Here is a 69,426-nt window from a genome sequence, read left to right as displayed (position 1 = left end):
CGGATGGATGGTGCTGTTAAAACAGAAAATCTTACTGCTATTTGTCCGCTGGATTTTGCTGCGAGGGCTGCTTGCAGCCAGCCATTGTCTCTGTATTTACACCCTGTGCCCCCATTCCATGGGACGGGACAGATGGATTTTCTAAGATACTTTCCTTTCCATTTTCCATAAAAATATATATATATATATATATTTGATTGCAGTATTGACAGAACCACTGATGTAAAAGGGCAAGGAAATATTTCCAAATGGTTTATCTGGCAGCTGTAAATTCCGTCTCATGTTGCTTATTGACCTCTAATTGTTTCCAGTAGTAGTGGGAGACAGGAAGATCAATAGGGCCGGGGAGATGGTTAATATCCTCCCCATGCACTTAACTGTAGTTAAGAAATACTGGAATTCATCTTCCTGTGATTTTTAGCAGGTTTGTAATTGAAACGTTGGGTGCCCGTAACTTGGACTTCTTTGTGGGCTGGGTTCTGGGTAAAGCATTAATTTTCCCGGGTGCTCTGAGCAGCCTCCTGGTTCTCCAGCCACCCTTCCCTGGGCGGAGGAGCTTCAGAAATTCAGGAGACCCTTATCAAGGGGAAAGATGCAAATCAAGAGTCTTCTCCCCGAGAGCCTGACCCACCTCCTTTGCTGGGTGCCGGCGGGGGCTGCGTGGTGTTTGCCGAGCAATGAGGAACTGGTGCGCCACCAGCTGCAAAACAAACGGTCTCTGGGCACGTATTTCCACCAACTCCCTCCTCTCGGCTGCCAAGAGCTTCCCAAGGTCTCCAGAGCCTCGGTGCTTCTCTCCGTTTCTCCTGCTAAACCCAACCAAACCACCTTTCCCTGCGCCCAGCGAGCTCAGCCTTTCCCTCCTGCATTTCCCAGCTCCGCATGTTGTGCCATGGTGGGGGGGGGTTCCATTGCTGCCCCCCAGCTCTGCTGGGTCCCGCACCCCATTCCTGCCACCTTTTCCCATGGCTCCTGGGGGTTTTTCCCTCTGCACGGCCCTTGGCGACTCGCTTTGCATCCCGGCCACCGCACACACCAAAGGGCACATTTACAATGCAAACGAAAGGCTTGCTCAGGAAAATAGGGTGCCCCCCCCCCCCGCCCCAGCGTTTGCTGGGACTCCCCCAACCTGCCTGCACCCAGGGGACTGGGACCAGGCACCCCGGGCACCGCCCACAGCATCTAATTAGCACTGCTGCCAATTAGAGCCAGACGGAGCCGAGGAGTTTTTAGCAGCTATGTTTGGATTGGGGCTTGGCCTGACCCAAACTGAGCAGTTCTGGTGCATTTATGGGCAGGGAATGGGACCGTTTCGGGGTTTTTTAGGGAAGGCGGTGGCACAGATGTTTCCTCTGGGGCTCGGGGGTGGTTGGCACGAGGCAGCTGGTGCGAAGGGTGCTTGGGCATCATCCTTCCACCAAGCTCACCCACGTCCTGGGGTCTGTAATAGCCAAAGGTGACTCTGGTTTCATAATCCCTTCCCAGATCCTCGAAGAAGCCGGTCCCCGGGGGGGAGCGGGGTGTCCTCCCCCCGCAGCATCTCCGAATCCCACGGCGTGTCGGGTTGAGAGGGGACAGCACCAAAATCCTCCCGTTACCTTGAAGTCACCCCACCACAGCTCAGCTCCCCCCCAGTCCCCCTGCCCACCCCCTCCTCCGCCAGCCCCTCCTGGGGAGGGTAAGAAATAAATAACGGGTAAGAAATAACCCGTGTTTCACGCTGGGCTGGTGGAAATGCTGCTTCTCCTCCTGCACGGTGGTGGGGTTGGTCCGTCTAAGGTTGGGGCCAGTGGCGAGCCAAGAGCTGTGCTTCAATCACGAGTATCTCTGATAAATCACCTCTCTGCCGGCTTTCCCGAAGGATTTTTAAAAGTGCAAAAGGATTCCTCTAGCTGGAGCTCCGCAGGAGAGAAGGAGCTGAGAAAACTTGAGGAAAAAGAGAATAATAGAATCCTAGGGACAAGGGGAGCTGAAGCGCGGTCGAGTGCTGGTGGCCCCACCGAGATGTGGGAGAGGGTCCAGGCGTGAGGAGCGTAGGGGACATGAAGGGAGGTGTCAAGAAAGTCCCTGGAGTGGCCGGGAGAGGGGGACAACTGGGACTTTGGGATGGAGATGGATTCTCCAGCGGAGGGAGCAGCGAGGGACCAGCCTGCAGAGGCATCTGGCTGGCCCAGGGCACCTTCACCTCCGGGAAGGACGAGGATCCCTTGGGTGACCCCACAACCTGCCTCTAGTGGGGACTGGGTCCCCTTCAGCCGGCTGGTCCCCTCCCTGGGCCACCTGCAGGGCCACCAGCGGTCCCGTGGAGGGGCCGCGTGGGGATGGCACCCTCCAGGGGAGCAGCGATGGCCCCAACTCCGGTCCAAAGCCGTGGCGATGGTGGGGGCTGCAGGTGACGCCGGGGGGGTTATTGTCTGCCCGGTGAGACACAAACAGCTCCCCGGCTCTGCCTGTCAGCATGAATCACGGCGGAGCAGTAATCTTTCATTAGAGCATTCAGCACTAATTGCTGGCAAAATGCCACGTGCCTATTTTCTCATTTTAACAAAACATTTATGCATGAAAGATTTAATGCCAGGTATCAAGCATATCATTGTAAATTTACCACTAATTAAGCCTAATTAAAATAATTAAATGGCTGTGGAGTCACAATGTGAATTAAAATCACATTTCCTCTTGTGTGCGCGCCACTCTTCTTGCTGCCCTTACTTGGAATTTAAGATACAAATATTTTCCTATTCAGATTCATGGGAAGTGTCTGTGTGGCAGAGGGGATTTAATCATTACGATAATGCTGTGATTTGGTGGCGAGTTTTTCAATTTCGGGACCTCTTGAGATTTTTTTCTTTATCTGGATGAAGTATGGACAATTTGACAAATCTGTTCCTCCAAGCAGTCGCTTGCCTTTGCATATTCATTACTCATTGGATTTTTAATCAAAGTCGCTGATGGACCCTTTGCACCACAAATAACTCGGTCATGAATAATTGATGGTGTTTAGCTGGGGGTTGGGGGGGTGTTGTGGGGAGCTGGGGGGGGGGATGCCGTGGCACCACATGGTGCTGCAGATGTTCGGGTTTCACGGGTGCGCAGCTCATCAAACCCCGGACGGCGCCGGAACCCCTGGGCGAGCGCCGTCCCTCCACACGCCATCTGCTTCCCGCCCCGCGCCAGCCGAAAACCGGCCTCCAGGAATTCTGGGAGCCGCCGTTGTTTTTCCTGCTGGTTTCTCTCTTTTTTTTTTTTTTTTTTTTTTTTTTAACCTTGCTGCTTGGAGGGGTTTTAGCCGGAGTTTCTGCCCCGTTTTCACACCCAGGGGCTGGGGAGCGCCAAGGGATGCTCTGGCTGGAGGCTCCAGCCGCACCAACCTTTGCTGAGACTGGGGTTTCATGGAGAAACATACATCCCAGTGCCAGGATTGCTTTCCCCCAGCCTTTACAGGTGCCCCCCCACACACACCTTCCACCCGCGATGGGTGCTGGGGACCCCCAAGGCTTGCGGGAAGCATCTCACCACCCAACTGTGCCCAGTTGGGACCAGCCCCCTCTGCCACAGCTTCTCTGGCAGCATCTCCATCACTGCCCGCACCCATGCTGGGGCCAGTCCCCAGCGCCCCATGGGGTGCCGTCCCCCACATGCCTTCCTCATACCCCTTCCTGACAGAGGGGCGGGCCTTTCCCCCACCCCAAAAAACTTGGGTTTATAAGATTGCTGGGTATAATTGTTTCTCACTCCTTGCGTTGAGCCGGCCTGGCTGCAGCGCTGCAGGAGATACCGAGCAGGACATGTGCTGCCAGCTAATTATAGACTCAGAATGGTTTGGGTTGGAAGGGACCTTAAAGCCTCCCCAGTGCCACCCCCTGCCCTGGGCAGGGACACCTCCCACCAGACCAGGTTGCTCCAAGCCCCCTCCAACCTGGCCTTGAACCCCTCCAGGGATGGGGCAGCCACAGCTTCTCTGGGCAACCTGGGCCAGGCTCTCACCACCCTCACAGCAAAGTTCTTCCCCAGATCCCATCTCAATCTCCCCTCTTCCAGTGTCAAACCCTTCCCCCTCCTCCTATGGCTCCCCTCCCTCATCAAGAGTCCCTCCTCAGAAGGTCCTGGAGGTCCAGCCACTGGGATGGTCACAGTTGCCTTTCAGAGACAAGGTACATCCCTGTCCCCGTCGTGCTCGAATGACCTGATCCACGACCTGAGAAACCCAGGGGCTGTAACACACCACTGGGGTGTGGGGAGATGCTGGGGGATGTATGGGGAGAGCTTTATCCTCCATCCTTTCCCTCCCCTGGAGGAGTGGGGCAGGACCCCACGTTTCGCAGCGATACGGGGGTCTCTTGGCCTATTTTCCTTTGGCGAGGGGAGGGGTTTGATGTTTGTTATCCCGCGGTGCTTATTGAAAGGGGCAGCCTGGCACCGGGATCTGACAAGGAGGTTGACAGGGTAAAAGGAGAGGGAGAAGGAGGGAGGCTGGCTGGGGCGGCCATGCATTATTTACCGCTGCTCTCGCCTGTGTGGTCTCAGCCAGGTCTCCGATGCGGCATAATGGATTGCAAAGCCCCTTTGTATGCTCGGTGTGGCCGCCGCTATATTTTAGACTTGAGTCATTCAAGTAAACCCTGGGCAAGGCTCTGCGCAGGCTGATTAACCTTTTATTTCCCAGGAACTGGCTCATTTTCCTTCCCAGCGTGGCGTCCCTCGCCCTGCACCCTCAGCCCGCCCCGGCTGCCCCGGCACAGGGGCTTTGGTTACCCATTGCTGGGGTCCCTGCAGTGGAGGAGCAGCAGATTGGCCTTATTTCTGCACCCTCTGATCCCAAATAAAGCCCCCTAAGTTCCTTGGCAGCGCTGGCTGCTGCAGGCAGGGGCACGGTGGTGGTGGCAGCGGTGGGGGGACCAAGGCGGGGGACAGGCACGGGGAACAGATCCAGGCAGATATAATATCCCGCTCCGGCAGGACGGAGATCTCCCAGGCTACAGCGTGGGAGGTTGGTCTTAAATGGGAAGGAAGAGCCGCACATTTAACCCTCCTCCCACCTCGGGCTGCAGGGAAAAAGCGAGGAAGGAGGAGGTTCTGGGAGATGGAGGTTCTGGGAGATGGAGGTTATTGGAGGTAGAAGGGGACAGGCAACGAGCTGGGGTTTGGGGACAGGGACAGGCTGTGTTGCTTGTGCACCCCAAAGGCGGGTGATCCCCCCCTCAGCCTGGGAGCTTCCTTCTACCCACGGAGCTTGCGGTAACACACAGCTGCAAAAGTGTTGCCCATTTATCTCCTTCATCTCGGTGGTTGGCAAGATGAGGTTGTATTTCTCTTTTTATAACCCAGGGAAGAAGTAGTTGGTTTTTTATTAAAAAAAAAAAAAAAAAAGAAAAAAAAAAAAAGATAGATGTGTTGGTTTTCTGAAGAGAGCTGCCTGTAATTGTGTCTGTGAAGGTGGATGCTCTGCAAGCCCACAGGGAAAAAGCCCCCCTAGGTCCATAAATAATTCAGTGGCATGTCAGCGGAGTTCCTCTGCTGCAGATAAATCTATTGATCCATGTTTGGTTTGAACCCCGGAGAAGCTTCCTTCACAGACTCTGCCATCGCCTTCCTGCAGAACCGGAGGATCTCGGCACCCTCCTCCTCCCAGCGATGGAGGTTTCACAGAGGCTTTGAGCCACCATTGCACTGGGACCCAGGAAGCACCCAGTGCCACCCGCTGCCCTCTGCTCCCAAGGACCACATCGCTGAAGTCCTTTATCACCCCTCCTCTTCACTATACAATGACTAATTAACTCTTCTGGCTGATCACTCTGGAGTTGCACATGCTGAAAGGGAGCACTTCTGCTCCCTGTTAAAAGCAAAATGTTATGGCAGTATCTCCTCGGCCCGACGGGGCAAACAGTGCTCAGAGCCACAGGCCTTCCCGGTGGCTGCAGCGTCCTCTTGCCATGATGGCACCCTCCCACCATGGCAGCATCCTCCCGCCATGGCAGCATCCTCCTGCCATGAGAGCATCCTCCCACCATGGCAGCACCCTCCCAGCACAACAGCATCCTCCCGGCACTGCAGCATCATCCCACCACAGCAGAATCCTCCTGCCACAGCATCATCCTCCCACAACAGCATCTTCCCACCATGATGGCATCCTCCCACCATAGCAGCATCCTTCTGGCACAACAGCATCCTCCTGCCATGACAACATCCGCCCACCATGACAGCATCCTCCCGCCACAACAGCATCCTCCCAGCGCTGCAGCATCCTCCCACCATGGCAGCATCCTCCCACCATGGCAGCATCCTCCCAGCACCAGAGCCATCTATGCCGGGCAAATATTGCGCTGTAGAGCCCCGAGAGGAGGAATTGCTCCTGCAGCCACGGGCAGCTTGTTTTCCTGCTACAGTACAACCCGCAGAGTGACAGCATCCCTTAGCAGGGCGATGGTGGCCCTGCTGTGCCCGCAGCCGCACAGCGCAGCGGGGGACCTGCACAGACATCACTGGTGAGCCCCCAAAGGGTCTTGTTATCATGAAAATCACCTTTTTCTTATTTCCTGAAGCGCGATGGCTTCTGAACTCCACAATTCACTGCGAGGGTCCCTTTTCCCAGTCATCTGCTGGGCACTGCGTCCTTCCCCGAGAGATAAAGCCAACACGAGCCCTTGTAACGACACAGGTGTGTTATTATAAAGGTATTCCAAGACACCTCTCCTGGCAGAGTCATCCTCCCCCTTGTTGAACGTACTGAAAAGATTCAAATGCTTCACATGGATTAAGCATTTGGTTTTACTTGGATTAATTTTTTTTTTCCATGAATATAAACCATTTTGCATTTCAAAATCCTTCAGCAAACAGAGCAGTTTGTCTTTGTGTTTGCTAATTTAAAAACAAATATTTGCCTGCCAAGCAAATATAGTCTCTTAGGATGTGCTATTAATAGGATAATTAGGCAGCCGGTAATGAAAAGGATTGCTGGTAATTATGGCAAGATTTGTTTTGGCATTTGAAGGCAGAAAGGGAGGCTGAAGTGCTAAAATCTACCTTAGAGTTAATTAGTGCTATTAGAATACACCTGAAAAAATAGGCCAACTAATGAACACTTCAGTTTATTTTTAAAGAGGCCGTGCAAGTGTTTTTTTCTGTGAGATATTTAGAAAGAAAACAAAATCCTCTTTTCTTTCGGGTCTCCACAAAGTGTTTCAGGTGGGATGAAGCGTCTCTCCCCGGCGGGACGGAATCTCCGGGAACACCCCCGGGAGCAGCAGGGTTCAGCCCAGCCATTTGGGGGCTCCCCCCCAGCCCCAGCAGGGCTTTGGGGTGCAGGTTTGGGGGGGGTTGGCAGCGATGGCCGCTCCGGCAGCACCTTGGGGACTTCGGCTGAGGTCAGCCTAAGGGACAGCTTATTTTCCAGCTGCAGAGCAGAAACCTCTGCGTTACATAAAGCCTCCCCTCGCCCACAATTGAACTTTATGTGCATTTGTTGGTATACACCAAAAAAAAAAAAAAAGGAAAAAAATGCGGCGGCTGGCCCTGAAATGATTAATTAGAAAATTACATTTATATAACCCTCTAATCTGTATTTGTGTGTTGCCAAGGGCAGAGGCAGAGGTAGGGGAATTACATCCAGATTAGCTCTGAGCCAAAGGAAGCCCAGATCTGAGATTATTTTGAGGGCAGAAATTGTGAAATTGTACCCATTTGGGGGAAAAATGAGCCAAAATTAGGGTTGGTTTTTTTCCCTTAATTCTCCCCTCCCACGATTAAAAAAAGAGAGAAAATGAATGGAGCGAGGTGGTGCCTTTCAGGGGTTACTGGGTAACGGCCCCGGAGCTGGCTCTGTAAAGCAAGAGGTGAGATTATAGAAAAAGCTTATTTCCAGCTGAACATGGCCTTCAGTTTCCCAAACAAAATTGCTTTTATTCTTCTCAACATGTGTTCAAAAAGATTAAAGAGCTGTAAGCTTGCACAGCTTAATAAGAGTATGCATTAGAAGAGTGGCCTGGAACGGCAGCGCAGAACAAGTCCACCCCGGTTTGGGGAGGATTTGAAATCCTGTTTATTGAATTATAAAGAACCTTAAAGGATAAAGGATATTGAAGTAGGGATTTTAATACTTTGTGGTATTTGGGGGGAGTTATTCCATCACAACAAATCATTTAAAAAGTATTTTGTTGGAGGGTTTTTGTTGGTTTTTTTTGGTATGCGAGAGGAGCACGGGGGAGAGGGGCTGGTGATGAAGAGTTAATTGAAAAATAGGACGGGGCTGTGATTGCTGGATCGATTTGGAATCCGATGGCTATAAAGAATACATTTTCTCTGTAATTACATGGACAAATTAAAGACGAAGCCTAAAGGCTTTGGTAGATGCTCTATTAGCTGAAAAAGCTGAGCGGCAACAGAGCCCAGCCTGGGTTTCCCGCTAGGAGGAAATTTTGGGTTAAGTTAATTTTGGAAGGCAGACGGAGCCCAACGCGTATTTTTAGGGTGTCAGTCAGGATGGTCTTTAAGTTCCTAACAAGATCTGGGGGTAGGCAAATTGCCTGCAAGCGAAGAAGCGACTCAAAGCCCTAAAATGCTCCGGGGAGGCTGGAGGTTGGACTCAGCGGTGCCAGAGCGGGGCGGGGGCTTCGCCTGGCTTCCTCCCACCCTCCTCATCCTCGGCGGTGGGGAGCACTGGCAGGGCTGGGATTAACTGGAGAGTTGGGGGTTTGCTGGACCGGGTGGATTTGCAGTTTCTAAGCAGCCCCGTTGTCTGTGATAACTTATGCTGTTCTGCTCCGTAAGAGGATTGGGCAGATTAAATGAAATCATGAGACATGCTATGCAAATTACATCCCAAATCTGATTTTCTGTCGGGGATTAGGGTTAAAATATTGGGAACTGGAAACTTTTTCCTTGCCTGTTCTAGAGGGTGCACTTGCTGAATGAGTCGGCGAGAGGCAGCTTGGGAGCCCCAGCTGGTTCCTCGGTGTTTTCAAGCCCAGTTTTTAACAATAATACAAATAAAACACCCCTCTGATGCTTGGTACGGAGTCCGGCAGCCCTTCTGCTGTGTCTCCCGTGTCCTGCTGATGGGATAACCCTCTGGCGGTGTCCCGGGAGCAGAACCCAGCCCGCTCCGGGATGGCTTTGCCTGCTTCCACTCGGCATCGGGCCAGCAGTGGCTCTCGGCTCTGGGTGTCTCTGGCATCTGGATCCATGGGTGCCCATGCCCGGAGCAGATTAGGGCTTCTGCCAACAACCCCCCCACACCCGGGCTACCGTGGGCATGGGCAAAGAGGTAAATCACCCCCAAACACCCCGTTCTGCTGCTCCCCCCCTTCCCACACCTCCACTCCGTCTGCGCCTGGGAATAATTCAGATCTGTGACTGATCATTAACCCCTTTAGACGTTCGCCTGTTCATTAGGCTTTGTTATATTTTTGTTTTCTTTCTCAAAACCCTGGGTTGGGGCTCGTGAAGGGCCCGTCCCGCTGGCCCCTGGCCATTTGGAGAACAGCTCCGTTTCTGCAGCGGCTGCTGTAAATCACAGCCCCTTCCCATTAAAGCCCCAAACCACTCGGGGAGATCCGGGCAGGTTTGGGGCTCGGGTGGTTTTCCAGGGGGTTTGTCAGGACGTTGTTAGAGCTGCTGGGGGCCGAGTCCCTCCGGAGCTGCCCCGTTACATTGCAAGGCAGCCAAAAGCTTTATCCTGCTCTAATTTTTGAGGTTTGCTGGGCTGGTGCCTGGCCTCTCGCAGAGCCGGCCGGTCTCCTGGGTGCTTCTTGGTGGTTTCCGAGAGTAAAGCCAGGATTTGCCATGGGGGGAGCCCAGGACCAGTGTCACAGGAAGAGCGGTTGGTGCAGGAGGGGGGACCCTTCCCCAGGGGCTGTGGAGTCCTGTGGGAGCCGCTCACCCCCAAGGACCTTTCTCGTGCTCTGAGAGAGGATGGGGATGGTCCCAGCAGCAGAAGGTCCCCAGCCCTGTGCCACCCTGGTCCCCAGGCAGCTTGGGGGGGAGATGCCACCTGCGCCCTTGGGCTCCAGAAAGGTGCTTTTCCATTCTCATGCTGGGAAGGGAACACTATCGGGTCTCTCCTCCTGCATCCCCGGCTCAGGAGCTCTTTCAGGATCCTGGAGGGCTCACAGCACCCCAACTGCTTCCCTGCCTGGTCCCCCAAGCCTCCTCCCCCCGATACCCACATCCCCCGGGGACCATCACAGAGGCTTTGCAAAGCTACATCCCCGGGGCAGCTTTGAGTCAGTTGTGTTTTAAAGGGTGTATTTGAAGGGAGAGGGGGCCTGGCAGAGCAAAAGCAACAAAAACACCAGTTCTCCCCCCACGCACTTTGGCGGGGGTGAGAGGGCGGGGGGGGACCTTTCAGCGGCTCCATCAGTGTTTGATGCCCCCAGGTCTGGGGTGAAAGGCTGTTTCGTGGAGCACGGGCCATGCCGGGCTGTGCTTTTTTGGCTCCCGCGTGCTGTGTGTTTCTTTTTAAACATTTCCAGCCTGGTTCAATTTGTTTTCTATTACCATCAGCTCCGGTGCCTCTGCAGTTCTGTTGATCAAAGCAGAACATGTTGGCTGACATCGAAGCGCTTCCAAAAAGCGGGGGGATAGGGGGGGAACACGGCCTTTCCGTGAACTCGCTGGAAAAATGATGTACCTCGGGGCTGCCTGGCTGCTAACGGGGTGTTTTGGAAGGCGCTGGCCCTCGGTGGGACCCGGTGCCATCATTTCATCACAAGCAATTAAAACTGAGGCCAAAGCGGGTGCAGGCTTGGAGATTTTCCCCTCGGGGCGGTGCAGCCGTGTGCCCTGCACCCGTGTGGAACCGCTTCGGTGGAGAGAGGAGGGTTCCCACGGAGGGAACACGGTGGTCCCCCCACCAGGGGAGAGGGCTGTGGTCCCGGGGGAACCTCGTTGCCCGCGGGCAGGCTCCCCACCCCGCTGAGTTCCTCAGCTGCACTGTCTGGCCAGGATTAGGCAACATTAGTGGCCGCAGCTGAAGGTTTCCGAAGGCAGATGTAGGAGCTGGCATTGCCTTGCCGGTTTTATTTGGTTTTTTGATCCATTCCTGGAATGTAAATTAAAGCAGAGGAAAAACATATGGGGCCGAATCCTGCCGCTAGATACATGGGCACCCGTCCCGCTGGCTCCCACATCAAGGGGGGCTGCACCTGATGCTCCGACGGTTCTGGCGGCGGCTGCTCATGGTGGGGAGAGGTGCTAAAGGGTTTGGGGGCCCAGGAGGTGGACCCCAATGATCCCATCCCTGCAGGCAGGGCTCCCCCCCTGCCCTCGAAACCAGGATCCCTCCCCATCCTGGATGGGAATAATCCCTGCCTGTGGGGATGCGGGAGGGAGGAGATGCGGTACCCAGGGATGTGGGAAGGAAAGGATGTGGTACCCAGGGATGCGGGAGGGAGGGGATGTGGTACCCAGGGATGCGGGAGGGAGGGGATCTGGTATCCAGGGATGCGGGAGGGAGGGGATGTGGTACCCAGGGATGCGGGAGGGAGGGGATCTGGTACCCAGGGATGTGGGATGGAGGAGATGTGGTACCCAGGGATACTATAAGCTCACCACTGACCTCAGCTTTCCTCCCGTCAAGGATACCATCGGTCTGTCACTGCAAGGAGAGTCGGGATACATAAATATTCTTCTCAATGGGTTGCTCTGGCATCTCAAGCCACTTTGGGCTCCAGGTCCTCCTCTCCCCCAGAAATGTTTTGCTGGATTTGTGCATGAGATAACCAGCTTTTGGAATGGGTTTCCCAGGCTGATCCACTGCACAGCTTGGGGAAAACGCGGCATCTCTGCAGCATTGGGATTCATTTATTCAGTGTCTCTTCTAGTTAGCGTGACTTAAGCATCCCTAATACTTGATATAGGAGATGGTAGCTGTCAGGGAGAACAGCCCTGTGAGCTGTACACCTTCAGCATACTCCAGAGTGTGTTTAAGAAGCTGATACTAAATAAATAATACTGTATGAAGATGCAGAAGTGCTGTGTTCAGGTAGTGAAGTGTGGTGTTCAGCATTCGCCTGGCATTTCTCCTGAAGTTTCCATAATGTCTGTGATCTAATCATCCCAAATGTGCTTCTGGAGCAGTAAAGCCACAGCATATTAATGTTTGGGATGAGAAAAGCTTGCTTTTTTTTTTTTTTTTTTTTTTTTCTTCCCCCAAACAGTGTGTAGGTGCAAGCTGGAGCTTTGAGACACTGGCCCAGGTTGCCCAGAGAAGCTGTGGCTGCCCCATCCCTGGAGGGGTTCAAGGCCAGGTTGGAGGGGGCTTGGAGCAACCTGATCTGGTGGGAGGTGTCCCTGCCCAGGGCAGGGGGTGGCACTGAGTGGGCTTTAAGTTCCCTTCCAACCCAAACCATTCTGTGATTCTATGACTCTATGATTCTCCAGAGTGTGAGTTTCCAAATGCTCTTTATTCTGGGTGCCGGGGCTGTGCCAAGCTCAGGAAGCTGCAGGATCTCGGGGTCCTGCCAGTGTCCAGGCCCCCCCCACCGCTGGGGTCCTGTTCCCTTCAGCTCCCATCAGTGTGAGCCCCTTGTGAAGCCCTGAACTGCCTTCACCACTGCCTAATCAGCTCCAGCTTGGGTTCGACATTTTGTTGCTCTCTATTTTTTAATGGAAAAGACCTTTTGGTCACGTTATTCAAATACGGGATTAAAATGTAACTGCCTGAATTCAAAGGTTGCCGTAAGCTGCAGTCCCCCCCCCCGCACCTCTGATCTGCCCTAGCACTCCAGTAACGTCTCTCTCCAAACCCCACTTTAAATTATTCCAGAAAAATGGCTTATTGCTTCTTTTGTGTCTCGCAAATTTACGGGGGGTGGGGGTGGGGAGGGAACTTTTTATTTTCACGGATTAATCATCGCGAGGGGAGCATAAAGGGTAAGCCATAATAACGTGGGTTTGAATTAAACTTCTAAACTTCGAGCCCCTAAGCCTAATAAGATTAGAGTGCGCATTCCTCGGGACCACATTAAAAGGTGGCGTTTGCTGCCTGCGCCCCCCCGGCAGCGTCCCCCACCCGCCTCCCCTCCCACCCTATTAAATGGGACTTTAATGAAAACTTCCCGGGGATGTTTATATCGATTCCAGAGGGAAAAACTGGCAGCACCAAGGATGGACGGAGCTGATGCTCTGCTTTGGGGCTGGTTTCAGCGCGAGCAGGGGCTGCCTTCGTGCTCCAGCCCTGGGTCCAGCAAACTGGGCGGCTGGAGATGGAGACAGGACTGTTGTGCCACAGCACCCTCCTTTCGAGTCCATGCGGCCTTAGATATTCAGGTTTGCCACTTCTGTCAAAGAAAGCTGGTAGATGGACCATGCAAAGAAAGATTTATTTGTGTTGTCGAGTCACTTGGCGATGTCCATGGCGGGGGCTCCCCGTCCTGGGGGTCTCGTGCCTTTCAGAAAGCCCCGGAGAAGAGACTGGGCATTTTGTTTCCCTCTCGGAGGTAGGAGATAAAATCCCACCAGCATCCCACCACCAGGAGATGCCGGTCTGTTTAATCTCCAGAATTTTCCCCTCCAACCCCTGAAAAATGTATTTCTTTTAACCCATATTCGGAGGCAGTAAAGGAGTTTATGCACTGTGGTTTTTCTTCCTGTCAAACAGACTAAGGAGATTACTACGCTGCAAATCTGATATAAAAGATTTCTTTTAAAGTCACTGATAGAGCTCAATAAATAATGAGCTCAGTGTCTGAGACTGCTTCGCAGAGATATTAGACTATAAAAAAAATTTTAAATGGCTGTTACTTAAAAAAAAAAAAAAAAAAGCCAAACAAAAAAACATCAAAAAACTAAAACCCAAACTGTAATGTGTTGCATAAAAACAATACCGGTGGGAGAAAATGTGAAGTTCTGTCTCCAGGAAAAAGAAACATTTCAAATTGCCGTCTCTTCACGTCTGAATGCATAATGGGTTTGAGCTGCAAGTTTACATACATTTGCAGGAAGAAGCCTGTGTTTGAAAGGGAGAGCCGAGAATTCGTGTCTCGTTCCCAGCAGACAAGGAGGAGGCTGCCGAAATGTTCTCACGCGTCGCCTGCGCCTCACCCGTGGGTCCAAGCTCTTCTTTCTTGAGTCGCGCAAACGATCCCCAAAAAGGGGGTATTTTGTGGGGTGTTTGGCAAGAGGGGGTGTATTTCTCTGAATGTTTTTTCCTCAAAGCTTCGGGGTTGGGCTGGGGCAGGGGGGAGCGGAGGCTGGAGGAGCCCTGGGCTGCGGAAACCTCCAGTGCATCCCCCCGGCTGTGGCCGAGCAGCAAAGAGGGAGCGGATGCTGTGTCCAGTACCCCCAAAGCCTGGGGTGTCCCCCCCCCCGGTGTCACTCTGGGGCCCTTTGCTGCAGGGGAGCAGCAGGTCTGGCTGCTTCACACCTTGGAGGGAGCAAAGCCTCCACTGCTGGGGTCCCAGCAGTGGGAGTCCTCCAAAGGATGGCCAAGGTGGCCAAGAAGGCCACCAGCATCCTGGCCTGTGTCAGGAACAGTGTGGCCAGCAGGACTGGGGCAGTGACCGTCCCCCTGTACCGGGCACTGGTGAGGCACCACCTCGAGAGCTGTGTCCAGTTTTGGGCCCCTCACAACAAGAAGGACATTGAGGGGCTGGAGCGTGTCCAGAGAAGGGCAGCGGAGCTGGTGAGGGGTCTGGAGCACGAGTCTTGTGAGGAGCGGCTGAGGGAGCTGGGGGTGTTCAGCCTGGAGAAAAGGAGGCTGAGGGGAGACCTTCTCGCTCTCTACAGCTCCCTGAAAGGAGGGGGTAGCCAGGGGGGGTCGGTCTCTTCTCCCAAGGAACAGGCTGGGACAAGAGGAAACGGCCTCAAGTTGCTCCAGGGGAGGTTTAGGATGGATATGAGGGAAAATGTCTTCACTGAAAGGGCTGTCAAGCCTTGGCAGAGGCTGCCCAGGGCAGTGGTGGAGTCGCCATCCCTGGAGGGATTTAAAAACCGGGCAGACGTGGTGCTGAGGGCCATGGGTCAGTGGTGGGTTTGGCAGTGTTGGGTTGGTGGTTGGACTCGATGACCTGAAAGGTCCCTTCCAACCTGCGCAATTCCATGATTCTATTTTATGGTTCTATGACGGATGCTACAGGAGGACCAAAGCCTTGTGAGAGCTGGTTGAGCCTTTGGGTCAGGAACCAACTGCAGAATGGCCGAGTCAGGGAGGCAGGGGGACCACAGAAGGTCCCCATATGCCAGGGGTCGGGGGGATGCGGGGGTGGGGGGCTGCCCGAGCCTCTACAGGCCCTCCGGGCTGAAACTCCTTCTCGCCGCCATCAATAGGATTTGCTTTGTGTCACCGTGAAGTCGATTAGTCCACCAGCATCCAGATTGAGCAGGGAAATAACTGGAAGTGTAATTAAATGGTTAGAAGAATCACAAGGCTTTGGTCCTCCTGTAGCATCCGTCATAGAACCATAAAATAGAATCATGGAATTGCGCAGGTTGGAAGGGACCTTTCAGGTCATCGAGTCCAAGAAATGAAACATCACAGAAGGATCAGCATCTGCGGGGGTAAAGCCTGGCCGTCGCCTTGCCCCCGCGGTTTATTAAATGCCGCTTGGTGCTCGGCCAGATTTAGCTACAGCAGCAACATGCCCTTATCTGTCTGCGTGACCGTGACCTGGGCCGGCACTGGGCCTTGCTTTTGGGGCTGTTTCTCTGATTTTTGTGCCATGTCCAGGGCTGGCACGTCCCTGGGGCACCAGCCACAGATGCAGGGAGGGCTCCTGCCCCTGGGGTGCTGCGGCCCTGGGAGAAACGCTGCTCCAAGGGCTCCACAGCCCTGGTGCGGTTGGAGCCGTGTCTATTAGCCCAAAAAGGACTCCTCTTTTTTTTTTTCTTTTCTTTTTTAAACAACAATTTTACATCCTTGTGCCAGCCACAAAGATGCTGGTGTTTGCAGCGAACACAAAGTTACAGAACGGCTGCTCTAAAACAGCACTACAAGCAAAAACTTATTTTTTCTCTCTATTTCAGGGCAGTTCCTCCGTTAGGGGTCGAGGTCATCCCCTCCTCTTCTTTGAGGGCCAACAAATCAGCACATTTCGGGGACCACCTTGTGCCTGACCACGGGTGCCTGCTACTGGGGTGCTGGGAGCCCCAGACGTGGGGTCCTGCAGCTCAGGCACCTGGAGACAAGGAGGAGGAGGAGGAGGAAGGAGAGGGGCAGAGGAGGACCCTCATCTCCAGTGGGGAGGGTGGAAGGGGCTGCAGGGGCCGCAGGGGCACGCTGCAGGATGGGGGCCACCCAGTTTGGGGTTTGCAAGCCCAGGCTGATTGCCCAGATAATCAATATCCTCCTTCCTTCTAATGTACAGGAAATGTGGCTGCTTTTTTTTTTCTCTTTGTTTTTGCTTTTTCTTTCACAGGATGCACACATCGCATACCCATTTTAACCCAGCCTGCCCCGGGGGATTTATAGCCTCTATCCACTTTTATTGTTGATACAGATCTTTATCTGCCCTGGGCTTATAACTGACATTTAAATTACACTGCAAACAATGAATCAATATTTATGGATTACTGGTCCAATACATTCGCCAAACGAGTTGTTATGGGATTCTGTCTCCCGGCAAACAGGACAATGAGGTCAAGGTCAAGGCTTTGTCTAATGAGAAATAGGCACAGACAGGAGCTGCCAGCCCAATATTGACTGCCTAATAGGAATGCATTTGTGTTAGTCATTTAGCCCCGTGTATTGAGCTCTTTGTTAATTTTCTCATTCTTGTCATTTTCCCGCTGATAATTGTTCATAATTTAAAGCCCCGAGCCCGGGAGTGTTTCCCCCCTGCCCGTGGCAACCCGGAGGAGCCGGGGCTGGCTGCCAGCGCGGGAGCGACGCACGCTCACGTGCACGCACGCTCGTGCACCCTCCTCGCACGCACACCCGGCACGGCCTTTGCCTTCCTCTCATGTTGGTGTTGGTTTTTTTTCCAGCCCTGTTTCTCGGTGGGATCGGCTGCTCCTGGGGCTGGTTATCGGGAAATTCATCCTGGGCTCCGGAGCGGGTTCATTCCTGTGCTGCCGCCAGCCCTTTTCTGGGCTCCAGCCTCCTCTGGGAGCTTGCACGCTTTCCCTCAGCTGAAATCAGGAGTCAAGCTGGCAAAAAAAATAACGTGTTTTTTTTGTTGTTTGCTTGGTTTTTTTGGCTTTTTCTTTTTTATTATTTTTGGCCCCGTTCTCGTGTAATTCTTGTTGTGCTCAGGTATCGGCTGTCTTAAAGCAGCCGTAGCACCCTGGCTGCCTGTTTGCACTTCCGTGCCACCTAGGGTTTTCATAAATACCAGTTTATTACGCTCCGTGTGGCCCTTGGAAACCAGGGGAAGGCTCTGTTTTATTGATGAGAAGGTTAAAATTCAGCTTTCTGCCTCCCGGGTGTAAAACCAAGGTCAGCTGCCTGCTTGGTGTTCCCACGCGGCTTCTCCAGGCACGGGCAGGAGTGGGTGAGAGTCCGAGGGAAACGGCAGGAGAAAATCACGGCAGCTCTCCTGGGGGGGGGTGAGGGGGAGGGTGGCCATGGTGCTTTGTCCCTTGTCCCTCTGGCCACCGTGATGCTCATCCCTCTGGCCACCACGGTACCTGCAGCCGGGGCCATGCCCATGCTGTGGGGACGAAGCTGCTGTGGGAGAGGAGCCCCCCAGGGAATTAAAGCATGGAAAAGGCATGGGGGCAGTGCCCCCCCCCCCCCCCCCCCCCCTTTTTACCCCCCTCCCGGGTCAACCCCAGCCTCCCCGGGGAGCTGCACCCCCGAGTGGGAGGGGGCGGCCAGCGGGGGCAAAAGGGAAAGGGGGATTTGGGGGTGTTATTTTGCAGCGTTTCTGTTGGAAGCTGTGTTTATCCCCCGTGTTAAACGCCAGATGAAAAGTTTCAAGCCTAAATTAGTTTTGTCCTCTTCCCTTCGTTTATTTACATTATAATAATCCCGCGCCTGCGAATTGTGTCAATTATTCTTTCCTCTGGGCGAGCCAAGAATTCTTTGTTCCTCGCTAGTTTACAAAAGTGAAATATAGGTGAGGTTTAGGACCTTTTAATCCTCCTATGTAATTACTGTTCCCTGCAGACACCGCAGCATTTTACAATCGCTGCGTGTAGCTGCTGGGCTCAGATTAGACACACAAAGTCCCTTCACTTCATCAAAGGTTTCCTTATCTGCCCAAGACAGCGAAACAACAAACGATCCACAAATCTCGCCGGACCCGGTGTTTATTTGACCACCGCCGAAATAAATAAATTTGCTGTAGCCAAACAGGCCGGGGCCGGCGGTTTCCCTGAGAACGGGGGCTCGGCAGGCGCCGGGGTGGGAATTTTCAAGAGCGTGAAGGGCCGGGGACTACAGTGGGGCTTTTGAAGTGCTTTTTTCCACATTTTATGAGCCCAAATGAGGATGAAACTAAAATGACACGAAGAAATAATCCCCCATTCAGCCCTGAAAGGATTATTCTAATTACTTTGATTATTAAAGATCAGACAGATTTTTTTTTTTTTTTGGTGATTTTTTTTTTTTTCTCCTCTTCCAGCCTACCAGCAGAAGTAAACCAACCCCGAAACACAAATCCTCGCTGGGAATTGAGGAACGTCTTAAGTAAACAGCAGGAACAAACGGGCTGTGTGACGGATACCCAGGGTCCGGCAGCCGGGCCGGGGGGGGGCCCCCTTTGTGCCGGCCTCAATAGGGGCTAAACGCCCCCCGAGACCCCGCTCCCGGCTCCCGAGCGAGGGGCCGCGTCTCGCCCCTTTCAGATGCAAATGCGAGTGGGTTTCGCCTTTATCTGGGCGGTAAGATGGTGGTGTCAAGCTGGGCCTGGATGAATAAAACGGGGAATTTATGCTTTATTGAGATCTGGGGTGTTTTCTTCCCCCCCCCCCCCCCCCCCCGGAGCCTGGCTCCCGCCCGCTGCCTGTGCCGGGGAGGGGTGGGCAGATGGTCCCGCCGACCCCCCTATTTATCACCCCGCCAAGGCTCGCCGGGCGCGATTCGTTTAAGGACTCTGTTTGTTTCTGCTGATGAGGACTGTTAATTTGCGCAGCGGTCTCATTAGGCTTAAACCACCAATTAATTCCTTTTGTTCTCATTAAACGGCTGATTCCTAAACATTTCGGTGGCCACAATGGATGGCTCAAAGCCGCAGCCCCGGCATCCTCCCCGGCAGCCCCAGCATCCTCCCCGGCCGCAGCGGGTACCACTCTGCAGCTCCCGCTCCACAGAGGCACTTGATGCTCTCGGGCCCCATCCCAGGGTGCAAATCCGGGCATTAAATGCATCCTCCAGGCATCAAATGCATCCGTCCTGCCACTGACCGCATCACCGAGCTGGAAAACGAGCAGCCATGAGTCCCGGGACACGGGGGACGCGTTTTCCAAGCAGGTAAACCAAAACACAGAGCTTTTCCCATCATTTCAACATGTCGACAAATGAGGGTTTGTTTTTTTTTTTGGGGGGAGGAGGTATTTTTGCTCCGTGCTCCGTTATGGTTTTATCTGATTACGATTCTGGGCCAAGAGGAGCATGTGGCTTGTGTTTTCCAGCTTGGCCACACGATTTGCAGCCGCACTGAAGAGTCCTTGACTGTCTCTTAGCGATTTAATGCCAGAAAGTGTCAGCTTTTGTCTGGTTGTGAGGCTGGGGCAAGTGCTTAAGCCTCGCTTGACATTCCTGCAGTTCAGGCGTGCCTGGGAGGATGGAATACCCAAGGTGGGGGTTACAAAACCACGCCTCCTTTACCAAAAAAAATATAAAATAAAAAACCCCACGCGGTCGAGAGAACCTTCTTGCGACGGCCTTGCACCAAAACCCGCCGCAATCACAGCGTTTTCCGGCGCGCTGGGCTGGCGCTGAGTTTGTTCACCTGTCCTTTAAAGCCTCTGCCCAGGGGAGGGGGAGAGAGCAGAGGGGGGCTGCGTGTGACCCCCCCGGCAGCGGCTGTGGGGCCGTCGGTGATGGGGGACACGGCACGGCGCGGTGCTCAGCGTCAGTATGGCCCTTGCTGCCCGCACTCTGTTCTTTTCCCAGCAGGTCCAGGAGCTGCTGCGGGGGAGATGGAACAGAAGAGGAGCAAACGCGACCCTTCTCTGCCGGCTCCTGAGCCCAACACGTCGCCCCTTGCCTCGCCCTGGGTGCAAACACTGATTTTGCCCATCGGTCTCGCAGTCACCGCTGCTTTTTTGGGGTGATTTTTGGTTAGTTGCTCGGCAGTAGTGGCCAAGCTCCCACCAGCAGCTCAGCTTCCATCGAGCTCCCGTGGGGTATCGCCCTTTGGAGACCTCCCTGCTGGGGAAGAGATGCTGCCACGGCAGCTCCGGAGCCCGCCAGGTCCCTCCGGGAGCATCCTTAGCTGCTGGCCAGGAGCTGGGTATCCCTCACGCTAATGGGGTGCTGGGGCAGCCCAGGGATAGTCCAGGGGACACTCTGCATCCTGCTGTGACATCTCCAGTCTGCTGTCACCTGGGGTGCAGCCAGTGTGGCTCTCCATTTCCATCTCTCCCCACATCTGCTGGGGCTGCAGACGGGCAGGAAGGTCCGGGTGGGCTCTGGCTCGGTGCAGCGGGGGCTCTGCTGCTCCTCCGTCCGCTCCCGAAGGGAAGAGGAGCCAGAAGCCATCCCTGCTCCCTGCAAAACCCGCCTGGTTGGTCGGGGCGGTCACCGGTGGTGGCGTCTGTGGCGAGCTGTGGGTGACTGCTGCACCCTGGGGACACCGAAGCCATCGTACTCCGTCAGGCTGATGGAAACAGGCGTGTACTAATTTTTAAAAACAAATCTGGGGGAGGGCAGGTGGGGAAGGAACCTGCAGAAGCAGCGGACGAGCAGAGTCCCAGTGACCCAGGTGCCGGACCTGGGGCCGGGACCCCCGTCAGCGCCGTGCCGAGGTGCCCGAGTCACCCTCCCTCAGAAGGGACCACCATCCAAACGCCTGCCTGGCCCGAACCAATTAACCTTTTTAATATATCCATATCCTCATGTGGCTATCCATTACAGTCAATTAAGAGGAGCTGTGGCTAGGTATAATTACTGCCAGGCCATAAACCGAGCCACGAGCGGGCGGTCTCCCCGCAAGGGGACGGGGATGGGGGGGTGGGTGGTGGGGACAGGGTGGGGGTTTCAGCCCCGGCTTCCCGCTGTGGAAGATCGCATGAGGGTTCAAAAGCAGTCGAGGCCGACAAACAACAATTGCTTATTGTGTTTGCTGGGTTTGTCTGGATTTATGGTGTCGTCGTGGCCCGGCGGCGTAAGCAAACAGCGGCTGGGGAGGGCAGTGCCCGCCCGGGAGCACCGGGAGAGGTTTGCAGTGCCCGGGGGGGGAGCAGAAACCCAGTCATTGTCCCACCAGGGACCGAGCCGGCGCCAGGGGGTGCTGGCTGGGTGATGCCGCACCGGGGAGGATGCTCAGCACCCATCCAAGTAAGGCACCCACCGCCTCCGGGGCACGTCCTCTCCTCCTGCTGCTATTGATGTCAATAAAACCCTGTTATGGAAACAGGCTCTTCCCGAGCGGGTCTCCCCGGTGCCCCCACTGGTGCCGGTGGGTTTTCCACCAACAGAAAAACCAGCCAGGAAACTTAGATGCCTTCAGAGCAATTTCCATTTGTCTCCATTACCTGGAAGAAAGGCACAATGATCCTTGAAAAGGGCCCCTTGTTGGGCCGCACCGCCCCTCCTTCCCGCATTTCCTGCACCTAATGAAGACAAATGAACATTATCTTAACCTGTTCCAGCAATTCCCGGTTCCAGCCAGCGCTGGGAAGGCAGGCAGGAACCCTGGTGCACCAGAAGGAAGCTGGACATCCCTGTGAGGGTTCCCGGAGGAGTCCACGCTCGCTGCTGTTTGCTCCATGATCGGGGCTTTGATTTATTGCCGATGAGCTGACATCTTTTGTTCCCATTGCCAGCTTTGCTGGGAGGCCAGAACTTCAGCTCAGTTCCAGTCCCTGCTGGGAATGGTGATTTGCAGCACAGAGAGCAGCAGTTTGGTCCTGGCCAGGAGGACAGTGGCCAAAGACCACTCCACGTGACGTCAGGAGAGATGGGGAAGATGCTGAACCCAAACCTGCAAATTGTTTAAAAGCCATATGAGGGAGTGGAGTGATGAGATGAGGGGGAATGGTTTTAAGCTGAGAGAGGGGAGATTGAGCTGAGATGTGGGGAAGAACTTCTTTGCTGTGAGGGTGGTGAGAGCCTGGCCCAGGTTGCCCAGAGAAGCTGTGGCTGCCCCATCCCTGGAGGGGTTCAAGGCCAGGTTGGAGGGGGCTTGGAGCAACCTGGTCTGGTGGGAGGTGTCCCTGCCCAGGGCAGGGGGTGGCACTGGGTGGGCTTTAAGTTCCCTTCTAACCCAAACCATTCTGTGATTCTATGAATAGATTAAAAGAAAAATTAATGCCAGCAGATACATGGCTGAGAGGAAGACTTTTCAGAGGAGGACACCTTGACGATACATTCCTGGTCTCCGGAAGGAGGATGCGGAAAGGGCAGAGGTGTCCAATAGCTGTTGGTCGGGTGGTTGGGAGGAAGCCAAGGGCTGGGATGGGTGGTTGGTGATGAAAGACTTTCCCGGCCCCGCAGGAACTCACACGAACGTTAAGCAGTTGCTAAACCCAGGCGTGTGGAAATCGGCAGGTCCGGTTAAGCTGCAGCCAAGGAGCTTTAAAAACAGTTGGCCAAGGGGAACGGTTGGGCCATTAATGTTGATTTTCAATAAGTCTTTGAAGAGCGGGGTGGTTCCAGAGGGCTGGGAGAAAGCTAATGTTGTGCCGGTATTTTAAAAGGGCAAACAAGATGACCCAGGTAATTACAGGGCTGTCAGGCTGACATCGATCCTGGGAAAAATAATGGAACAGCTGATACAGGACTCAATTAATAGAGAGTCAGAGGAGGACAGTGCAATTAATGCCAATCAGCCTGGATTTATGGGAAACGGCCCTTGTCAAGCTCTTGTGATACCTCCTTGAGGAGATTATGAGTTTGGTGAATAATCATAAATGTCGAAGCAATGGGTTTCGTACTGTCCCCAGGTGCTCAGGTGCCAGGAACCCCAATAACCTGAAGGCACGAGGGGTGACACTGGGGGTCCAGGGGCTGCTGGCACTGGGGGCTGCTGGACGTGCCCACCGGTGACCTGGAGGAAGAACGACCGTCGTTCCTTGGAGGGTGGCACGGAGGATGAAAGGGTGGGAGCTCATTGAGGGGGGAGCGAGCAGACCACATATATTTTAACCCAGCCAAAAGCAAAGCCCCTCACGTAGGAACAGGCACCGGTGGGCAAAGGAGGGACCAGTGTGGGTCACACCGCCCTAGAGCAGGTTGGACTGCTTCAAAATCGCATCTAAGGGCACCTAAAACTTGTTGCCCAACCTAGGAGGAAATGTCGTGCTTCCAGGTTATTTAAAGCTTCTTTCAACCTTTAAAAGCTCAGCAAATTTTAAATTTAAAAAATTGAAAAAAAAACCCCACTGTTTGTAACTGCAAAGGCTAAATTCCGTTTTGGAAACATCAGAAATAGAACGTTTTAGCATCTTCCAAAGGAAAAAGCTCTATTCAGGCTTTTATTTTTCAGGCAGAAGCTCTCAGCAGGTTTGTTACCCAATCCCTGGGGTTGCTGGTAGCCTTCCCACCCCCGGGACGTGGATGGGGGGGGGGTCCAGGCTCACACGGTGTAGGTGGGGATACTGGAAATGTGGATCTAGGGGGGTCTTTGGGGCTGGGGGCAGCTCACTGCTGGCTCTGCCGTGGGGCTGTGGCTCGCAGGAAGCACAGAACCTCTCTGCCGGCCCCCGGCATGCGTGTCCCTGGATGTGTTCCCCCCCCAGATGGGCCTGTTTGTGGGGGCACGGTGGCAGATGGGACCCTGCCCACCCATAGATACTCCTGCCGCTGCTGCCTGGCCCATTGGCCATGGAGATGCTGCCGTGCCCAGCTCCCACCATGTACTTTGGGGGAACCTTTTATTCAAAGCATTAGGCAGGTTATAAAAATGTCACCGATGATTTGCTCATGTTTTCTAAACTGTCGTTAAAAATTTATAGTCAGGACAAAATGCAAAAGCGGGAGGGAAACAAAAGAAAAAGAAAAAAAAAAAATCAAAACAAAACCCCCGCATGTTTTAAGCTGAGCCTCTCCATAAATTAAAGAGATTTGCTTTTGAGGGTGGTCTGCAGAGCTGTGTGCTGAAATCGTGTGTGTTCAAAGAGTGAGGATCAGGAGGTTAAGTGTTAGGAAAGGGGAGGGGAAAAGCAACTTATTTAAGAAAGCGGTGCCTAAAGCATCTGCCGGGGCATCCGTGCAGTTTCTGGGCCGGGGAGCTGCTGGGGGGGGGACGGGGATGCTGGTTAATCCCCGCTGCCCTCCCATTAGCATGCAAAGCTGGGGGCTTGCTCGGTAGAATTTTTGAGCTGCTTTGGGGGGGTTACAGGGACGTTGGCTGGTGGGGGCCGTGGCATCGAGCTGCAGAGGGACACACGGCACGGACCTGCCGAGCGACACCGCAGCCATTCCCACCCTGATGACCACCCCGGGATGGGGTCTTCGGGACACCACAGGCAGCGGGATGAAGACCTTCATGGAGAAAACTGTCTCCATTCCTGCTTAGGAAGAAGGGGGACTCATCCCTGCTTTGAAATTCCCCACCTTTGCATTCGTTTCTAATATCCCAACTATCAGGGAAGCATTATGTGGATGAACTGAGCAGCCTCGGCCCATCGGCTCACCCGTCCCCCCGGCTTGGCAGCAGAGCTGAGGCCTTAAAGCTGTTGTTTCACCAAAAAAAGAGTGGTTGAGCAAAGGAGAGAGACCCATCACATGTGCTGGCTCTGACCCCCCAGGGAGGGCAGTGGCACTGGGAGCAGCTCTGGCCGGTCCCCCTCCACACGTGCCTGGCCCCCTTGGCTCCCCGTGGTACCCAAGACCGAGTGACCCCCCCCTCTGAGGGTGGCTGGGACACCAAGGATGTGTCCCCACCGTGCTGGGATCAGAGCAATGAGCCTTCATAAATACCACATCTCTGGGCACGTTGTGGGCTCCCTGGCTCCCCCAGACAGGCTGTACCAGGGGATAATATATTATCTGCAGGTAAGGTATAAGGCCACAAGTCCAAAGCTACAAATCCTCACAAGTGAGTATTAATGGATTATGCCTCCTCAATCCATGGCGTGTTCTAGTTATACAACAAAAATTGGGATAATAAAACAGCTCTTAGTGTCAAAATGTAATTAAACTGCTTCAGTACGCCTTGAGAACAGCACAGCTGCTGTGCGCTGCCATAAAGCACTGGGAAACTGCTGGGCCATTTGCTTGGGTGCCTCAACGAGAGCTCGTGGGTTCAGCTGTGGCTCCCGCACCGGGGGTGTTGGGGGCGGGGGGGGAGGTGAATTCTCCGATAAATCAGCGCTGACGTGGGAAATCAGCCTGCGTGGGAAAACCCAGGTCCCAATGTCCCGCCGAGGGATGCTCTCCCCTGGGACCACGCCAGAGAGATGCTGCTGAGAGCAGGGGACGAGCCCCAGCCCCACGGCCCCATCCTGTGGGGTGGGGAAGGTGGGGGGGGCGGTGCTGGGGAGGGTCCCCAGCCCCCAAATGTGCATGGGAGGGGCTGCTGCTGTTTGTCCCCCCAGTGCCCATCAGAAGGTAAATGCCGAGTGAACGAGACCTGTCAATAGACTCTTGTTTAGTGCTTCTAAATGAACCATTAATTAACCTCACCTGCACACACCAAATACCAATTACCAGCCACAGTGTTCACCCTCATCAGCCCCGTTAGTGTCCCAGGGGTGTCCGGGGCCCACGGAGCAGCTTTCGGGGGTGGCATGAGGTGCTGCTCCCACCACCGCACACCCCTGGGGTCCTACGATGTCCCCGTCCCCCGTCCCATGACGGTCACTGCCTGGGGAGCAGCCCTGCCGAGCCGTGCCCCACTGGTGCTGCAGGGTCCGGTCCTGCAGCCAAACCGTCTGGGGGGGTGTCTGTATTTGGTTTAAATCTTGAATTCTATAACACACAACACCCCCGCCCCATCCCCGATGCCCAAGGCACCGGTGCGGGATCCCCTCTCCTGCATCACCCTGAGACCAGAGCATCCCTGAGCACTGCCTGGGAAAAAGGGCTTTTCCCCATGGCATGGCCCATCCAGGCTTCGGGAATGAGGGGATAAGTACACGGAGCTGTGGGGGGCACCCCCCTCACACAGCCCCTGGGGGGGCAACTGCGTCCCGGGGGGGGCTGCAGAGAAGCGTGTGTGTCTATAAGTGCGTATACACGTATGTGTGTGTGTATGTGCACACGTGCGCCCGTGCACGCAGTTCCCTTTATCATCTCACCCATCTTCTCCCCAGGGGTGCTGGGGTGGGGAAAGGGGGGTTTGACTTTTATGTGTAACAATAAAAAAAACTTTCATTGTAGCAAAACATTGGCCGGTCGAAATTAGACTAGTTAATTCCAGGGAATTGTTTCATCTCGGCTCAACAGTAATAATGAATCTTTTTTTACAAGATGAATTGGTGAACAGCCAACTTCCTCCGGGGCAATTCCTGTGTAGTGTTGATCCCACTGGAATTTACCTTGGGAAAAAAAGAAAAAAAAAAAAAAAAAGGAAGAAAAAAAAGAAAAGAAAAAAAGAAAAGGTTTAAAACTATCAAATGCTACTATTCATAACAACATGTTATTTAGCTCAGCCGTTTACTGACAGCGTGCAGATGGAGCCAAGCCTTTTACAAAAAACGCTCACACAACACTTTCCCCCTAAGCCAGCCGCAGCCTAAGAGAAATATTAGGTGCACACAGGCACGTTATTATCCTCGCAGAAGCCAAGACGCGCGATGGGCGCTCGCCGAATGCAGCGCTGCTTTGAAAAATTAATATGACCTTGGCCTCTACCTCCAAACTGAAAAGGGTCCCACTTGAACACTGTGTTTTCGGTGCTCCTGTGTCTCCTTGCAGAGCCGAGCCCCTCAGACACAGCTTGAGACCCCCCCCCAGATATGCAGGATGGGTCCCTGGGGCTGGGCTCATCCACGTGGCTGAGAGCTTGGAAGGTATTTAGATCAGAAGAGAGATAAATCTCATTAACGCACTGCTGCATCGCTGCCCCCCCCACCCCCAACTTTGGGCAGGGAGGGTTGGTGGTGCAGCAGTGCTTTAATGAGATTCTTGAGACTTTTTGTGCTTTAATAAGACTTTTCATGCGTTTTAGGGCCAGGAGAGCATGCAGCAGCTGCCCCACCTTGCAGTTTGGAGGTTGAAAATGGAGCATCGGGAGGGCTTTCTCCTTGGGTACTGGTACCAGCGCATCACCAGCACCCGAGCACCCTCATCGGTGCCGGGAGGGAGCAGAGAATCTCACCCAGCCCCATGTCTGCATCCCACGCACGGGAAACCCTGGCTGGGAAAGGCCAGGGTGTCCCACATGAATAACGTCCCCATCCTGGAGCAGCAGAGAAGCTCTGGTGAGTCTCCAGGATGAAGCTGGCCCTTCAAGTACTGCATTTCCCCACCGCGAGAGCTGTGTCCAGTTTTGGGCCCCTCACAACAAGAAGGACACTGAGGGGCTGGAGAGTGTCCAGAGAAGGGCAACGGAGCTGGTGAGGGGTCTGGAGCATGAGTCTTGTGAGGAGCGGCTGAGGGAGCTGGGGGTGTTCAGCCTGGAGAAAAGGAGGCTGAGGGGAGACCTTCTCGCTCTCTACAACTCCCTGAAAGGAGGGGGTAGCCAGGGGGGGTCGGTCTCTTCTCCCAAGGAACAGGCTGGGACAAGAGGAAACGGCCTCAAGTTGCTCCAGGGGAGGTTTAGGATGGATGTTAGGAAAAATGTCTTCACTGACAGGGTTGTGAAGCCTTGGCAGAGGCTGCCCAGGGCAGTGGTGGAGTCACCATCCCTGGAGGGATTTAAAAACCGGGCAGACGTGGTGCTGAGGGACGTGGGTCAGTGGTGGCTTTGTCAGTGCTGGGTTGATGGTTGGACTCCATGATCTGAAAGGTCCCTTCCAACCTGGGCAATTCCGTGATTCCATGATTCCATAAGCACCAGCACGGAGATGCCAGGCTGGCTGCAGAGGGGTTTAGCTGTACCAGGGGCTTTGCGAAAGTCCCAGGTCAGTGCTGAGATGTCACCATCAGAAGCGGCCCCATGGGCTGGGCTCGGGCTGTCCCCAGGCTGGGGCCGTGACCTCCTCCTGCGCTGCTCTCCCCCAGCCAAGGTGAGGGTGGCTGTGAGCACCACGCAGGGTGGGCATGGGCAGAGTGGAGCCAGGAGCCTTTCCCAGGGCTCCAGGTGCCCCTGCCACCTGCAGAAGGGACAGACTGGCAGCCAGAAGCTGCCCGGTGCTGCGAGCGGGGACAAGCCACCTCCAGGAGATGCTCTCAGCGATCCCTCCATCATGAGCTCCATGTGCCAACCCCTGCTAATGGTTTTTTCAGCAGGCAAAAGCTCTGCAGGGTTGGAGGTTTTTTTGCTGTTGTGGTGGTTTGTTTTTTGTGTTGGATTTGTTGGTGGGTTTTTTTGGTTTTTGGTTTTTGGTTTTTTTTTTTTTCAAGAGGGATTAAGCCAAATTAGTTTTTATCTGTTTCTGCAGTTTTCCGCTGGGATTCAGTGAAGCACCAGCGCCTGAGAACAGAAAAACGATAAACATCTAAACGCAGACACTCTGAGTACTGTTTTATCTCTGCCATTTGAAGTGATGACACCCTTCAACCAGATAAACAAAGCAACGAGGAGGGGCATGTTGTTAGATGGAGTGTGTAACGAACAGAATACTCCCTGCCACATTACAGACAATGGTAATGCACAATCATTCATTATAACTCAATTACAGTAATTAAAACTGGTGGGATGCAGAGGCAGAACAGACGAAGGGAGTAGTGCCAACAGAATTTACACTCCGTGTCATCAGCCAGCGATAACAACAGCTGATGGTGTCCCACAGCCTCCTCCCGCCATCTGTTCCCCGAGCCGCCGCCGAGGGATGGCATCGGGAGCCGCAGCCACCGGGCGGGTGGTGGATGGAAAGGGGGTAGGAAAGGGCTCCCGGCCCTCCCCGGCACCGTGCCCACCCCCACCGTGGGTGCCATGCTGCGGGGAGGTGCTGCCCTCGCACCCCAAAGGGTGAGACACCTCGGCGAACTGGGCACAGAGCGTGGGAAAATGAAGGGGGAAAGGGGCACCCCGTTATTGCTGCTCCCCGCCGTGTAAACTGCACGGGCACCTGCCTGGGGAGCACAGACTGCAGCCGTCAGCGCCGCTCCTGGGGTGGGCACAGCATGGCATGGCACGGCACAGCATAGCATGGCATGGCACAGAATGGCACGGCATGGCATGGCGTGGCACAGAATGGCACGGCACGGCATGGCATGGCACAGCATAGCATGACATGGCACGGCATGGCATAGCGTGGCACAGAATGGCATGGCATGGCACAGCATGGCATAGAATGGAATGTCATGGCATAGCATGGCATGGCATAGAACAGCATGGCAGAGAATGGCATGGCACAGCATGGTTTGGCACAGAATGGAATGGCATGGCATGGCACAGAATGTCATGGCACAGCATGGAACAGCATATGGCACAGCACAGCATGGCACGGCATGGAACAGAACAGCATGGCATGGCACAGTATGGCACGGAATGGAATGGCACAGCATGGAATGGAATGGAATGGAATGGAATGGAATGGAATGAAATGGAATGGCACAGCACAGAAGGGAATGGCACAGCATAGCATGGTGTGGCACAGAATGTTATGGCACAGCATGGCACGGGGTGGCACAGCACGGCACGGCACAGCTCTCCTACACCTGCAGCATTGCCCTGTGCTGCTGTTTGGGCACCAGAGACACTGTGGGAAAAGCTGCTTGGCCAGGCTGGCTCCCCAGGACGGGCGTCCCTGGGGGGGTCACCGTCCCCGTTCTCTGCCTGCTCGGGGCAGGGGGAACACACGTGCACCCACCGGCTGGGCAGGAGCCCAGAGCAGCTCCACCAAAGCAACCCGGGGTGCATCAGGGTGACTGTCACCTCGACAGCCTGAGCAGCCACCCTGCGCCTGGGTCAGGTATTTATTTCACGGTGAGCTCACAGCCTGCCTCAGTGCCAGGACATACACGCTGGAATTTCATAATTACGAGTTAAAGTGCGATTTGGCTTCACGGCTGCCCTGGAGAACCGGGCTGGGAAGGGGGAGCAGTGCCCAGCACCGGAGCGGTCACCCGCACCCAACCGCTGTGTCCTCCTGGTGCCACCTCCAATCCTTACCTGCAAGGGCTGCAGGAACTGCACCGCTGCGGGAGACCAGCCGGGAGCATCCTCGGGGTGCACCCCAAAGGGTAAGGGCTACAGGGTGCACCCCAAAGGGTAAGGGCTCCATTTTGATGCTCAACAGCTTCTGGGATCAAAGACCTTCCACATCTCCGTGGAAGACGAGATGCTCCGTTGCGGTAGATGCTCATGGATGGAAACGACTCATGAAAAGCAGGTAACGCAACCCAAAAGTCACAGCCTTGGGATTAGCAGGCACCCCCCCCCGCTCCCGAGGGAATCTGGGTGCCCCGCTGCAATTCCCTCCCCACGTGCCAGCTGATGTGCGAGGTCTCTGCCTTCACGCCCTGCTGTCTGGCAGCATCGGCCCAGCCTGAACTAAAAGCATGTTAGGAAAAAAAAAAAAAAAAAGCCCTTATGAATATATAATAAAAAAAAATTAGTGTGGGGGGCTGGGGATACTTTAATTATGAAGCGGGGGCGCTGGGCGCCTGGCTGAGAGCATAAATGGGAATCGGAGAGACGGCGCGCGGCTTTAACACCCCCTCCGTCAGCACTTTGGGAAAGGTTGTAGTCAAACCAAATTAATTGCAAAGGGCAACAGTTTGCCGGGAACTGTTGAAAGCAGAAGCTGCGGCGGATCGGGGTGCCGGGGGGGTGGGGGGGGACACCGGGCCTCGCCGAACCCTTCCACTCCCCAGCGCCGGGCTCTCTCCGAAATCTTACAACAAAGGATTTCTTGCAATTTTTATCTTTTAATGGTCCCCCGTGTAAGGCATCCAGCTTAAAATCAGATTTAAATGCACTCATAACCATTTACCGCTGTACGTTTCGGGGAACCCGAGCAGTCAGAGTGCTGCTCCGGCTTTTTATTTCCCCCTCGCAGCGGGCTCTGTCATGTTCAATCCATCACGGGGAAGCCCCCGTAGGACGGTACATATGTCCTAGTTCAAGGAAAAGCGCTTTGTCTCCGTCAGGGGCAGCGGGGCCGGGAGCGCAGGAATGCAGGTGCCCACCTCCCCTGGCTTGGGAGCCACCCGAGCCCGTCCCCGAGCCACGGGCACCCCGAGGTGGCCACGTACCCCCCAGGGTGCAGGGTCCCCCCCGCTTCTCCCAGCCCTTTCTCCACATCTCTCCATCCTGCGGGAGCAGAGATAAAGCAGCTGGGGGACACCTTTGGGAAGAGAAAAGAAAAAGGGGGTGCCTGTGGGCTCGCTCGCCCCTGGGGGAGATGGGGGGGCATCCAAGGAGGAAGGCGCACATCCCTGGGGAGCGCATACCAGGCCAGCCCCACGCCAAGGGGGAGAAGGCAGGGGCTGGGGGGCTGCTCCCACCAGTCCCACACTCCGCCCTTCCTCCAGCCGACCCCCATCATCACCCCCATCGGTGTCCTGCAAGGGGTGTCCTGTGCCCCCCCCGGGCCCCTCCACGCAGCAGCAACAAGGGCCCCTCGCTCGCTTTGCTCGCTTTTATTAACAACTCAGTGCAGGTTTTCAGAGATCAAAGGGTTTATAGACACTTTTCTTTCATTTGAGCTTCATTACATTTACTTTTTATTCTTTTTTTTTTCCTTTTTTTTTTCTTTTTTTTTTTTTTCTCCCTTTTTTACAAAAACCGGTTGTAGTTATTAACAGCTGTACATATTCTGCTACATACTTTGGTGTAAAGTTGAGAAGTCTGACTCAGTAACCCTCCGCCAGCTCCGGCACATGCAGTTCCTTGATTTTTTTTTTTCTACTTTTTTTTAGAGGAAAATGAAGCCCCGACTTGCAAACCAGTGCCCAGGCAGAAGGCGAGCTGGTAGTGGCCTTACCACCCGGTGAGGGTGCCATGGGGGCAGTCCAAAGCCCCCCCAGCCTTTTCCAACACACCCCCCATCAATGGGAAGAGGGGGGATGCTCCAAGCACCCCGGGGTCAGACGCTGTGCCCAGGTCTGGGGGCGCAGGGGGACGGGCAGAGCTGCCCCCCCACAGATTCACGCCAGTCCCGGGGACCAACAGACACACGGGGGTGGGGGGCATCCCTGAACCCCTCAGCAGGCATCAGCGTGGGTCCATTGGTACCAGGGGTATTTTCAGAGTCACTTTTTCTGAGCCAACCCCCCCTCAGAACCCCTTTCCCTAAATGCAGTTTTACAGAGCTTGCTTTGTCCTTGGGGAGGGGGTGGGGGGGGGTGTAATTAGCGCCCAAGATCCATCCCGTCTCCTCCCCGACCGAGGCGACGCACAGTGAGCACTAACAATGCCCTTCACCTGGGACATCGCCCTTATTTTTTTCCTTTCAAGCAGAAAAGGGCAAAAAAAATTCTCAAAACCCTCATATATTTTGCCAGGAAAACCACCGTTTCCCCTGAAACTCCCCTCCTCCTCCAGCCCCACCGCGTCCCCCCCGGGAGGGACACGATGCCAACCACGCACCCCAGGACACCCCTCGCCTCCGCTCCACCCACGACTCTAAACCAGGCAGTTCTCACCTCAACCCTTAAGCATTATTATTAATTTTTTTTTCTTTTTTTTTTTAACCAGATTAAAATCAAAAATTAAAAAATAATCCATAAAAATGTAGTATAAAAATTCTCTTCCATATGCTACAATACAGGGTGAGCGCTTCTGCTACACAAATACTTTTATTTCCCATTATGGTTTGTTTTTTTTTTTTTGTTGGTTTTTTTTTTTGTTTGTTTTTTTAACCCTTTAGTACAAAACGCTGAAACGCAGGCCTGTGCGGGGAGGGGGTTTTTGCTTCATGGGAACCTATATACCAGAAGACACAAGACCATATAAGCCCACAGGACCCTACCAAAGCCAGCCCCTTCCCCCCCCACCACACACAAACCCTACTTGTTAGTAAACTTTGCTTTTAAAAAAACCTGTATTTTTTTTTTTTTTAAAGGTTATCAATTCTAATTTCTTTACTTTTCATTTGAATACAAAACACATAAGTTGCTATTATCTTTCGTGGCTCCCTGAGCTGAATTTACTATGCTTTCTTTGAAATCACTCCTCATTGCTTCTGTCCGAAGACCAAGAAGGGCTTGCGCAGACGATCCCGCAGCGTGGGCTTCCCCTTTTCTTCAAACATACCAGCACAAAACCAAAAAAAAAAAAAAAAAGAAATCCATATATAAAAAAAAAAACAAACCCAAAAAACCAAAAAAAAAACCAAAACCAAGGTGATTGTGTTGCTGATGTCCCGTCAGTAGCTGAGGATCCGAGCGAGTCCCCCGCGGTCCCGGCAGCGTCCCCACCATCACTAACACACCGACCAACGCACGGCTACGACAGTAGGAACAACTTTCACCAGTGGAAATATCTTTGCTCAGCCTGGTCACGCGCTGCACGGCAAAGTCACGTCCCAACGGACGCTTCGGAGGAAGGGTAAGGGGGAGGGGGGGGGGGTAAGGAACCAAAAAAAAAAAAAAAAACCCAAAAAGAAATATAAAAAAAAAAAAAAATAAAATTGCCACCACCAAAAACCATCAGTGGAATACAATTACAGCAGACGAAAAATACACAACTAGTGTACCGGGAGGGGTCCCCCACCCTTCCAATGCTATTTACTAGTCCGTTATTTACATTTTTCACAAGTCTTATGCAGGATGCACCAAAAAAAAAAAAAAAAAAAGGTCACAATAAAAAATAAGTCCTTTATAGTGCCACCAAAGCGCAGACGGAAAGAACCAGAAAACCAAAAAAAAAAAAAAGTTTCAAAATAAAACCCAAAACCCTAAAACCAAACAAAAATTCGTTTAGGGCTTCAATGTGTGCCATATTTGCAGACCTCCAAATAAATCCGTGTGTGTTGTACGCCGGGCCCTCCAGGAAGAGCCCCGCCGGAGCGTGCCAGTCCTTGGCCGAGCCCCCGGGGGCTGCTCCGCAGCAGCCCCCCCGAGCCCTCCGGCCGCTCGCCCGAGTCCTGCCACCGCCGGTGCTGGGAGGTGCCAGCCATGCTTTAAAATCCACGGGGTTAGTAGATGACCTCGTAGACTGTGGCTTTCTTGTCACCAGAGCCCGTGACGATGTACTTGTCATCCGCTGAAATGTCACAACTTAAGACGGACGAGGATTCCTTGGACTGGAAAAAGGAGGGGGGCGGGGGGGTGGGGAGGTGGAAGAGAAAATCCATCAGTTTGGTTTCCCCGAGGCAGCTGCATTTCACTGAGCAGCATCCAGCACCGCATCCCGCGCAGCATCCAGCACCGCATCCCGCGCAGCATCCAGCACCGCATCCCGCGCAGCATCCAGCACCGCATCCCACGCAGCATCCAGCACCGCATCCCGCGCAGCATCCAGCACCGCATCCCGCGCGCCGGCTACTGATCCGGCCACCCCAAAGGGACCCCCCCCTCTCCCAGCCCCCCAGAATGATGCCGAGAGGATGGGGAGGGTCCAGGCACTGACCACCCCCCCCCACGCCCTGCCCGAGAAACAGCCTCCTACCTGGAAGATGCTCGCTCCGTAGGGCGTCCTCCAGGCGTTGAGCAGGTTGTCTTTTCCAGTACTCACAAACCATTTACCTGCGCCCAGAAAATGTGGGGTCAGCACCCAAAATGTGCTGCTGGTGACCCCCCATCCCTGTGGCCACCAGCACCGAAGCCACCAGCCGGACCCCATGGCTGGCTTGTCCCTGTCCCCAGGGGATTCTGGTTCTTCCTCCCCACCCAAAAAATGAATGAGAGACTTCTTCCCCCCCCCCCCCCCCCCCAAAAAAAAAAAAAATCAGAAAGTCTGGAGCTCTTCCAGAGGTGCTCGCCCCAGACCCTCTCCTGAGGGGCTGCATCCCAGCGTGGGCAGGCGCTGGGTCACCTCCCATGAGGTGCCACCACCACAGGGTAGGGGACCAGGGTCCTTTATGGGGATAATCCTTATCTCCACCATCCATGGGATAGATCCTGCTGGAAGCCCTCATGCTCAGCCCCCCCCACACTGTCCCCTCCTTCCAGCCACGGTCCCCACGCATGTCCCCAGGCTGTCCCCAAGGAGTCAGGTCCCGATGGGGGGGTGTCTTACCGCAGTAGGCGAACTTGAGGGAGAGGACGCAGCTCTCGTGGAGGTGCAGCTGGTACTTGTCAGGCTTCGTGTGGTGCAGCACCTCCACGTTGCTGCTCTCCATGCCCACCGCCAGCCACTCGCCCGTCGGGCAGTACCCCAGCGAGAAGATCTGCGGGGGGGATGACACAGGGGTGCTCAGCCTGGGGGGGGTTCGCACCCACCAGCTGCACGTCCCCAACAGTTCCCCACCAGGGAGAGATGCTGATCACGAGCCGTGCTAGAGGTGATCCCCGTTGGCCATTTGACTGAAGTGATGGCTTTGCCCGCAGCGAGGCCAGCAATTTGGTAGAGAAGTAGCCCAAAAGGCTGAGAAGGACACAGCCTGGTCCTTTTAAATCACCCGGTGTCCCCATCCGCTGAGACGTGGGCACAGAGAAGCCGGGAGCCGGCAAACAGCATCTGCCCCGGCTGAAACGCAGCCTCTTCCCGAGACATCACCTTCCTGGCATCCTCCAGAAGAGGAAAACTCGGCAGGGAAGGCAGCAAGGCTGAAATAAGCTCTACGCCATGGATACTCCCAGTGGCTACCTTCTACTGGGCTGGAAACTGCGGTGGCACAGCTTCTGGATGCCCAGCTCCACGCTGACCAGTGTTCACACAGGTAAAGTCCCCACCGCCAGTGCCATGGGGTCAGCAGCTGGGACACAGGGGACACCTCGGCCACGCAGATGCCATTCTAGACCCTGACCGCTCAACCCCAGTTTCACCAGTCACGTGGCACTGGTGGAGGTGGTTGCCCAGCCCTGGAGAGGTGCCGCAGGGTTTGGAGGGGGCAATTCCACGTGTTTGGAGCAGCCCCTGCAGGGGGTCTCTCCAGGAGGAGCTGCCCGACGAGGCCACCCCAGGGTCCCCCCCCCAACGCTTACCTGGGAGGTGAAGTCGTGCTGCTGGAGCTGCCGCCCTTCCCGCAGGTCCCAGGAGCGCACGGTGTTGTCCAGCCCCCCCGTCCACAGCTTCGTACCGTCGTGCGAGATGTCTATGCAGCTGGCACCGTCTGTGTGGCCTTGGAATTGCCTTCAAACAACAGAAAAATAATGTAAATCTTCGAGGGGAATGCCAGTAGGAGGAGGGGGAAAGGTTTGACACTGAAAGAGATTGAGATGGGATCTGGGGAAGAACTTCTTTGCTGTGAGGGTGGTGAGAGCCTGGCCCAGGTTGCCCAGAGAAGCTGTGGCTGCCCCATCCCTGGAGGGGTTCAAGGCCAGGTTGGAGGGGGCTTGGAGCAACCTGGTCTGGTGGGAGGTGTCCCTGCCCAGGGCAGGGGGTGGCACTGGGTGGGCTGTAAGGTCCCTTCCCACCCAAACCAGTCTGTGATTCTAGTAAAAACCACGTAGGTTGCTTCAAGGGAGCTGGTGGGTGCTCAGGCTACATTTACAAGGCTTCCCTGTACTAAGCACACCTGGAAATCATAGAATCATAGAATGGTTAGAGTTGGAAGGAACCTTAAAATCATCTCATTCCACCCCCCTGCCCTGGGCAGGGACACCTCCCACCAGATCAAGTCGCTCAAAGCCCCACGCAACCTAGCCTTGAACCCCTCCAGGGACGGGGCAGCCACAGCTTCTTTGGCCAAGTCTATCTAGAGAGCATCCTTGGCTGAGGTGCACCAGCCTGTTGGGCTCGCTTACAGACCAAGCCTCACGAGACAGCATTCTTGTCACCATCCCCAAGGTCCTCACACCAAAAACATGGCCCAAAAAGACCCCGGTTACGGAGAAGAGCAACCCCAGGAGGTCCCATCCCTGGCTGACCTGACGAGTGTCTGGTTGTGGAGGTCCCAGACGGCGATGTTGCCATCGCTGCAGCAGGAGAAGCAGACTTTGGCGTCGGGGCTGATGGCCAGGGCGTAGCAGGCGGGGGCGGAGGAGGTGAGCTCAGCCTTGATGCGAGGCGTGGGGGAAGCCAGGTCCCAGATGGTGAGGGTGCTGGCCTCCCCCCCCACGATCAGCGTGCGGCCGTCGGGGAGCAGTTTGCAGGAGCGGATGTAGTTATCTCTGTTCTGGAGGGGACAGGCATGTTATTGGGGGGGGGACAGAGAATGATCCACTACATTGGAGATGGGGTAAATCCGGGGACACACACACACACACACTTGGGGACCAGGAGCAACCCGCTGTGGCTTGAGGGATGCTCCAGCTCCCGCAGGAGGAAGCCCCCCCCAGCCCCCTTACCAGGCAATCCAGCTGGGAGATGGGGCTCTTGCTGCCGGGCTGGCTGATATCCCAGATCTTCACGCAGCCCTTGCCCCCGGTGTAGACGTGCCTGGTGGGGTTGCTGATGGTGACGGCGCACACCACCTCGCCGTGGCTCAGCGTGTTGATCTGCCGAGCGTGCCGCGGGATGCCGGGACCCGCCAGGGCGTCGTGGGGAAAAGGGACCGGCTGCATCTGCCCGTCGGCGCTGACGTGGAAGGAGTAGGCTCTGCCGGGGAAGGGCAAGCGGGGGGACGGGGGGTCAACCCCAGAGACAGGGGTTTGCTGCGAACTCAGCATTAAGGCTGGGTGGGTGGCATTGCCACCAGGCTGCCAGGTTGTGACTTGGTGGGGACAGAGGCCACCGTTGCTCTCTGGGCCCAGCCCTGGTTGAAGCCCCCCCCTCCCGGGCGCACTCATCCCACCCAGCATGCAAAAAGACTTACGGCTTCCCTCCGGGGATGGACGCCAGGCTGGAGGGGAGGCCGGGGGCTCTCATGGGTGGGTGCGGGTCAAAACCAACCTGCCAAGAGACAGAGACGTGGGTGAGGCCGGGCAGGAGCTGGGCACACCAGCAAACACCTCCCCAGCTCCCCATCCCCGAGCCCCAGCAGGTTGTGGGGAGGCTCGGTGGCTCCCCCTTTTCCCTCGCTGCTCTGTAGCTAATGGTTATTTTTTTCCCTGCCAGAATGGAGAAGGACTGGGGAATTAGCCCAAAGGTCTCTGGTCTGCAGGGACCACCACGGGACATTCCCATCCTCTCCGTGCTGTTCCCAAGCCCCCAGGGACAGGAGCAGCCAAGCCATGCGCAGCACCCCAGGAACCCCCATCTCTGCATTCAGAGCAATGTTTTGCTTCTCCATTTCCCTGGATTTTGCCTTAAAGCGTTCGATTGAATGTTTAGTGAGAGTAAAGACTGCACAGTGTGTACTTCCCACGCGTGGGGGGAAGGAATAAACCCCAATGTGGTGGCACACCACCCCATGGGGGAGGCACCTCCACACCCAGCACCCTTCCATGGTGCCCGATTCAAAATGCAATGAGGAGCCCCAGTTTCACAGCCAACACAGGGAAGCCCCCCCCCCACCCTCCCAGCACCCCTCCAGACCCTCCCCACACCCCACCGGGAGCCAGAAAAGGAGCTAAAAATGCTACGTACAGCTCCAAAGCTCACCATTGGCGACCGGCCGTAGGCGGCGGCGGCGGCAGCGGCGGCGCTCATCTGCGGGGGGATGTTGTGGAGCCCCGCGTAGGCGCCAGGGCTGGTGAGCGAGCCGTTCATCTCGTGGTGTCCCATCATGGCGAAGGGAGCCGCGTAGGAGCCTGCGATGGAGATGGGCGTCCGCAGGGCCGAGGCTGCGGGAGGGTCGGGGACACGGTCAGGGGACGGAGCCCACCAGCATCCAAGCCCCGCTCACCCCAGAGCGGAAGATGCAATGGCTGGACCTTCCTCCTCACCCCGCCTCTGGCACGGGGAACCCCTGAGCAGCCAGCACCCCTATCCTGAGCTGGATTAGGTCCCCAATAAACCTGAAACCCCCACATAAAGCTGCTGTGCCCCCAGTGGAGGACACAGGCTGGAGCTGTGCTGGGGACAGCAGCCCCAAAGTGGCACCGGGGGACTGGTACCCACCCAGGGGGTCCATGCCGGTCGGTTTGCCGGGCATCGGCCGCAGCCCCGGGGTGCTGCTGGTCCCCGGGGTCGGAGCATCATTCCTCGGTGTCGGAGTGTTCGACTTGAGCCCAGGCGTCGAGGATTTGTCATTCTGGATGGAAAGGGATGAAGAAACAGAAAGGCTGAGGTTCAGCCACTGGTATCCGCAGCCCCCGCTCGACAAGCCCCCAGACCCAGCGCCAGCAGGGCCTGACCCCCCCGCAGAGCGAAGGACGTACGTGGCCCAGGTCTTTAGTCTTGGAGGAGGGAGTGCTGCTGGAGGAGGCGACCGAGGCCGGGCTGTTCGGTGCATCCCCCTTCTTCAGCCCACGGGCTTTGTCTATGCCGTTCTCCGGGGGGGAGTGGGCTGGGCTGACCCGGGGGGTGGCGGGGTCCTGTGAGACAGGAGAAAGCATTGGCACCCCCAAGCAGCGGGGAGGGCTCCCTCCGACTCCTCTTTCAGGCAGGAATTGGGCCGGTGTCTGGGGACCCCCAAGACATCGACCCCCAAAGCCCCTCCCTGTGTCGCAGGGAGAGGAGGGGACCTACCGAAACGCCCCCCACGGCTCACCTCATTGGAGACGTCGACCACCAGGTCATCGCTCTTGTCACCATCGCTGTCCTGAAACACAAAGCGAGTTACATCCCGCAGCGAGCTGCCAAACCCTGGGGTGACGGGGAGCGCCCCCCCGGGGGGAGCCGAACCCCCATCCCCAGCAGTACAGCAGCAGGACACAGGTCACCCACACCACCTTTGGAAAATATTACCCAAACCCCACTTTCTCCCACCCAAAGTCCTGCCCGAACGCATGCCACACACCCCGTGCCTCATGTCACTGTGTCCCCCAGCCGCTCTCAGACCCAGCCCCCCCGGGGGGCACGGAATGTCCCTGTCACTCACATATCGGCTCATGCTGTCCTTCTCCTCCGCTTTCCGCTTCTTGGAGTCGATGCTGTAATCTGTGGAGCTCCGATGCTTCTCGCTGGCTCTCAGGCTTTCCGAGGGTGAAACAGAATTATTCTGCAGTAAGAGAAGAAACTTTTTAAGTTGGAAACAGAAGGAAACGGGATTTCACAAGTGGCCAGCTTAGAAGGTGCCGCAACCAGCCCCAAGCCCAAAATCCAGCCCTGCAAAACCCCTGCAGAGAGGGGAAAAGCTGTGCTCCCCTAACCCAGCCCCATCTCCATCCTCTGCCCCCCCACGGGGAGCACCAGCCCCATCACCATCATCCTCTGCCCCCCCACGGGAGCACCAGCCCCATCACCATCATCCTCTGCCCCACCACGGGGAGCACCAGAGCTTCATCCCTGGGCAGAGGAAGGGCTTGGCACAAGGGCTAGCACCCATGAACGCTTCCTCCGGCATCAGCAGAGCCAGGGCCTCATCCCCAGGGATGAGGGGATTCATTCAGGGAGCAAAGGAACCGCTCCATCCCAGCCCTGGCCAAGCTGCCCCAGCAGCAGAGCTCTGCCGAGCCAAAGGGCGTCCAAAAAAACACTCGGAAAAATCCACATCGCTGGGAAAGGCAGAGCCCAACTCTGCTCAGGGCAGGGGTGTTTCTGTGCTCCCTTCAAGCAGCAAAGCCCGGGAGATGCTGGCATTCCCAGGAAAGCCGCTGGCATTCTCGGGAAAACCCCTTGCATGCCGGGATTGGGCTGGGAATGAAAAATGGCAGCACAGAACCCCCTCCAGAGCTCCGGAGACAGCCCCGGCCCCGCATCGCCCTGCGCAGACGCCCTTCAATTAGTTTCTCGGAGCAGCAGGAGAAATCACCATCATTTCATGTCTGGTCGCAGAGCCTGCCACCCCTGCTAAGCAGAAACCTTCCTAAGCTCCTCCGCCTGCCTTTCTTTCCCAGCTGAAAGGGAGAACTAAAGCAGTTCATGTTTCTCCTCGGTACCCAATAAGCAGCTTTGGATAACACCGGGGTCTTTCTTCTCAGGCAGTCATGCTGAAAAACCTCGCAGCTACCAGAGAATCATGTCAAGCATTTAGAGGCATCGATCCATTCAGCCCCGCCGCTGGCCCGCCGCCAAGAAACTAAATATTTTTTATTGCGCAGGCAAGGCTAGGAAAATATGAATGACTAGCTCTGATTATCGTGCGCATTAAACCTCCACGGGGAATACCCCTCCCCCCCCCCCCCCCCTTACTTTATTTTATAGATCGGGAGCCTTCCCATCCCTGACGGCCCCCTCCCCGCCGAGGGAGCGGGTTAATGATGCCCAATTCCCCTCTTCCCCCCTTAAATGGCGTTTTTCTTCCCATCCGCCCCCGGCCTCTCAAAAGGCCCATTTGTGGGCTCGGGGATGGCAGGAAATCGCTGCAAAGCCACGGCTCAGCCGGGCTTTGTTCCTGCCAGCTTTTCCCCGAGCCGGCGGCATTGTGTGCCCCGGGGTGGGGGGCACGGGCTGAGCGTCGTGTCCCCTCCCCCTCCCCTCCATGGGAAGGGCAGCCCCCCATAAAGCTCCTACCAGCCTTTCCCCACCGAAAAATACATCCCCCCGCCCTCTCCACCCACGCTCGGGCGCTGCACCCAGGCAAAAACAAGAACCAAAGGGCCGCTATTAACACGGAGGTGTCAGGGACACAAATAAAAAGCTGCGGCGCTGGAGGTGAGGGTTGCCCTCCACCACGGTTATTTAGCTGGTTAGTTAACTGCTTGACCTTCCAAGTCCTACTTAACATGGCGTAATAGCCCCAAACCCATCCCGGCAGATTAGATGACCCAAGATAATAGAAGAGTGATCAGGAATAAAATAGCCTTTCCTAAGCGCCAAAGGGTTTTTAGCCGCGCAGACTTGACTGGGCTCATTCACGGGGCTTAGTCAATTGAAACCCAATCTCCGAGCTCCCCGGCAATCAAAAAAAGATTTAAACCAAATCTCATAACCGGCCCGGAGGAGGCGGCTCCGCTCGCCCCGGCACAGCTGACAGCCCAGCAGCCCTTCCAGCCAGGGTGGGGGGTTTTTTTTTGGGTTTTTCCTTGCTTTTTATTTTTTTGATTAAATAGGACCTGGGCAAAAGGCATCCCTGGAGCTCACACCCAGAAATCTGTTTTTTAAAACAAAAGATAAAACAAAAAGACGCAACCACCAAAAACTGAGAAAAAAATAAAAGGACTTACTGCACTTGAGTCTCGCTCTTTTACAAGAAGCCGGTGTCAGAAGTGAGGTCACAGCCAAATAAAGAGAAGACATAAATAAAGCAAGTTAGAATAAGTCTTTAAACAGGAAAATAAACCTTAAAAGCTCCTCCTTGCACGGCTCCTGCCTCAACTCAAAACCCATCCGGGCTCTCTTTGGCTTCGCTTTAAAATTCCCGTCCCCATCCATCCAGCTCCCGCTGCCTCCTGCCTCTTTCTTTGTGGGGATGTGATTTATTTGGCAAAACACACGGAGGAAAGGGCAAACGTCCCGAAACACAAAGGGAATGGCATCAGCTGAAGGCGCTCGTACCCGAAGTCACAGACCCAGGAGAAGGTCCCGGCCGCCCAGCTCCGCAGCCGCACCAGCGGGACACAGTTTAGCTGCTAATTTGCAGACAAACAGCCCCCGTTTTCCTTGGGATCTCCTGGCAAATTTGAATCCGTGCAGAAAAACGAATGTAATTGTGTAATGGCTACCCATAGCTTTTCTTCACGGGGAGGAGAACCACCCCAGAGGCACCAGCAGCGGAGCCCAACAGCCCCCGGGAGGCTGCGGGCAACTGCCCTGCAAATGGGTGGGTATATTCCGGGGAAGCCCTCAGAGCCCCGGGTGCCAACGGGCTGGGGGACTCGGCAGGACAATCTTCAACGCCGGTGGTTTGCAACCAAACTCACGCGCCATTTTTTCCCCTTCTAAAAAACTGTCTTATTGCTATTAATAAGAAAAAAACAGGCAGTTTGTTAATGAATATTCCTGGTTTCCAGACCACTTAAAAAGTCTCTGAGAGTGATGGAGAGGAGGAGGAGGAGGAAGGCTGCTTCACCGTTAAGGCACTGCTGCCTGGGGATGCGGGACCTGCAGCACGACTCCATCAAAGCCTGTGAGGACTCAAACTCGGGGGGGCAGCGAGCAAATCGCCCTGACAGAGGTCAATCTGCCAGTATCACTTCTTGGGACAATTAGTGTTCCCTACCCTTAATTAGCAAAGCAAGGACCAAGTCTGGAGGCAGGTCCTCTCCCCTGCCACCTCCCAGAGACCATCCTCAAGCATCCTGACCCCAGCCAACAAGAAAGCAGGGGAAGTTTTAGGATCATCTAGAAGCTGCTGCTGGGAATATCCTCCAGCAGCGGCATCACCTTCCTCGGCCTCCCAGGCTGACTTAAGGAGCTTGAGCATCGTTCAGGGAAAGCTGCATCCCATCCCTTGGACCTTGAGCATCGTTTAGGGGAAGCTGCATCCCTAAAAGCAGCAGCCCATCTCCTGCATCCCGCTCCCCCGAGGGATGAGGCGGTGGGAGCAGAGCCATGCCTGGACCAGGGTGTTACCAGCACCAGGGGATGCAGCGACCAGCAGCCCCCCGGGGGACCCACATCCACCCGACCCCTCATTCTCACCTCTGTGGTCCAGGTCGTGATGGTTTTTCTCGTCCTTGACAGCGAGGTGTGCCTGACTCCCCAGGGCGCCGAGAGCCAGCAGCCCCGAGCTGCTGCCGGTGACCGGCGGGATGCCCGGTGGCTGGAGACCCGAGGGATGCGGCGGCAGCTGGACCGGGGGCCCGTGGGCGGCGTGGGAGAGGTGCTGGGCCTGGAGCTGCTGCTGCTGCAATGAGACCACCAGTGAGGTGGGGAGGGGGCAGTGGGACCGGTGACGGGGTGGGGGGGATGTCGAGGCATCGAGCAGCGCCGGGAAGGGGGATGCCCAGCGAGGAGACGCTGCCCCGCTCGGCTGCCTGGAAGGAGAAGCCCCGTTAGCAGGAGGGACGGAGGGTGCCCGGGCACGGCCCCTGGGGACAGTCCCCACCGCAGCCACCCACAACACGGCCGGGTGGCACGAGTGCCTGCGTGGCACACACACCCCAGGCCAGACTGCAAGAGTCACCCTCAATTCAAGGTAATTCACATCACCGCTGCAGACTTGGACGGTTTTGCTTTTCAGTAGATACTAAGCAGAAAAAAAATAATAAAGAAATAGCACCTAGAACCCCGCAAGCGGCTCTGGCTGGAGGGAGCACCAGCCGCTAAACCACAGCGGGGAAAGGAAACTCAAACATCCAGGACCCTCGCAGGCCACCTCAGAAAGGAAAAGTTTTGCTTCTTTGCTCAGGACCAACTTTAAGGAACCGGAGGGTGAGAGAAAAACTCCCCGCAGGGTGGCTATGCCCCATCCTGTCACTCCTGTCCCCCTCTGACAGCGGCTGGATGTCCCCTGCACTGGGATGGGGATGGCCGAGCCGTGGGTGCAGCCTCAGCCCGGGGCTGGGCATCGGAGGAAGGAAGAAAACCCAAACACATCGCCCCCACCCCGTGTTTCTATTTCAACTACAAACTTGAAAACAAGCTGAAATCTCAGTTGCCGGCTACCAGTCAAGGACCTGCCCTTGGTGGTGGCACTTTCAAGAGCCCCAGGTCACTACTCCTATTGCTCCTCCACCCCAGGGACACCAGCCACCCGGCCAGGAGGGTCTCGGAGCTGGAACCCGTGTTTCCCACCCTCCTGCCTGCACCCACGGCCACCCCGAGCAGCAATTAGCCACCAGCGAAAGGTGCATTTGGGCAACTGACTTCCAGCGGGAATCACAGGCTGGGGTTGGGGGGGGGGGGACGGACACTCAAGCTGCAGCAGAGCCCCCCCTATGCTTCCCCCAGCTCAGGTCAGGCTTTCTCCCTCCCCAGTGCCACCAAGCACAGCAGAAGGGTTCCACAACACGACAAGCGGGTGCACCTCCATCCCACCCCCCCCCCACGGAGGAAGAGCAGAAGAAGACCCTTCCCACTGGGGTCAGAGGGGCTCAGCCCCAGCCGGGGAGCAAGGGGGGGCTGCCACGCCACCACAGCGCAGCTCAAAGCTCGGCAGGGACACCCCAAAAATACCTCCTGGGTATGAGGGACCCTACACTTCCATCAAGGAAATAGAACCATAGAATTGTCTGGGTTGGAAGGGACCTTTCAGGTCATCGAGTCCAACCACCAACCCAACACTGCCAAAGCCACCACTGACCCATGTCCCTCAATATCACCTCTGCCCGGCTTTTAGATACCTCCAGGGATGGCGACTCCATCACTGCCCTGGGCAGCCTCTGCCAAGGCTTCACAACCCCTTCAGTGAAGTAATTTTTCCTAATATTCATCCTAAGCCTCCTCTGGCGCAACTTGAGGCCAGCACATTGTCTCCAGAGCTGCACAGGGAGGCACCCAGGTGCCCCCCAACAGGGTCCACGGGGGACACGACCCCAGCACAGCCCACAAAACACACTGGGAAAGCTCTGAGAGCAGGTTTAACCCGAGGTGTGCGCTCACAGCTCGACCCCCTCCTGCAGGGAAGGTGCACTTAAAAAGTTTTCCTCCTGCCCCGGAGCAAGGCTGGTGCCCCCCAGCCTGCAGCCCCCCCCGTGCCCACAGTGCAGCAAAGGGTCCTGGTTGCAAGGCTGCCCATAGAGACCCCCGGCGAGGCCGGGGGCACCCTGCACCCCCCAGGTGCACCCCGCAAACGCCCCGCTAGCCCCCGCAGGAGGCAAGGTGCAGCTTTTGGGAAAAACCCCCAAACTGCAGCCACATCTCCAGGGGAAGCACAGCTTCCACCCACCTCCCCGCCGAAGGACCTATTTTAGGGGGCAGCAGGAAGGAGGAGGGGGGGGGATGACTTGTCACATGCCCATGAGCACCGCGGTACCGAGAAGCCTCTGGTCCCAGGGAAGCGGGTGGGCGACCCACACCTGCCAGGCACCGGTTTCTAAGCCTTTTTGCGAGGGGGAGAGGGAACCCCCCCCCCCGGCAGCACACAAGCCGGGGGCAGGGGGGGTCAGATCAGAAAGGCAGCAGCAGCAGTTTCAGGCAGAGGAGATGCATTATCTTAAAAAGCAGCTTCTTCTGGGCAGCACCGAGGTCTCAGCTGTGGCAGAAGCCAAATCGAGAAGGCAATTAGGCCTCTGCAGCGCTGTTATAGGAAAAGCATAAATCACCGTGTCCTCAAAAAGCAGGAGCTTTCGACTTCTGCTGGGCTGCTCCATCCACAGGGCAGAGGAGGGGGAGCATCCTCAGGACCCCTGGTTGGGGAGGGGTCCTCAGACCAGTGCAAGGAGAGCTCGCTGGCAGGGCGAGGGGAGCACCAGGGCTCGTGGTGGGGGTCCCCAGCCCCCGTGGCTCTGCTGGATGGTGCTGGCGTGTTCCTTGCCAGCACGGAGCACAGTCCCCGTCTCCTCGTCACGCACACGGAGCGAGATCAATCCCTCCGACACCGAAGCAAGAGGAACAGAGCCCCGGCTCTTGCTGAAATCAATGAGGCTCTTTACAGTCCCAGTCTCACATGATTTCCAGCCATTTAAGCGAGAGGCAGGGCTGGCCGTTACATCAGAGCATCACCCTGGAGAACAGACAGCCCCTGATGGGTTTTCCAGCACGATACACTCCCCTCCTGCACAAGTTTTCCAGTGGTTCCCACCACCGCCGGGCTGGGATGCAGAGATCCAACGCTTTATCCTCAGCAATCTCCAACTTCCATGGTGGGCACTGAATAACGCTCCTCCTGGAGCTTCCCACGCCAGGGTGACATTCCCCACAGCTCCCCCCCAGAGAAGGGGGGGAACACGGTCTCGTGGGCACCCCAGGTCCATGCAGCAACACTCCAGCCCTGGTGATGGGGGTCCCAGCCTTGGCACGGCCCCAGGAGACCACGTAGCTCCACCACAAGCATCTGCAGCAGCATCCAGCTGGGGCAGAGCGGGGAAGGCAGGAAGAACCACCACCTCCAGCCTCGCCCTCCACCGATGCAGAAAACAACTGGCTTCTTCCCTTTTTTTTTTTTTTTTTTTTTAAGCTGCCAGCAAATACATCCATCCAAGGGCTCGGTGAGCCGCGGAGGACTGGCCCCGTGAGGTCTGAGCCCACCTGCAGCAGCCCCCACTCCAGCTCAGGGGGGGTGGAAATATACATCAAGACAATATCCCACTTTAAAGGTGTTTTTTCTCCCCTCTGGCAGGCAGGAACCGGTGAGCAGAATCCATTCGGAAAGCCTCCTGCACGGGGCAGCTCTGGCTCCAAGTCTTATCCCTCCATCCGGCATCGGGGCTGGGCTGCTCACAGCTCCATGGGGCAGCGGAGATCACACCCGGGGGCTGCAGACCCCCATCCCGGCACCGCTGGAAGGAGCCATGCCCCGGCCAGGGCACTCCCGTGGCAAGAAGATGATGAGCCCAGCACACATTCCCACTGCAACCGAGGGTGCCCGTGTGGATGCTGGAGGATGCTCAGGCTCTGCTCGTAGCTCCGTGGCCATCTCTTGCCATCCTTCCCGGCTGCATCGCTCCGCTGCTTGTGCACATCAGCCCAGGGAACAGTCGATGCACGTCCCTCCTGGCCCAGTGCTCTGGAATCACGGCTTGGAGACTCCACGGAGGGAGATAAAACCCGCCTGGAGACTCCACGGCGCAGAGGGACGCGGCGGAGGCTCAGCAACGCTGCTCTCTTGGCATCTTTTCTGCTGAAAAGCCCACCCTCCCTCCCTCCCCTGCCCCTTGTTCCCTTCCCTGAAAAAGGTTGTTTTTAAAAAAAAAAAAAATAAAAAATACATCGCATGGAAGCTTGTTGCAAACAACCCGGGGGGGGGCAGGCTGCAGGAGCTCTCCGGCCACCTTCACCACCCAAAAACCACACCCCTGCTTCTGCATCCTCATCGCACAGGGGGATGGGAGCATCACGGATGCTCCCGCATCCGCACCTCACAAAAACACCCCTCACCTCCGAGCAGGATCAGGGTCCCCCCCCATGAAGCCGTGCCCACAGTGGGGTACGTGCGAGGACACGGGGCAGCCTTCCAGGGCCAGGGACCAAGCTGAAGGGCGAGCTCAGACCCCCCACCTCAGGGGGCTGCACCGGGGGCTTCCCATCTGCTGGTGGGGCCCCAAACTGGGCTGGATTCCCTGCAAAGCCCAGGACACGCCGCCTGCAGCAAGAAGGGGCAGGCAAAGGCGCTGCAAACCCACCCCTGGGGTGACAGCGGGGACATCGGCATCCCCCAGGTCCGGGCAGGGCGAGAGGAGCTGGTGGGAGCTGCGCAGCCAGGGAAGATGTTTTCCTTCTGGAGTCCCCTCGGCATGTGCCAGACAAATATGGTGAAGATATGAAGGAGGTTACAATTTACGAGAAAGGCTGGCAAGGAATATCTCGTATGTAGAGTGTTTTTAATTGGATTATGTACATCATGCTTCATGCCTTTGTTAACCGATTTAATGGTTCACCACTTAAGTTCACCACTTGCGTTAAATTTAGTAAAGTAGTCTAATCATTTCCAGAGCTATAACCAAATCAAGGGCTCAATTTCACAGAAGCCTGAAGCAGGGGAACTGTGAGACAATGGCCTAGATGCATAAAATTAACAGTTCTTGACCTCAAAAGGGGCGAAAAAAAAAAAAAAATAAAAAAAGAAGGTTTTAATGATTCGGTGTGTCGATTTTGTCTGCGGCACCTGCACCAAGATGCTGGTGCAGTTCCCTTCTCTCGCTCCAGGGCATGGCAGGGGACAGCAGAGCAACCCCCCCCACCCCTGCATTGGCAGCCACCAACGCAGGGAGGGGGGGCGGGTAGCTCTGCTGTCCCATGGGGACACAGAGGGTGTGGGTCCCTGCACACCCCAGTGCTCTGCCCTCTTCCACACGAGAAAAAACAAACAAACTTGAGCCATCTGCCCCCCACACGAGCAACCCTACAATAACAAACCCCTCTGTGTGCACACAAAGGGGTGGGGGAGGAAACAAAACACACCACCGAAAACCCAAACCCCTCTGGCTTTCACATCTCGGGGAGGGGCGGGGGGGACGAAGGCAGGTGCAGCAGGGACTGTGACCCAAAACAGCTCCAAATCTGCCCAAATCACATCTCAGGGACGAGCTCTGCCCTCTCCAGCCATCAAAGTGCAAAGGGATCGCTCCCCACCCTGGGACCCTCCCCGGAGGGAGGATGGATGGATGGAGGATGGAGGATGGATGAGGGAGAACGATGCTCTCCCCCCGCTGCCGTCCCACCCCAGCGCTCCCCCAGCCGCCCATAACTCCTGCCTCCTGGAAGTTCGTCAGGCAAAGCGATTAAATGCCTGACTGCTTAATGACAAGACGACACTCTCTCTCTGATCCGAGGAAGCAATTACCTTGAAAATGGGGGTCACAGGCCCCGCTCATTTACCTTAATTGAATTCCAATATCTGCCTCCAGCCGCCTGGGCTCCTGGCTGCGACTTAAAGCAGCTCATCAAAGCCAAGCGTCTCCCTCCTTTGCTGTCACTGCCAGGGATGCTCCTGTCACCTCCCAGCCCTCTGGGAAGGTGCGAGGGGCAGGCAGGAGGCCAGGCAGCTCCTGGTGCCACCGGCCACCCCAGGAGACACAGTCCCGTGCGCCTGACCGCTTCCCAAGTGCCACCATCGCACAAGCCCCACCAGGAGAGATCCGGCTGCAGCCGAGGCTTTTCTCATCCCCAAGGGCTGCAGGAGCCCAGAGCACATTTCTACACTCGGCACTACCCGCAAAACCAGAAAAAGGTATATAAAAGCAAGCAAAATGTAGAGAATCACAAAGATCCTTGTAGCTTAAGAAAAGCGCAAAGAGTTACTCAAAAAAAAAAAAAAAAAACTCTTGAAAATCAGTATTTTTTGGAAAACGGACACCAAAACCCAGAGGAGCTCTGGAGCCACCTCCTCCCCAGGACACTGGTTGGGGACGCCGATGTCCCAGGGTTAAGGGAGCTCCAGGAGAGAGCAGGTTTTGTTGCAGGGCTGAGACTGTTCCATCAATTAAAGAGACAATAAAAATTGTTAGTCTTAAAAACCGCCCGAGATCTGCCAGAGAGAGAGCCCGGTACGACGGGAGCGGGTAAGTCAATGCATGGAACAACAACTCCGTCAAGTTTTACAGCACATTTCACATCAACAGCACACGCAGAGACATGCCTGGGCTCAGGGGGGTCCGGGAGGGCTGCCGGGCACCCCAAACGCTCCCCAGTCTCACGGAGAACATCTAATTTGGCTGGTGGAGGCTTCCGGTGCTGCATTAGCGCCCGGAGAGGGGGGACTGGGCTGCCCCAGCGGTGGCTGCCACCCCCCGACTCGCTCGATGCCAGATTGGGGGAGTTTTGGTGGTTTTGGGGGGCTGTGGGACAAGCGGGGTGCTGGAGCCGCCCTTCTTTAAGCCCGCCTGAGCACAGGATTGCCTCTGGTTATGGTAAATGATAGGAATAAAAGGGGTATACACACGGTGAGAGGCAGATTGGGAAGTCCACGTACCCCGATGATAGCATTCAACTCCGTCATTGTCACTTGCTTGGCACGTTCAACAGCCTGTGCCACTTGCTGTTGGTGCTGCGGGGACAGAGGTGCACGGCCAGGTCAGAGCCGGCCCACAGGGACACCGAGCCGAGGCGTGACCCCCCCCCAAGAGCTGGTCACCCCTTTTTTCGGTCTATATTTTGCCCACGAGAGCAGCAGGTTCTTGCTCCATGGGGTGCAGGGGGACCCGAGCAGCCCTTCACAGCCTTTTTTGCTCCACAGGCCCAGCACAGACCCCCTCAGAAGGTCCAGCTTGCCCCCACCCCAAGGGTTTTACAGTGCACATACGGGATCCGAGCCTCATTTCTCATTGGGCACCCCAGAGGAGCCCCACATCCCCAAAACATGGGTTTGGTGGGAGCAGGTCCATGCCTCCTTGTGAGACACCCCAAGAAGTGCCTTCCTGGGGAAGCTGTGTGTCGCCCCCCCCCCCCGGAGAAGTAGCATCCCTCATCTGGGGTGTGAAAACGTCCTTACCTCTTGTGACAGAAAAGGCATGATCTGAGCTAAAATCGTATTCAGCCTTTTAGCAATTTCTGTCTGCAAGAAAAGGGAAGAAGAAAAAGCAACAGTTAGTGCCCAGCAACCAACCTCCCGTGGGCTGCACGAGGCTTCCCAGCAGCAGCACCGTGCATCCCCCTCCCCGCGCCCCCCATCCCTGCGGTTCCTCTTGAAGTGGGGATTCCCAAGGGAGTCAACAAAAGCACTTCCACACACACCCTGTGCTCGCCAGCGCAGGGTCACGGTCCCAACTCCCCGCGCCCCTCGGGACACTTTGGTCCCCTTCCCATCATGGGATGGAGCGCCGGGAACCAGCCCCAGCAGCTTCGCACCAGCCTGGACTCCCCTGGCTTCCAGACGACGTGGCCAGGCAGGAGCAGAGCTCCCCATCCTTGGAGCCGCTGCTCTCCAAAGAGGCCAGATCACAGAAAAAAAAATAATCAATTTAGGCGTCCAGCTGTCACACACAAGGGACAGCCCCTCGCCATCCCCTTCCGCTCCTGGCGCTTATTTGCGGGCGTTTTCTTTAGGAAAAGCCTCGGCAAACACAGGCCGCCCGGCACAGCCAGGGCTGGGTCAGCAGGGAGGGCTGGTGGGTGCTCGCCCGGAGCCCGGCACCATCCAGGTCCTTCCCCACCCCAAACCGGAGCCGTCGGGGCTCCTTTTGCCACCCTCACACCCCGCTCCGGAAGATTAACCCGTGGCCACGGACAGCCCTCGGCTCCACCACGTGAAATGGGAGTTTGTGGTGTCAAACTGGTGGTTTCTGCAACACCTCCGGTAACCGGGGGTAACGTTTTCCTCGAGCGACCACCCCGGCGCGTGTTTGGGGTGAGCCGGGAGGTGCCACCCTGCCCCACACCCTGCACCCCACGGATGCTCCCGGATCGCCGTTGCCCGGCTCCCAAGAGTTAACACCGGCTGCTCCGCCGGCCCAGGCAGCTGTTAAAACAGCTTTTGGGCCAACTCAAACACCGCCCGAGCGGCCGGGAGGATTCAGCGCCGCAACAATGGCCGGAGCCGAGCCCTGGCGCGGAATCAAACACCCAGAAATTCCTTCCGACAGCCCCGAGCAGCTCGTTATCAATACCACAAGCGATTAACCGGGTCTCGCTCCAGCCTTCCTATTGGCAAGGTGCCTCGTCCCTGAGACGGCCGGCGGCCGCCCCCGCCTCAGGGAGCCCCCGCGTGCTCCCCAAATCGTCACCCCCAAAGCTTCATCCTCCCCGATCCCCCCTGCTCGGCCCCGAGGCGTCCCCAGGACGCACCCTACGACCGCTGGGATTTTTAATCCCAGACCCAGTGGGGTGCCAACCCAGAGCGGGGCTCTCGGCTCCCCCTGCTCTCAAACTCCGCAAGAAAAAATAAAATCCAAATTATCATAGTTTGGAGGAAAAAAAATACCCAACAGACACCCGACCCTTGCTCTGAGGAGTTGGGCAGTGGCTGCGGCACAGCCGTGTCACCACAAAACTAACCTCATGAACACAACCAACAGGATGATGCCAGGAGAACCCCCGTCTCCCCCAGCCTGGACTCACCCCGCAGAGACCCCACGGCCACCGGAGCTCGGGGACCCGCTGCGAGGGGTCCCCGGGACCCACCACCCGCTCCCGCAGCACCTTGGCGGGGCCGTCGCCGGTTTCGGCTTCAAAGCCAGGGGGATATTTCTGGCCCTCGTCTTTTCCGAAAGCCCCCCCCACCCCCCCCGATGATCGCGTTACACCTGATGCTTTTATTAGCCCCTCCAGAGGTCAGGGCACCGCGCTGGGGCCAGGCAGAGGCAGCTGGAAGCGACCGCGGCTCGGACGCAGGGCGCCTTGGCTACAGCCAGGCGAGCGCCGGAGTCACCAGGGCGGTCACGGAGCCGAGAGCGGGGCTCATTGGGGTGGCCAGTGAAGGCACGATGCTCCTTGCCCAGAGGGAAGGGCGAGCTGTGGCCGGTGCCATCGCCCACCAACCAACCGCTCTGCGCCCACAAAGCGGGCAAGCTAAGAACCGCAGAAGCCGAGTCCCCGCTGCCACGTCCGAAGGCGCGTGGGGCTGGCGCCGTGCGTGCCACCGGCCACTCCGGGCCACTTCAAAGTGGCAGCAGTGCCACCCCGGCGCTCACATCACACCTTGCTCAGCGATAGATAAACCTCTTTTTAAAGGCCCTTTTGGCACCGAGGCATCGATTAGATTATATATAAACTGCAGCCCCATTAAATATTTATTCCTTCAGATGAAGCCTATTGGATTCTGGACGCAACAAGCACCGGGCGCACCGCTCCTCTGGCACGGCTCTTCCTCCTGGAAATGCTCTTTTTTTTTTTTTCCATCCCCCAACCAGTTCTAGAACAAATTCAATCCTTATTTGAGGTGAAAACAGCGGTGGCAGCAGGAGCAGTCCCTCCGGCTGCCTGGCGTTACGGTGTGAAGGGAGAAACGCAGCATCCAAAGAGGCCGGAGGAGGGAGGGAGGGGGAGAGGGAGGGAAAGTGCTGGGTTTTCCCTGGGCATCATCGAGCGCTAACACGGCCCAGACACCCAGGACACACGACGACCCATCGCCTCCACGTTTCAATCCAATCCCACCCAAACTTCCAACGGGGATTTGAAGAAAAAAACTTTGTGCTCTGCAAAGAGAGAGCCTTCCCACATGGGACCCGGCGAGCAAGCAGATATTAGATGTCCAAAATGTTATGTTTACAACCGTGAGGTTTCCTGCTAACACGAGATTCAATGATCTTCAAATATTTGTTCACTTTAACTTTTTCCCATTCCCCGGCTTATTAAACTCTAGTTGTCCCCATTAAAAGTTTAAATCGGGAGCGGAAGGGGATCCTCCAGCGCGCTGGGAACAGGGGAGGGTTTCATGCCCGACACCTTCCCCATAACGGCCCATTCATCACCTCGACCCAGAACGGCAGAGCCCACCGAGCCCCCCCCCCCGCCCCCAGCTGCTCCTGCCAAGAAAAACCTCCATTCCCCCCCTCTGCTGCAGGTTGCCATGGCAATCCCGGCCTCCTCATCCCCTCTTGACGCCCTGCATCTTTGCTGGACCACGGCGTACATCGCCGGGATGCAGATGAGCGGCGGGTAAGAGACTGGGGGCTGCGTAGGGCACCCCGGGGAAGGCACCCACAGCCCAGCACCAGCACCCATGGGACGCTCACCCCGGGGCAGCGGGATGCCGACAGCAGCTCCGTGCCACTCATTAAAAAGGGCAAGGAGTCAGGAGAACCTGAAATCCCGACTAATCCCCCCCCCCTTTCGCCCCCCACCCCCGCCGGGAATCTGACCCGCTGCTAGACATGAAACCCTCCGGGTGATGTTTCGCCAGCAGGGAGGGATCGGAGAAAAACATTTGCGCTGGTTATAAATCAAGAGCCCAGACCGCTCCGGGCCACAGGCGGCGAGTCCTGTCACCCGGCTCTTAAAATGGCCAGAGTCCCATGTCCCCCCCCCGGCACCCGAAGCACTTCAGGGCACGGAGCCGCCGCTGGAGCCCAGTCAAGAGGCGGGCAGGGGCTGCGGCTGCAGCGGCATGGTGATAAATAGCTGCGGGGCTGGCTCCCCCCAGCCTCTCGTCTTTACACCTGGATGTGGCAGAGGGAAGTTTAAAAATAACGCGGGATACGCAGAGCCGAGTTGAAAGGAACAACCTTAAAAATGGCCCCGAACCCACACCCCCGTGTGCGGGGCTGTCCCGACGCCCTGCCGGCAGCGCTCTGGGCAACTGAGATGCTCTCTGTGCCAAAACGTGTTAGCCCTCAGCAGCAAAAGGGGTGCCCCAGCCCCAGCGCTGCCCCCGGGGACGCACACACCCCCCCGGAGCTGATCCCAGCACCCTGGGGCAGGACCCCGGGGCACGGGACCAGACCCAAACCCCTCGTGGGTTCCCAGAGCTCAGGATTCCTTGGGGATGGAGGAGCAGAAACCACCTCTGCAGCCACTGCTGCGCGGGGAGCACCCCAGCCTTCCCCAAACACCCCCCACCAAGCACATGCACCCCAACCTGGTCACATCCTCCATCAACCGTTTTGAAGCGAGTCCCACCAACGCACCAGACCAGACCATCTCAGACGCGCTCTCAGAACGGATTTTGGGCCACACCAGACCAAACTCCAGCCTGCCCTCGGTTATCAATTTAAATGGCGGGATAAGAGCCGGAGAGAAGGGGCTGAAGGCACAGCATCGCTCATTCAGCCCTTCCTCCTCCTAAAAAACACACCAAAACACCACTAAGACTTTCCATTCCAAGCCTAAACCACCAGAACAATGGGGTTGGCAGCCGAAGGCGATGGTCCATGGGATGCAGGAACACGGCATCAGCATCATCCCACAGTTCACACAAGACTCCTGGGGAGAAGCACCCACCGGTGAGACCCCAGCTTTCTCCTTGGCTCCAAAACCACAAGTCCCTCCACACACACACCCCCCCCAACGATGCTTCTGAGATGGGTCTGGACCACCAAAACCCTCCTGCAGCCACCCCAGGTCTCCCCCCAGGCTGAGTACACACACACACACACACACCCCACCCAAAACCTCAGCCCTGGCAGAGGGTGGCAGGGGCGGTGGGAGAAAGGCAAGGAGTAAATCACACCACCGGTGAAGCACCAGAAGCATCTGTTGAAACCAGGATATTGTCTCTTTAAGCACATGAAAATAAGGCCCTTGAGCAGTGTGGTTCTCACTCCGGCGCACAATTATGGGTACTTTCAGCTGTCTACCACTATTTCAAGTGCTCTCTCCAACCAGGCTGTCAATGGCATGTTGAAAGCTATTTGTGGCTGCTATCGTTATTAGCAAAGTGGAGAGCTTCACTGATGAGAATTAAATTCAGGGAGGAGGGGGTGTGGAGGGGGGAGCCACAACCCCTCATTACACAATTACCACCGGCCCCAGGGCTGCAGGGGGGACAGGGCTCACCCGGGACCCCCCGAAACCCACCTGGGACCCCCAAAACCCAGCCGGGGTTCCCAGCGCCTCCCACAAAGCCGAGGAGAAGGAGAGGTTAAGCTGGTTGACAGCTATTCCCTTCCACCTTAGGAGACCTGAGAGTATCACGCTAACAAATTACTCGGCTTCTGAAGTATTTAGCAAATTATTACCTGGCACTCCTTGCTAACAAGCATGACAGAAAGTATATTGTGTTCTTGGAATATTCTAGAAAAAAAAGTAAAAAAAAAAAAAAAAAAAGCAGCATGCCTCTCTTCCCCTGGAAGCGTCAGGAGGGTTTAGGTTTGTTCCAAGCATTAAGTGTTTAAGCACGAAAACAAGAAGTGCTTATGTGGAGAGTTCTCAGCCATAAAAAAAAATATATATATATATATAATAATCAGCACAAAGGTTCTCCCCTCCAAGGTGTCCCGTTCCCCCATGCAAAATTAGTTTGTCTTTTGGAATCATTATTCCATCACATTGGGCGATTATCTACAGAGATCTGAACAAAAACAATGCAAGAACAACAGGGGCACGAAAGTTGCTTTTGTAAAAATCAATTACCCTTAAAAAAAAAAAAAAAAAAAAAAGAGAGAGTTTCACTCAGGTTTGAAACGAAAACTCCTGACCGACCTGAGGTCCAAGAAAGTGGAGCCGGGATAAGAGCTTCCCTCCTTCAGCAGGAAGACTGATGTAAGGAGCAATTTGCTGCCTTATATGCAACAAAGTGGGTAGTCACTTCCTAAATATTTCCTTGCATATGGAGTTGTTTATGAAACTACATCTTTTTTTTTTCTTCTTCCCCCTTAACGAGAAACAAAACGAGAAGAAAGGGGAGGGGGGGGAAAACAACAAACCAACCAACCCACATATGCACACACTTAATATTCAGCGTAGAAGAGATAATCTGTTATATAAGCCCACAGACAGACAATCCCCTTTTGCTTAAAGATGAAGTATCCATCAATGTTTGTCTCAAGCAGATGTAATCACAAGCAGTCAAGTCTGGAGGGCAGGACACTGCATGAATAATTCAAGCACTTCAGTCTACTTGATTGTGTGCAGATAAACACAAGTCAACCGCTAAACAGGTCAGCTGATAAACTTGTTTGTTCAGGACCAGCCACCCTCAACCAGATGCGAGGCAGGACCCACGCTGCAATTAGCGGCGGGACGAGGGGATGATGCCTTTCGAGGGGATGCTGCAGCCCCCCAAAAAAAAGGGGGTGAAGCCTCCCCGGGGAACCCGCCGGGCCCAGCTCTCCCAGCCCTCCCACTAGCCCCATTTTTGCCTGGAAGCGCGCTGGGAACAGCTCGGGGAGGCTTTTGTTTTCCTCCAGCGCCGCGCACATCGCTGTCAATTAAAGAAGGGAGACAAGCTTCGCCTCCCCAAACTTCCCCCAGCACCAGGCAGGCAGCATATGTCAGCGGGAACAAGGAGAGCAGGCGGGGGATGCTCGGCGCGGGCTGGAATCATCCGGCGAGGATTTATCTGCCGAGCGGCAGGGCGGCGAAGCTCCCGGCGAGGCACCCCGACCACGCAGGGGCTCCCCAGCCCGCCGGCGTGGGAGCTGCCACCCCGCAAAAGCTGGGTCGGGGAGGGCAGCAGAGGCCAAGCCCCACGGGGAAAAACCACCCCCGGGCATCTTGAGGCTCCTCAACCACCCTCCCAAACCACCCCAGAGACGCCGCCGGGAAGACACGCTCCGTGGTCACACCGCGGGATGGAGCCGATGGTGGAGCGCTCCATCCAAAGCCAGAGCCCGTGCCAGGGTCTCACCCCCGGCCCCCAATGCTGGTCCCGGGCTGCAGACCCTCTCCCATCCGTTTCCGCTCGCAACCACACGCCAGTGGAAAACACACCACACATCTCGGGAAAGAGCAACTGCTTCCAGAGCTTCGGTGGAGAGAAAAAGCTCAATCTTCCTGTATAATTTGAGCATCTCCCAGCGTTTGCACAGAGCGAAGCTGTTCCATCACCGAGGGAGGTGGCAAGAGGCATCCCCTCTCCCCAACGCCAGCGTTATTCCAATCCCTCCAGTGTTTCCGAAGAGGCCGCAGGGTCCGTGTCCCTCCGGACGCAGACGCGATGCGGGGACGGGGGTCCTCGCAGGAGGCCACCACCGGCCCCAGCAGCAATCCCGCGTTCAGGCGCACTCCCGGCTGCACCACGGCAGAGCCGTGCCCCAGCTCTCCCCGAGCCACACACCGGCCCCGCGTCTCCCCGCTCGCCCCGGGCACGGGGGACGCAGGCTCCGGCGCAGCCCCCCCCAGGGCTCCCCACCTCGCCAGGACACCTTCGCCCAGGCAGAAGCAGTGCAGAGAAAGAAGCCGGGATTATCTGCATGGAAGAAGATATTTTTAAAAAAAACCCCAAAACTGAAGACTAAGCAGTAATTATTTTCGTTACCCTGTGACTCGGTACCAGAAAGCTAAAGGGAAGTGTGTGCGGAGAAGAAGAGAGGCAGATTCACAGCCAGGCTGCTTTGAATCTCATCAGCGGGGCCAACGACAGGCTCTTACTCAGGGCTGTGATGCTGCTATTAAAGCAAAACCACTCCGGAGCTGAATGGGGCTGATTTGCGAATTGCAAAGTTGATGTCAACTTCTATCTGCCTTAAGTTCTTAATTAGAACTACTTCTAAAACCAGTAAGCAGCAGCAGCACAAATAATCAGGTCTAATCTCAATAATAACTTTATTCCTTTAAGTTTTACCATCATGTGCCCAGCCTTTAGGCTCTTTAACTATAATCTTATCAAGGTGGCACACCGCATTCTGCTACGGCCTGCTATATTTTTCCTTCAGGCAAGTTACATATTAGAGGAGACTGGAAAGAAAAAAAAAAAAAAAAAAAAGAAAAAAGAAACCCAGTACCAAACATTGCTTCATTTTCCAGATGCAAAGACAAATCCGTGACATTGAGCAACACACCAGAAGATATCGGTATCCCTGAAGATAATTCCCTTCTAAGTCTCACGCTACAGCACGGCGAGTATCAGGGCTACGACCTTAGAAACAGTCGCCTTGTACCAACAACAAAACCAGAGGAAAACGCAGGAGATAACAGTATTTTCCGAGTGCTGGGAACACGCTATTCCAGGTACCGACCTCCCAGCGTGGAAGGCAAGGCTATTTTCACCTCTTCTCATAAACACTCTTTCCAAAACCTACGTTTTCTCCCGAATATAGGCAAAAAAACCCCCACCGGCCTGCCATCAACCTGCAGTTCCCGGCAGAACTGCCAGGCCAGCACATCCCACCTGGAATCACATCCCTGACTTCAGCACTTACTCCCCATTTAGTGCAATCAGGGCCTATTTTATCTCGGGTTGAGAAAAGGGCAACAGGAGATCAATCAATCACAATTTCCCCCCCCCTTCAAATTACTCACCTGTTTGTGCATCTCGATATTCAAACCATACGACATCTCATAGTACTGGGGAATGAAAAAATAAATAAAATAATAATAATAATTAAAAAAAAAAAAGCCAAGAAGAATTTGAATTAATTTAACAGAAGGTATTTGCATAAGGTCATTACCAGAAAGCATCCCGGTCAGAACTGCACTTAAAGCACTGGTAGCCAAGGAAATTATACCTTATAATAAGCAGATGTTTATGGGGTTTAACTGGCATGCATTTAACAAGAGGACACTCCTTTTTACTCCTGTTTTCTCCTCCTAAGCTACTTAGAAAAACAAAGAGGCGCAGAGCTGTGTGACAGGCGTCTGCACAGCCCTGGCAGAACAGGTACAGCCCGTAGTCTGGCCAAAAACCCAGTTTCTCACTGGGGGGGTGGGGTGGGGGGGGTGGGAGGTGGTTGATTTATCCCCTCCCCCGGAGCGCCCCAGCCTCCTCCCCCCGCCGGGAAAATAAGGGTGCTGGGTCCCTCTAAACCCATCAGACCCACAAACGTTCCCACCCGGGGCCCCACAATGCTAATTTTGGCAAAAAAAAAAATATATAAATAAATAAAGCCTTCTGCGGCAACAAAAGAGCCCGCTTTCCCCGGGGGGAGGGATGCCCCGGGGCTGCCTCACCCCGTTCCGGGGCAGCAAGGGGGGCAGCCCGGTTCCCCCCCCCCGCCCCCGGGGGCTGCTGCTCCTGTCCCCACTCCCCCGGGGCCCCAGACATCGGCAGAAAGGGGTTAACAGGAAACTTCGTTATTTCGCTTCCAGCCTTCCCGGTCGGTGCTGGGCCCTGGCACCGGGCGGGCGGCCCCCTCCCGGGGCGGCGGGGGTCCCCAGGCAAACCGGGGGGGAGGGGAGGGGGGGGGGGTGTCCCGTCGTCGTGTGTTCCCCCCCCCCCCACCTTCCCCAGCGTACGGCCGGGCTACCAGCTAATGACATTTACAGCCTGATCCGAAATCTGATTAAAGTCTCTTACCATAACGTAATGGCGCTGCATTTCTGTCTTCTCGTTCGCCAGCTTATCATACTCCACTTTCAGGCTGCGGGGGGGGGGGGGGAGCAGAGGGGTGAGACCCCGCGGGCAGGGAAAGGGGGGGGGGGGGGGGGGGGGGGGCAGGAGGAGGCAGGGGAAGGGGGCGGCCCGGCCCCCCCCCGGGCTCACCTGTGATACTGGGCTTGCAGGAACTGGAACTCGTCCTTGATCCGGTCGCAGGATTCGGCCACAGTGAATTTGAAGCCCGGCTGGCCCGGCTGGTGCGGAGCCTGCGGGGAGGAGAAGGGGGGGGGGGGGGCTCAGCACCGGGGAAAGGGACGATCGGGGAGGGGGGGGGGGGTGGGGGGGTGGAGTGGTGCGGGGGGGAACGGGACTCACCGGGTGCCGGCCCTGGGGGTACATGGCCGGGCTGGGGCGCGGTCACTGGAGCCGTGCCTCGCTAGGGCGATCGCGACGTGCGCTGGTGCCCGGAGCGCTCCCGGAGAGGCCGAGAACTGGAACAAAGAGAGGAGAGGAAAGTCCGTGCGGGGGGCGGAGGAGGAGGAGGGGGGGGGGGGGGGGGGGGAGCGAGGCGAGGAAAAGGGGGGGGGGGGGTGCCCGGCCGGTCCGGCTTTTTCTCCGCGCTGTCGTCGTCGTCCCCCCCCCCCCCCCCCCCCCGCCAAACCCCAGCGCAAAGCTCCGCACCGGCGGGGAGGCGCTGCGCGCCCGCGGAGCCCAGCCCAGCCCCGGCCGAGCCGCCCGCAACCGCCGGGGCCAGGTGCCGACCCCCCCCCCCCCCCCCTCCCCTTTCTCCGCCGCCGCGGGGCCGCTCCGCGGTGCTCCGCTTCCTCACACCCCCCCCACCCCCCCCGCCCTCCTTCCGGCACGGAAAAAAAAAAAAAATAATAATAATAAGAAAAATCAGCCCCTAAAAAAAAAAAAAAAAAAAAAAAGGAAAAAAAGAAGCCAAACCACCACGCAAAGGGGGGCCCGGCGGCGCCGGGGGGGGGACACCCCGCCGGTATTCCTGTGCGCGGAGAAGGGGGAAGCAAAGCCAGGAACTAACGCCGGAGCACGACGGCCATGGAGAGGAGGAGGAGGGGGGGAGAAGGCCGTACACATCCGACTGCCCGGGCGCCGCGGACATGCGAAGTGCGAGCGGTGCCGCCGCCGCGGCTCCCCCGCCCCGGGGGGGGGGAGCGGCCGTTCAGCTCCGTCCAGCCGGCATCGCCGTAACTCCTCCACGAGCCATGCTGCCGCCGCCGCCGCTCCGGGAGGGGGGCCGGGGGGTGAGGAGGGTGGCCCTGCGGAGCCCGGTGCCGCCGGTGGGACCCGCCGCGGAGGTGGGGTGTGAGGGGGGGGGGGAAGCCCCAGAGCACGCGGTCCGGTCCGGTCCGCGCCGCCGCCGCCGCCGGAGCGCTGGGGCCGAAAGCGGGGCGGGCGGGGAGGGGGAACAAAACCCGGGCGGCCCCTCCGCCGCCGGCCAATGGGGAAACGGCGACCCCACGTGGGGGCGGGCGCCGGCGGACGCGGATTGGCCGCCGCCGGCGGCGACGTCACAATGCCAGCTTGTGTCTGAAGCGGCGGAGCCGAGCGCGGCGGAGGGGCTGTCCCCAAGCCACGCCCCCTCCCGCGCGCAAACCCCGCCCACCGCCCGCAAACCCCGCCCACCGCCGCCGCCCGGGCCCCGCCGCGGCGCCCGGTTCCCCCCCGGCGGCGATAGCGCTCGGACCCGCCGTTCCCCCGGTGCGGGGCGGCCCGGGCCGACACCCCGTCAGGCCGCCAAACCAAAGGGCTTTGTCACGCTAACGTTGTCACTTCGCCCCCCTACTCTCTTCCCCGCTGCCTTTGATGCGACGGCCCCAGCGGAGGCCGCAGCCCGGCCCGGTGCTGAGGGAGTACCGGGGAGGAGGGGGTAGAGGGGGTACCGGGAGGTTGCGCGGTACCGAGGGCGGGGGGAGCCACGACCCCACGGGTGGGCCCGGCCAAGCGCGTCGCGGCGGCACAAAATGGCTGCCCTCCCTGACGTCACGCGGGAGCCTCCCCGGCCCCCACGTGGGGCGGCAAACCCCGCCTCTCCTTCCCCCCCCTCCCTCCTCCCCGCGCACACACACCTTTGGCCAATAACAACCGGCCGCCGGCCGCCGTCCTCCCACCCCATTGGCCGAGGCGCGGCGGGCCGGCGCGGCGGGGAGGGCGCTGTCAATCAAAGCCACGAGGGGCCGGCGCGGTGACAAGCGGCGGTGCCGCCCGCCATGGCGGCTTAATTAGCTCGGAACGGCTTTTCCTCCCAGCTCAAACAATCTGTCACCGCCGCGCGGCGGGGGCGGCGGCGCACGGAGCCGTAAGCAGAGGCTAAATATCAATTTGATTTTCGTGCATCAAAAAAAAAAAAAAAAGGAATATTTTCGCTTTTTCCTCCCCTCGCCAGGAAACGCGCCCGGTTAAATAATGAAAAGGAAAAAAAAAATAAAATAATCCAAACAAACCACACAACGACCCCAAAAAGCCACCCCCCTGTGTCCCCGGGGGGGTCCCCAGCCCGTTGCGCGGGGGGGGGGGGGGGGTGCGGTGTGTGTTCTCCCCCCCCTCCCCCTCCCTCCCGCCGCCGCTAATTGGGTGCGTTCCGGCCGTTGACGTGACGAGCCCTGTCAGGGCCCGGCGCTGCCCATTGGCCGCCGCCGCCGGCCCCGCCCCGCCCCCACGTGGGGCCCGGCCGGGCCGGTGGGCGCCAAGCGAAACCCGGAGCGGATCCGTCACAGGAGCCGGAGCCACCGCGCTCCCACCCCCCGCCGAGCTCGCCCTCCCGGCCCCCTTCCCCCCATCCCCTCTCTCCTGCTAATTTTTTTAATTTTGCCTCCCTTTCGCTTTGTTTTTCCACTCTGGAGGCAACGGCAGCGCCCCCCCAAACCCCCCGCGCTTTTGGGTGCCATCGGGGTGCACATCGGGGTGCACGATGGGGTGCGATTGGGGTTCACAATGGGGTGGCACTGGGGTGCACAATGGAGTGCTGTTGGTGTGCGCACTGGGGTGCACATCGGGGTGCCATTGGGGTGCACACCAGGGTTCACAATGGGGTGCCACTGGGGTGCACAATGGGGTGCCATCAGGGTTCACACTGGGGTGCACATCAGGGTGCCATAGGGTGCCACTGGGGTGCACAATGGGGTGCCATAAGGGTGTCATCAGGGTGCCATCGGGGTGCCATCAGGGTGCACACTGGGGTGCCATCAGGGTGCACAATGGGGTGCAAAGCCTCCCTGGGACGGGACGGCAGCCCCGGTAGCCCCGGGGTTGCCCGCATCAGGCAAGCAGTCACTGGGAGAGCACCAGTAGGAGCCAGCCTGGGAGATGCCACACGGGGTGGGGGCTCCTGAGACCGCCTGTGCCCAGAGGAACAGCAAAAACTAACGGCATCTGGTAACCCTGGAAATATCAGCGGTGAAACTGGTGCTTATTTCTCCGCGAAGGGCTCATCCCGGCAGTTGGTTCTGCCAAGAACATCCCAGGTGACATCTATTTAGCGGAGGAAGGTGCCCGGTGCTCTTGGTGTCTCACGCTCGCCTCGGTCCCGGGAGGATGGCAAAGCTGAGGTGGCGGTGCCCCAAAATCCTCCCCTCCGCCAGGCCCTCGGGGACAGGACACGCTGCCCTTCCTCGCCACCCTGCTCCTCCTCAGGCCGCCGGAGCTGCCCAGGCTTCCCGCGGGCTGCCGGAGGATGGAGTGATTTGTGAGAATGCTCCAAATCCCCGCACTTTGGCCCTCGGCGCTCGCTCGCTCTCGGGTTTGAAGATATTTCTTAATTTTTCGTGGCTGGGGAAGGTTAATTGATCTTCCCCCCCCAGCGGGATGGCGCTCACCCCGCGGCTGCCCGGGTTTGGTGCTGCTGGGTGCTGAGCCCCCCCTGAGCCCCCACCATCCGCTGAGCGCTCGCCTTCCCCATCGATCCTCGCTCTGCGCCGAGCGGAGCCCAGAAAGGGCAAAAACTGGGGTGATTCCGGCAGCGGGACTGAGCCGGACCCTCCGCCCGAGGGGCTTTCTGGGGCCGAATTCAGGGGACACGGGGAGGTGGGGAGAGGAACCGAAAGCAGCGGGTTCGCACTGAAAATTCATTTCATTGCTCAAAATAGAACACATTAGACGAGCTGCTTCCCTCCCCCAGTGGTACTTATGGACAAATTCTGATTTTTATTTAATGGTTTCCCCGAAAAGGTTGTAATTTTCTTCACATTCCCATCCAGCCACAGCTCCAGTGCTGTTGTGGTGAACTTAAACGACCGAGAATGCCTCTCGTTAATTGATATTCCTCACGCTAGGACTGTACTGAAATAGCAGATGTTTTATTTTAGCTTATTAAAACTCACCTGGTTGGGGGAAAAAGAAAAAAAAAGAACTATTAGGGGTGAAAGGAAACGTTCTGGTTCATATTGATTTAAAATCTACTTAAATTGATATTTGCACATCCCAATTATAAACCGTGATCTTTTCCCATAAGTTATTTTTCTTTTTCTGAGGTTTTCTTTCTTAATGATCTTAGAGAAAGCCTCAGTGGGAGCAGCTGCCGGCTCCTCCCCCAGCCCCCCAGCCCCTGCTGCCCTGGGATGCCTTTGTCACCACAGGCCGGGGATGTCACATCCCTCCTCCGTGGGCAACGAGGGGCAGAGGGGAGGCACCTTCTCTTCTCCCAGTGTGTTGCTGCCCACGCTGAGACAGCCAACATCACCAGGTGCGGATGAGGACGAGGATGAGGATGAGAATGAGGATGACCATGAGGATGATGATGACCGTGAGGATGGGGATGACCATGAGGACGAGGATGAGGATGAGGATGACCACGAAGATGACGATGACTGTGAGGATGAGGATGACGATGAGGATGACAATGACGATGACCATGAGGATGACGATGAGGATGAGGGCTCTGGGGATGCTCAGCGAAGGCCAGCGGCCCCATGCATACTATCTGGGTGCCTTCAAAGGGCAGTTCCCCATGGGGGATGCGGCCGTGGAGCACCCTGGGAGCGTAGGAGGCATCAGGGTCCTTGGGGGTGATGCGGTGATCCCCCCCCTTGGGAGGTCACTGGTCCCAAGAGCGGTTTTGGCCAAGATGTGCCCCACGCAGTGGTGTCGGGGTGCCCGGGGGGGTCGCAGCCCTGACGCCCTGCAAAGTCCCACGGTCCCCAGGAAGGACCAGGAGATGTCCTCACCCCCCCTGGCTGGGGAGAAACCTGGGGCTCGGCTTCTGGGCACGGGGTGTTGTGACACCCTCCCCTCCCCACCGCCATGCCGCCCTTCCGGGAAGCCGTCAGAGCTGCCCTTCCTCTTCCCGAACGGCCTCTGGCGGGGGAAGAGCTGCTGCACACCCTCCTCCTGTGGCCACCGGGCCCGCACGGCCACCTCTGGCCGGCCCCACTGGCCCAGTGCACCCGGGCCCTGGCCCCTCGGGGGGTGTACACAGCCCCTCCACAGGGCTGTCCTGGGGGCCCTGGTGGGAAATAGGGGAGAAAGAAACCTGTGGGATAAGGGCTGTTACAGTTGGCCGGGTCACCCTGCGCACCCCCAACCTCCCGGCAGGGAAATGGGCCCAAAACGGTGCTGAGAGAAAATGTGTATTTTTTTCCTCATACTTTTTTTTCCTCCCCTTCACACCCTGTGTGCCCCCTGGATCCTGGGAAAGGCTGGCGACGGCGTTAGCAGAGCTTCCTCAGAGCGCGCGGATTTGCTGGGGGGTGCGGAGAAGGTTGGGAGGGGGGGTGAAGGGAAGAAACCTGACACACACACGTGTGCACACACAGACACACACACGTGCACACATGCATGTGCACAGACACACACACAGACACACACGTGCACACATGCATGTGCACACACACAGACACACACAGGGACACACACGTGCACACAGGGACACACACATGTGCACACATGCCTGTGCACACACACAGACACGCACACACGTGCACACCCACGCACGCAGCCCTGCCGTCCCCTGAGCCCCCTGCGTCCCCCCCAGCTCAGTGGTCCCTGCCCGTGCCTGTGTGACGGCAGCCGCCCCGAGAGGCGGCTTTATCGGTGACAAGCCGGTCCCGGCCGCGGTCACTAGCGTGTGTTTACACTGCAGGTGACACTATCTGCCCTCCGTGCGGGGCAGGACCCTGCCGGCCAAATCTCCTTCAGCTTTCGGGTTTATCTAAACAAGGATTCCAGGGCCGGGAAGGCGGTGAAGCGCGTAGTAATGACCCAGCGGGGAGAGCCAGGAGAGCTAGCAGCGAGTTTATTTTGCTTTGTGGGGAAGCTCGGGTTTATCTGCTCTCGGCAGTGAGGTTTGACAGCCCCCCCGGCAAGAGAGGGTTCCATCCTGCGACCGCTCCTCCCACCGGCAGCCCTGAAAAGCCGCTTACTTTTGGGTGTTGCCAGAAGGGATGCTCTGAGCACCCAGCGCCAGCCCCAGCCGACACCCGCACAACAGAGCGGGCTCTGCCTTCCAGCTTTTCCAGTTTCTCCTTTTTTACCTCTTCGGAGAAAATCTGAGGGCTCCGGGCGGAAAAACGCGCCCGCACAAACCTGCGAAACGGCAGAGATTTTGGGTCCCTCCTGCAGGAAGGGGCCCGACGAACTCCTGCCATGGGGCAGATGCGGCACAACTTCTCAGCTGTGCCTTTTCTCCCTGCCCCACAGCAACTAAAGCCGAACAGAAGCACCCTGCGGGGTTTTTTGGGGGGGCAGAGTCGGGGATCACCGTGGCCCCCCACGCGCCCGCTCCGCGCAGCCGCTGCCAGCGCCCCCGGGAGATTCCCGAGCCCCGGCCGCCCCGCAGGGGGACCGGGAAGAGCGTCGTCGGTTGCCGGTGTTGCCACAACAGGCCCCGATTACCCCGTCCTTTCACAAGCAAAACTCCCATTGACCTCACCCTCATCCGCGGGATTTGCTTGAGCAATCCCTGCCCTGGCCCAGCCCAGCGCCCCCGGGCTGCCCGGGCAGGGGGAAACGGGGGGGGGGGGGGGGGGGGGGCAGCGAACCCGCTGGGGACCTGCCCCAAGCTCCCAACAAGGGCCTGAGCTTCACCAGCGAAACTTTTCTCCCCCGTCCCCCTGGGGCTGGGACGGGAGGTGTGAGGAGGTGGGAGAGGGGTACAGATGGGTGCCAATGGTGCCGGGGGCAGGGAGAGCCCCGGGACCCTCCCGGCACAGAGGGAGGTCAGGAGAGCCAGACCCAGGCATCCCCCTTCCGGGAAAAACTCGTCCCATCCGCTCATTTGCAAAGTTTTGGGACCGACGCGAGGAGCCAGGGAAGGGGCCAGGCCCAGGACTCACCAACAGGACCGGGCCACAGCTCGGCTCCAAAGCCCGCCACCCCGGCACCGCCGGCTCCATCGCACCACTCGCTGGTGGCCAACCCCAGATGGGGACAACCGGGCACCGGAGGGCTCTCTGCAGGCAGGGAAGCGGAGTTCCCTCCCCCTGCCTCCCCCTCCACCCCTGCCCGCATCCAGCCCCATCGCCGCCCCAGTTCCCCGGCATGCAGGGACCCCCCCCCCCCGGGATCCCCCTCAGGTTCAGCTGCGCCCATGGACCCTCCCCGGGAGCCCGGGTGAGCCCCTCGCCGGTCCCCACGGCCCGAGCAAAGTCGCTCATGGATGCTCGCTGGTGCTCGCCGGTGCTCGCCACCTCCGGCACCGGGTCCGCGGGCACTCTGCCCCCCACACTCCCCTGCCCTCCCTTCCCGGGGCGCCCAGCTCGGCCCAGGCTTTTGCTGTATACTGCCTAATTATAGATATTATATTGCAAATGGCTTTTGGGCCTGCTAATGGTATTACTGGTGTTATTCTTCTACTTGTTAATTATAACCAATTTGTTTGGGATGCCTTCCCAGTTTTCGTCTGTAATTGCTCTCCCCATTCCCCGATGACTGTGACTCAGCAGAAACTCCGCAGTTTCGCTCAGGGATGATATTACTCTCTGTCTCTCCTGCCAAGCGTGGCTGCCGACGGCTGCCTGCGCCGCACGGCTACCGCTCCTGCCCCGCCGCTGGCCACGCTCCAGCCCCGCAGCGAGGGGCTGGGGGACCGGGAGGGTGGCAGGGGTGGCGGGCGGCTGGCACCCATGGTGGGTTGGAAGCAGGGCGATGGGGCAGCCTTGCCGTGATGCTCCATGTCCTCGGAGGCGACATCGCCCGGGCTCAGGGCACAGGGATGCTCATAAGCGACTTGCTGAATCTACTCTGCCCTGGTGAGGCCCCATCTGGAGCACTGGGTCCAGTTCTGGGCTCCCCAGTTCAAAAAGGACAGCCCCATTACTGCCCAAAAAGGACAGCCCCTGTACTCCTCTTTGCTGGAGAGGGTACAGCAAAAGGCCACAAAGATGATGAGGGGCCTGGAACATCTCTCTGCTGGGGAAAGGCTGAGGGACTTGGGTCTGTTTATTCTGGAGAAGAGAAGGCTGAGGGGGGATCTGATCAACGCCTATAAATACTTAAAGGGTGGGTGTCAGGAGGATGGGGCCAGTCTTTTTTCAGTGGTGCCCAGTGACAGGACAAGAGGGAACGGGCACAAACTTGAACATAAGAAGTTCCACCTAAACATGAGGAGGAACTTCTCTCCTGTGAGGGTGGCAGAGCCCTGGAAGAGGCTGCCCAGGGAGGTGGTGGAGTCTCTGTCTCTGGGGTCATTCCAAACCCACCTGGACACGTTCCCGTGCAACCTGCTCTGGGTGACCCTGCTTCAGCAGGGGCTTGGACTGGGTGGTCTCCAGAGGTCCCTGCCAACCCCGTATCACTCTGTCATTCTGTGAATCAGGGCTGCGGCCCATGAACCACTGTAGGATTCTGCCTGCGAAAACCCAGCAGGGTTCGGTGTGACTAAAGGCTTAGCCCAGGGAAGAGGGAAATATTAAACGGATTGTTTTCTTTTTATTATTGCTAAATTCTAAAGAAGTTTGCTCTTCTCCTCTCTTCAGCATTAACTGCGGATAAGTTATTTGGAAAGCGAGTATTTCACCAGAACAGCCATTCAAGTAGCCTAATACACACATTAGAGTCTATTTGCACTTAAAA

At 56.8% G+C, this 69,426-nt stretch overlaps 1 protein-coding gene across 20 annotated transcripts; it reads right to left on the bottom strand.

Moving 5' to 3' along the window:
- Positions 1 to 31,961: 31,961 nt before the first annotated feature.
- On the bottom strand, positions 31,962 to 60,798 carry TLE3 (TLE family member 3, transcriptional corepressor). 20 transcript variants are annotated; one of them, XM_074155605.1, is made up of 22 exons: positions 60,775 to 60,798; positions 60,565 to 60,665; positions 60,379 to 60,442; positions 59,385 to 59,429; positions 51,040 to 51,102; positions 50,521 to 50,595; positions 46,243 to 46,247; positions 44,646 to 44,679; positions 43,650 to 43,851; positions 42,233 to 42,249; positions 40,006 to 40,125; positions 39,676 to 39,726; positions 39,344 to 39,499; positions 39,084 to 39,216; positions 38,625 to 38,806; positions 37,897 to 37,973; positions 37,430 to 37,679; positions 37,010 to 37,257; positions 36,125 to 36,272; positions 35,217 to 35,367; positions 34,647 to 34,723; positions 31,962 to 34,281 (listed from the first exon to the last, which is right to left on the bottom strand). In XM_074155605.1, the coding sequence occupies exons 1-22, from the start codon at positions 60,796 to 60,798 to the stop codon at positions 34,174 to 34,176; spliced, it is 2,331 nt and encodes a 776-aa protein (XP_074011706.1). In that variant the 3' UTR covers positions 31,962 to 34,173. The 20 variants fall into 20 exon arrangements, with proteins under 20 accessions (XP_074011706.1, XP_074011705.1, XP_074011708.1 ...); XM_074155604.1 differs by lacking the exons at positions 44,646 to 44,679; positions 46,243 to 46,247 and having other exon boundaries at positions 38,610 to 38,806; positions 43,650 to 43,854; positions 50,491 to 50,595; XM_074155607.1 differs by lacking the exons at positions 44,646 to 44,679; positions 46,243 to 46,247 and having other exon boundaries at positions 43,650 to 43,854; positions 50,491 to 50,595.
- Positions 60,799 to 69,426: the final 8,628 nt, after the last annotated feature.

Source organism: Numenius arquata, chromosome 11 (genome assembly GCF_964106895.1).
Source record: "Numenius arquata chromosome 11, bNumArq3.hap1.1, whole genome shotgun sequence".
In the NCBI taxonomy this organism is placed as follows: Eukaryota; Metazoa; Chordata; class Aves; order Charadriiformes; family Scolopacidae; genus Numenius; species Numenius arquata.
This window is presented reverse-complemented; position numbering and strand designations above follow the sequence as displayed.

What these genes read in the sequence shown, in the direction of transcription:
- TLE3 (XM_074155603.1), bottom strand. Translation starts at nt 60,798, where the DNA reads ATGTACCCCCAGGGCCGGCACCCG. An exon ending in ATATCGAGATGCACAAACAG is followed by an intron (nt 51,103 to 59,384) that starts GTGAGTAATTTG and finishes CTTTTCTTGCAG; the next exon opens with ACAGAAATTGCTAAAAGGCT. An exon ending in TGGTCGACGTCTCCAATGAG is followed by an intron (nt 39,500 to 39,675) that starts GTGAGCCGTGGG and finishes CCTGTCTCACAG; the next exon opens with GACCCCGCCACCCCCCGGGT.